Consider the following 72,089-nt stretch of genomic DNA (forward strand, 5'->3'; position numbering starts at 1 on the left):
GTGCTGTCACAGTGTTATGGTCTGGTTTTTAAAATTATTAGAAATACCTCTGCCTGAATTAAGATGCAAACAAGACCATATACCAAAGTCAATAATATGGGTTTTATTTAATAGTAAATATGAGAGAGAGAGAGAGAGAGAGAGAGAGAGACAGAGAGAGAAAGAGAGAAAGGAAGAGAAATAAATAGAAAAGAGGTGGGGGGACAGAAAGAGAGTGATAGAGACAGATTAAAGAAAATATCACCACCCTGTTGATCCCAACAATGTTCCATTGATCCTCTCCATCTGGTCTTCTTGGTGGTGATGGTCCCCCAAAAAGCATAGAATCTGATTAATTAATATTCATTTAGGTCAGGTGGGAATACCCAGGTACCTTCCCTGGTGGGAAGGGGGCAGTCTCTTGCAGCAGACTCTGGATCTCCTGCATCATTTTGCATCACATGCAGTCCTGTGGTGCAAGGCCTCTGGGGAGCACTTTGGGGGGTCTTTGATGGATTATGACACCCTCTTAGCTGCTTCTCAAATGAGTGTCCTGTGGATATGGCCTTTCCGGGGTTGGGGGTTTCACCACTAGGTCAGTTTGTGTAAGGGAGGATGGGTGTTCAGTGCCTCTGACCAGAGGTTATGCCACACACCCAAAACCTCCTCCTTCCCCTCCTGATGGCAGAGAAGTCTGTGAAAACCTGGCTTCTGTGGGCTGTGGTCGCCCCCACCCCAAATCCAGCCAGGGAGCGTTTGGCTTTCTTGTGGATGCATTCCTTTTCCTCAACCTTGTTTGCATCTCCCTAGACCTGAGATGATTGAACAATAGTGTCCCCTTTATCTTATCTAGGTGACTTAACTCACAGTCCAAAGTTCCAGTCGGGCATCTTGAAGGAGAGGTGGGCTTCTGTGGTTGTAGCTTCTTTATACAGTTTTTGCTATAATCGTTGTAGTAGTTTGAAAGCAAGCCATTGGAAGATCCTAAGTCAGAAATACAATTTAATAGGAAAATTAAAATAAATGCAATAATACAGGAACACTGACAGAGTGAGAATGCAACCTGACACCCTGTTAGTCAGGTGTTGGTAGCAGTCTGATTAAATGGTGGCTGCAGTCCTCTTGAAGTGATAGATGTGGTTCTGTTGAAGCAGTGATCCTGTAGAAGGGTTTGATCTTCCTCTGAAGGTCCAGTGGTGGTTATGGAGCTCTTGTCCTCTGGGAATTCAGTGGATAAAGCTGCTGTGGGTATTGCAAACCTCAAATTATATCCAGGTAGGAATGCTTGGCTCCTCCCTTTGTGCATCTCACAATGGGATGTTATAATTTTGAGTCATGCAGTGAGGCTTGATGGCCCATTAACAGAAGATACCCTCTCCGTGGGAGTTATGAGGGATGGGTCATGGAAGAGATAAAGAACACTGCGCGACCTAGTTTTAACAGGTGGTGATATAATACATACTTTTGGTTGAATCTTACATTGTAACCTAAGACAATGGGCAAAACCCCTTCATAACAATGTTTAAGTCATGAACCATTTCAGTCTCTGACACACAGCACCTCCTGAGCTTCTTCCAAATTCCAGTGCTATAAACTACTCATCTCACTAGGTTATACTCCCCAGAAAGCAAAGCTATGCTCCAGAGCCTCCTCCAAGCCAGGACCTAAATGCAAGTAGTATTTAAATTATAAACAGGGAATAATGCGGTGATGTTAAGTGTTCAAAATTTCATTTATGGAACCTTTTCTAGGAGGGTTTGATTGTTGTTCTGCTTGACTTTGCTGCCCATCAAAAATGGTAGAGGATGGATTTTCCTCCTCTCCCATAGAATGGCTAGTCTTCTTGGTTCTTCTAGCTTGGTCCTTGTCTTGAAGATATTTCATGTCCAGGCCAGAAAAGTATAACATTGCATGAGCTGCATCTATATGGAGATGAGGAGTAGGCTTTCACTTAGGTGCAAGAGTGAAGTCCTCTAAGATAAAGGCATTTTCTATTTCCATGCTGGCAGAAGCTTCAGCCAAGTTTAGAAAAGGTCCAATGGGAGATGTCAGAGAATGGGTAGAGCCATGGCCCATCTTTATCATGCATGAACATGGGCCACCCTGACCTCCCCATCACCTGTGGTGAGGCCCAACTTGATGAAGATACTAAGCCTTCAGGTCTGTGTGATTTGCAAAAAAAAACCTCTACAACTTGCAAAAGCTGTAAAGCTGGTATGATTTATTCCAGTGTTAGACACATGCAGGTGTTATAAATACATATAATGTTGTTGGCTTTTCACAAATATTAAGATGAATGTTATATGTATAATGTTAAAATAACTTTGCTTTTATTTATGCTATTAACAAAAGCTTAGACATAGTAGTAGTGATAACTGATATAGTTAGGAGTGAACTGTCTGTTTGGTCGGGATAACATCCAGTGAACACGTAATGAAGACCCTGCTATTGATATGCCAACTATCAGCATCTGCAGTCTGAAGAAAGTATGGACCAAGGCCCAGACTGGAAGCGATAAGGAGAAGGAGCCAAAACCACAGCCAAGAAATACACATGCTCTAAAAAGGAAGACCCAAGGAGGGGCCATGTAAAATAATTCCTGGAAAATGTAAATTAGTTTATGCATACGCATAAGGGTCTATGAATATGCAACGGGCTGACATAATGGAAAAGGTATTTAAGGGGTATCCCCGAAGGTGAGGGTGTGCTCTTGGCTGAGTGCCAAGATGCACCCGGGGCCATAATCTTTGCTTTACTGTCTTTTGTCTCCTATTGACCTTTATTAAACTTTTTAAATTTTCACAGGAGAGTGAACCTGTTTTTCACACAGGATAGCTCCCCAAAGGACATATGCACCCCCGAGAATTCTCAAGTCTATTTTATTTTCTAACTTGTCGCATATACATAAAGTTTCACGATAGGTTCATGCATATTCATTTCCTAGCCTCATTTCATATTAAAACTGTCTTATCAGTTTTTATGAACCCATGCATTTCTCCAGGAACTGTAACATTGCTGTGTCTGCAACCCAGCTTCAGTTTTTTGTCTGCTTCAGTTCCAAGGTCTGGTGGGGGGTCCTTATCTCTCTTCAGCTTGGAAGCTTGCATTCTTTTCTAAGTAGACTTGAATCTCCTTTGTTTTCTCTGCAGGCCTTTTTTGAGCATAGCAAGTTAACAGACTAAACAAGTTTAAACAGCACACTTCAGCTAAATCCAAAATTGGTTTCTACCCCAAGTTAAATTTCTAACCCCCTGTCTCATATGCCCCAAAATTTTCCTGTATGAAACCTCTTTAGAGGTCTCCTTGGGATCCCTCCACTTGCCATATGGTTTTCCAATGAACTCTTCTATCAAACCAGGCAGAGAAGGGAGGTCAACCCTGTTATAAATACAATTTATTTTAAACTATAGGCACTGAAGGAAGGTCATCCATTAAACACATCCAGATTATCTACAGACCAGAGCACCCCCAAATTAGTAATACAATTCATGTTTAAAAATACAGCCAAACTCATGAAATATAATTTGTTTACTGCCCTGACATCACTACATAAGCATGGGACAAGCCAATCCACACGTTATTTTTATATAACTCCATGAGGCATTTCCAGAGCAAATAAAGTTCACAGGGCAGGGCAGTGACCCGGCCGTCTGGTTTCAGTGCTCTTCAGCCTGCTCAAGGCTCCTCATCAGTAGTGCAGAGGTCTGTGGGTTAGGGCATGGCTCCTTTGGATGTGCCCCAGGCACACAGGATATGGGTTTGGTTCTCTGCTGAGCTGCTCTTTGCTGCTGACCAGCTCTTCACCTCTCCCACACTGTTGGTCTGGCTCCTCCGCTTTTATTGCACACCTTTTGGAGAAGCAATTGAGTTGCTTTTCATGTTCTCAAAGTCCAGCATGATGGGTTGCAGATCCTCCTGGGACCATGGCCAACATGCAGCCAGATGAATTGCACCCATAACTCCATTGGTTAAATACCTAGATGAGAGCAGTGGTTTCCTCAAACATGGACACCCAAGGAAGATGGAACACCTCTGCATGGGTGACATTCAGGTTGGCTTGCCTGTGTGCGTGCTATGGTACTGGACAAACCTACTGTCTAAAGGCCAAATTTAAGGACAAAGCTCCCTGGACCACCTACCTCGTGCGCACCGTGACAGTGGTGTAGCACTGCCTTGTGGGACTGAAGCAGGTTGGTATCTCAGGATGATTCAAGACAACTGTAGCACTGCAAGTCCAGCTACCATAAAGGTTCACAGAATCGCATCTCCTGACAAGCAAAACTCTTGCCTCTAGGCAGGCATGGTCCAAAAAATGTAATCCCTACCACTGAAAAGGTGCTTTTTCTACTTTGTCGAAGGAAGCAACATCACACATCCCTTTTGCAGACAACATGCAAACAATCTCATTTTGCAAAATTGTGCCCAACCTAGGTGAAAATGTTCATGGGTGACTAATATAAAATTTCGACAGCCAAACCAAATTTCATTTTTATATCTTTTATTTTAAAGAAAGCAAGCAAGCAGCGCTGGGTGGCCGGGGAGTCACCACTCCACTAACTGCGCACACCACTTACAAGTTCGGCAAAGTATACATACTGTTTTTAAGCCTACAAAGCATTTTCCAGTGTGCTTGTGCTGGTCCGAATCAGAAAATATCAATAAGCTGGGATCAGCAATTTCATGATCTTTCCAGGTGGTCGTTGGCTTCCTTTCCATCTTGTGGTTGTCTGGAGGGAGGCCCTTCACCAGTGTCTGCTACATAATTTTAGTCTCATACAAGTGCATCAAGCTTTTTATTATACATAAGCATTTAGTCACTTTGTTGCAATATCCCTTAGCTTTACCACAACTTCCTCTATTTTATTCTAAGCATCAGTAGTTTTGCTACCTCATCTCTTTACTCTACTATACTTCTTCTATTTTCTTGTTCGATGCTTTATTTGGCTATTCGGTCAGAAAGTTTCAAAACCGTTCTTTGTAGCTATTCCAGGGAATGCGTCCACTTTCGACACAGCAGATACAAGCATTTGCTGATTCCATTGCCAATTGACACGAATCACAAAAACATTTTTCACATCCTGAAACAGAGTGGAAATTTAGTAGGGTGGAAATCCATTTCGGATTTAGCTGAAATGTGCTGTTTTGAGTTATTAAGTCTGTAGCTTGCTTGTGCCCAAGACTGCCTGTTCTCGCAAAAAAACCTATGTTTGAAAAAACTGCCTCAGCTGAAAGAAAAATGTGAGACAGATAAGAGGGACCCCTTGAACTTTGAAACAGACAAAAAAAAAAAAAAAAGCTGAGGCTGAGGGAGACAGGGCAAGATGACCCAGGAGTTCTTTCTGTACTTTCTGATTAAAAAAAACTAGCTGCAAGTCTATCAGGAAACCAGTAAAATTAATATCTATGAACCTACTGTGAAATTCTATGCATATGTACCAGCAAGGGGGATAAAAAATGATTGGGAATTCTCAGGGGTGGGCATGTTCTTTAAGGGGGAATGATCCCCACATATGTCCAGTGCTGTAATAAACATACCGGCTTTACAACTTTTACAAAGTTGTGGAGTTTTTTTTCCTTTCTGCAAATCTATCCCCATACTTATATTTGGACCACTTTCCTCCATATCACAGGGGTTTCACCCACTTGGCCTGCTTGATTGCAGCACACGTTTCATAATCATGGATAACTTGAGAGATACAGCCCATGGTTAGATGCACCACTTGGTCTCATGCCCACTTATACGTGGCACTTCTGCCCTGATGGTCAGTGGCATCATGGGGTCACCGAGCTAGGAACAACTCTCCCTTATGTTGCCAATCTGAAAGTCTCTGTGACACCTTTATTTTTGTAGCCTGATCCACCTCTTCATTGTTTTGATGCTCCTCATTACCCTGACTCTTGGGGACCTGGGCATCCACATAACGGACCTGTGCATGTAGCTTCTCTACCCGTGCAACGATGTCTTTCCACTCTTCAGCAGTCCAGATTGGTTTTCCCCTGTGCTGCCAATTGGCCTTTTTCTACAATTCCAGCCACCCCCACAGAGCATTGGCTACTATCCATGAGTCAGTGTAGAGGTAGAGCTTCGGCCACTCCTCTTGCAATGATGTCATCGATGTACTGCAGATGTTCCAGAGCCTCATAATATTCCAGTGCAGTCTGCAAATGGTGGGACTATGATTCCACTCCTGGGGCAATCGGTTCCAGGTGTACTTCCAGCTCCTCCAGGTGAAGGTAAACTGAGGCCTGTACTCTGCTGCTGGAGGAATGAAGAAAAATGCTTTTGCAATGCCATTAGTGGCATGCCACTTCACTGCTTTGGACTCCAGCTCATATTGGAGCTCCAACATGTCTGGCACAGCAGCGCTCAGAGGTGGAGTCACTTCATTCAAGGCACGATAGTCCGCTGTCAATCTCCATTCTCCTTCAGATTTACTCACAGGCCAAATGGGGCTGTTGAAGGGTGAGTGGGTTTTGCTGACCACCCTTTGGCTCTCCAGCTCACGGATCATCTTGTGGATGAGAATCACAGCATCTCGAGTTGTCCAGTGCTGCCTGAAGTGCACTGTCGAAGTGGCAATTGGTACTTGTTGCTCTTCCACCTTCAGAAGGCCCACTAGATATGGGTTCTTTGATAGTCCAGGCAAGGTGTTCAATTGCTTAACACTCTCTGTCTCCACAGCAGCTATCCCAAACACCTACCTGAGTCCCTTTGGGTCTTTGAAATACTCACTTTGGAGGAAGTTTATGCCCAAAATGCACGGGGACTCTGGGCCAGTCACAACAGGGTGTTTCTTCCACTCATTTCCAGTCAGGCTCACCACAGCTTCCACCAAAGTCAAATCCCGTGATCCCCCTGTCACATCAGCAATAGAGATTCTGCCCCCACATGTCTCGATGGGATTAATGTGCACTGCACACCACTGTCAACCAAGGCCTCATATTTTCGTGGTTCTGATGTGCCAGGCCATCAGATCCACACAGTCCAAAAGACACAATTCTCCCATGCCTCTACCTGGCTAGAGCCAGGGCCTCTCTAGCCCTGGTTATCATTCTCTTTCTGGGCATACATTCTAGAAGTTCCTTCAAGGGGATCAGACATGTCATCCTTCCTTCTGTTGTGCCTGGAAGCTTGGCTATGGGAAACTGGAGTTACATCCCTTCTGGTGGGACTCCCTCTCTGAATATTGCCCTCCTTCATTTCATGCACCCCTGCTGCCAGGGCAGAAGTGGGTTTTCTATCCTACCTCCTCATGTTTTCCCCACAGTCACACAGGAAGAACCACAGGTCGGCTCATGGGGTGTACCCTCTCCCCAGCTGTGGGACGTCTGCTTCTAATAACAGGGCCTCTAGTCTGAACCTATGAGATTTGGAGAAGGTCCTTTTTAAGCTCTTTCCTGAGTTTCTGATGAGTGTCCTCAATCCCATCTTCCATTTTCTGTGTATGCTCTGACAGACTTGTTTCCACAGCTGAGATTCTTGCTTGTGTTAGGCTGTGCACAGTGTCTTCATACGCCCATGTAGCGGGTTCACCTTGGCTGGGTGCCCAGTGCCCACTAAGTTGCTCTATCACTCCCTTTCCCAGTGGGAGAGGGGAGAGAATAAGATGTAAACAACCAGCAGGGTGAGATAAGACAGTTTATTACAGTGAAAGGAAAGAAATAAGTGCGAGTCTACACACATATAAGCTAGAGGAAAAAAAGTCAGTCTCTAATTCCCATCAGCAGTGATGTTCAGACACTTCCTGGGAAGCAGGGCTTCAGCACGTGTAATGGTTCCGCCGGAAGGCAAACATTGAAAAATCACGAATGCTCCCCCTCTCTTCCTTAGCTTTATATATCTGAGCTGATGCCCTATGGTATGGAATATCTCTTTGGCTAATTTGGATCAGCTGGCCTGGTTATGTCCGCTTCCAAGATCTTGCCCACTCCCATCGCCTTTGATGGGGAAAGGAATGTCAGAGGGACAGCACTACTCGGCAGTAGCCAGAACATTGGTCTGTTATCAACCCCCATCCAGCTACTAATGCAAAGCACAGCACTGTAAGGGCTGTGAAATGTACCTCAGTCAGACCCAATACAGCTCGGAGCCTCCCCACCATAGTATTTACTGTCTAGTCCCCCTCATTCCACTTCACCATTGCTAAAGCAGGGGTGTATTCTTGTGGCGCGGGTTGCACAAGTTTCAGCCACATCACTGGCATACATTTTACCATGTCTGGACTCTTAATTGTTTGGCCATCTGAGAAAATTATCACCACCAATTCTCTCAAGTGTTGAATCCCTTGTTCCATGGTCTTCCAAGAGTTTTGCTGCAGCTGGAGATCTTCTTGACACAGGTATCTTTGCTTCATGCTTCTTAAGAGCCATGTCCAGAGACTCAGATCTTTGGGCCCCCTGGTCATCCCTTGGTCAATACCCACATCACATGACAGAGATCCCAAATGCCTCTCTTCAGTACCGTCCATCACCTGCGGCATCCCATATTGGGACCAACCAACTTAATATAGATTCATCAGCCTGTCAAGCATAATCTTTTCTTAGACTGTGAAGGCTTTCTATGGACAGAGACTCAGTAATGATTTCTGGTTTGGATTCCCCTGCTGGCTGTGAGGATCCTGGCTCCCCATCATCATCCGCTGGGTGAATAGATTTGCTTTTGTGTTTCCTTCTCTGGACAGGGGCAAATGCTATTGGCTTAGGCTCCCCATCTGGTTTAACTGCAGCCTCAGTGACTGGGGTGTCTGCTGATTCATCCTCCTGCCCTTCTGGCTGTATCTGCTGCCCTACAGTATCTAGCAGTGTGCAGTAAGCATTAGACAGGGCCCAGCACATTGCAATGAGTTTCTTCTTTTTAGAGTTTTCAGTGCAATTTTTTTCAGATATTTCCCCACCTCAGCTGGATTCTGAGTGCAACGATGTCTTTCCACTCTTCAGCAGTCCAGATTGGTTTTCCCCTGTGCTGCCAATTGGCCTTTTTCTACAATTCCAGGGAATGCGTCCACTTTCGACACAGCAGATACAAGCATTTGCTGATTCCATTGCCAATTGCCACGAATCACAAAATATTTTTCACAGTGTCCTTTGAATCCACCTCATGTTCCATCCCCTGCTCCTGTTCTTCATGGAGGTCCATCAAAGTCTGCACAAGCAGAAAAAAAAAAAGACCCCACTCCCTTTTCTTATACAAGGGTCTTCTTCAGATACAAAGTTGCGGGCAGTGTTCATTGGTGTCTCTGTTTGGTGGCATCACCCACTGGGTCCCATAGGATGAAAAAAGAGGGTACTGAGTGGTGGCATTCCTTCCTGTTCAGCTCCCATCCCAGGCCTGATGAGTTTGGTTTGGTTTGACGGTTATTTTATGGAAATGTTTTGTTGGGTTGGTTGGTTTGATGGGGTTTTGTTACAGAAAATATTTTCTTAAAATGTTGAAGAGTCAGTTTTCTCTCTTGCAAGGCTGTGGAGAAGGGCGATGTTCTTGAAGCAGAAACAGGAAGGAAGAGAGTTTCCTGTGGTGATTTTTATTCTTTCCTAGTAATATGGGACCACAGAGCCCATGTGGTTATCCCAAGATACTAGGAATTTCCTAGCATGCCCCAAGGATCCTGAAATACTATACTGTTCCCTGAGTGCATCAGTGTGGACCTTCTCAGGCAGGACAAGAGAGCTGTTGGAGCACATCCAACCTGGAAGGGGCAGTATGGCTTGGGGGCCAGAGCCATGTGAGATATTGCCCTGGTTTTGGACAAATGATGAGGAAACATCCTGAAATGAGTGTATCCTCTAATAGAAGGCAGGTTCCAGCAGCCCATGTCTCCAAAGCAGGCTCGGAGGAAAGTGAAAAAAACTGTTTATTTAACAAGCAGGGTGCTCGCAAGCACGAAAAAGAACGAATATTGTTAGATAATAAAATTTTTGTTGTGGAGAAGAGTTGGTAAATTCAGAGTCTTTTCTGTAAGTGCCGCTCAGCTCCTTCTGGGATCTGAATCTGACCTCTGGGCCCCGACATGGGGGGGGGGGGGGGCTGGCGATGTTCTGGTGTTTCAGACCAGAGCAAAGTTGAACAGTTCCAGGAGAAGAAGCCACAGTCCTGGGAAAACTTCTTGTCTCAGCTAACAAACAAAAAGCTAGCTCAAAGTAAAGAATTTTAACTCTCTGTCTCTCTCTTGAGAAAAGAGCTGAGAGCCGGGCGAAAAAAACGAGCTAGTTATCTATGTTTTGAACACAGGCCACCAAAAGAATTCCACCACCTTCCCCCTCTCTCACGGACCTCACTTAAAGGTCCAGGACTCATGTCTGGGCATAAAGCAGACGATAAGGGATACAGTATCATAAAGTCACCCTAAGACAGATGTGGAAGACAGCTCAGTGTCAGGGGAGGGAGACGTCTCAGGGCAACAAAGATCGGCTCCAGGGTTCAAAGGGTGTTTTTTTTTTTCACCTTATGGGTGGATGAGGCAGAAGAGGGACATGGGATGCTATCACTTGTTTTTTTAATTTCTCAGTAGTCAGGACATCATTTATCTGACATTTTTTAGAATTAAAATTCAAATGAAAACTCCAGAATGAATAATTTGGTAACCTTCGGGTGATAACCTGAGCTGGCAAATAACTCTCTCCTCCATGGGACTGTCTGGATAATAAAGGCATGAACTCTGCAAACTTCCCCAGAGTGTCTGAAAAGACCCAACAACATCTTGTTGCAGGTTGACTTCAGAGTCACAGACACAGTTGGGCAATTGCCTTACAGAAATGGGTATAGAGATAAATTAGTCATCACTGTCTGGTTAATAAGTGCCTCAGTTATTTTACAAAGCTTCTTCCTGCAGGTGTAATTTTTTTTCCTTTTGTAATGAAAAATATAAATAGCTCCTGTCTTGGATCTTCTATGCATAGAGTTGTGTCATGTAAATAATTTTGCCTCTCTTTCTTTAGCAGCTGCTTTACTTAACTTTATTTCAAAAGAAATATCCCCTATGTGTTGTCCAGGCCATTAGAGCAAACTTTGGTGTGGTGGCTTTATAGCTCTCTGGCTTTGCAGAATACAGCATCAGGTCAGAGCATTCACAACAGCAAAGCACTTTGTCTCAGTCAGTAGGAATAAACAGAGATGAAAAAGATAAAGGATAACTTCTTATTTAGTTGCTGAATTTCAAATGTCGTGCAACATGCACTGGGAACACACAGTGCTGATAACAAACTTGTCCTGTTCTTTAATTTTCTGCTATGTAGTGTCTACTACTTTTAAATACCAAGGAATGGTCACCATGGAGACAGACAAACAAAATCACATGGGACATCATGCAAGAAGCTCTGTAGCATTGCAGAGAGCACAGGGAAATCCTCTTGTCTCTGAGTGCAATGCATTCTCTTGTGCCATCCTTTAGAAAGGTTTTTATTTGCTTTTCTTTTTGCCACACACTCCCAACATAAACATCCCTTTTCATATCCTGCCTTTGGGAAACCTTCTTTTTTTTTTTCTCTTGTATTGGGTTGCATGGCCTGTTTTTTGGTAGGGGGGGTGGGCACAGAGGTGGCCTCTGTGAGAAGCTGCTAGAAGCTTCCATCATGCCCAGCAGAGCCAATCCCTGGTGACTCCAAAGATGGACATGCCGCTGGCCAAGGCTAGGCCAATTAGAAATGGTGGTAATGCCTCTGTAATAACATATTTACGAAAAAATAATAAGAAAGGATGTGGGGCAGTTTTAATTATGACTTGAGAACAGCAAAGTGAGAACATGTTGATGCCTAGAGAGGCTGACCAGGAACAGAGACTAGACAGAGTTAAAGGAATAAAACAGGTATTTATTAAAAGGCATTTAAAGGATACACCTTGGGCAATACAAAAGCCTGGCCGTGGCTACACCCAAGATGGACCCAAAATGGACACAAGATGAACGACTGGTCACGAGTCTGTGGAGTACTCCCGTTCCAAAGAGGCGGGAATTTGATTTTACCCTTCTTGTGTTGCTAATAACTCCTTCCTTGACCAAACCCTAAACTCTACCCCTGCGATACCCTATAAAAACCCCATGACCCTGCCTTTTCCCAGTCTTTCCTCTTCATCCTGCCCCTCATCCCTGGGGGTAATAAATGTATTCTCAAGCTTTATGAAACAAAGACCCATCTCGTTTTGTTTCCATGCCCAGCACCGGCAGCTGCAGTCTCCCTGGACATGATGAACTCTGTTGCAACGCGACGCAACAAATGGTGGAGAATGCAGGCAACCAGTGAGGACAGCATGATCGGCACCCCATAAGTCACCTACTGACTGCTACACTTTGTGGGACCACCATCTTAAAAAGGAAGACTCAATAGTACCTTGGCAAGAAGCCAGGTTGAAAGTGACCTTAAAAACATGGGGGTAAAAGGTGAGGGGAATTCCCAGTAAGGGGACCAGCTTACTGGGACCAGGTGATGGGACTGACATCTACCATCACTCAGGGAGGCGTTTATGAATAGTTTAAGTTTTTTTGATTTTCATGGGAGGCAGTTTTTAAGAGCTACAAGCAGCTAGTCTGCCTGCAAAAAGGACCATTTGACGGACTCTTGTTAACTTTCCTGACACGTCTGCTGCAGCTTATGGATGGTAAAGCCTTGAGGGCTACTTATGGATGGTTATGGACGATTGCATGCAGCACATCAATGCCCTAGATCAGTGGTCCCCCCTCCTGTGAACCCCCACGTTTTTCAGTTTCTGTGAAGCTACCCATATCTTTCCTTACACTTTTGTTCCTAAGAGTGCGGCAAGGAGTGAAAACTGCCAGGATGGCACAGAGTTGCTACTGTGTCTCCGTCACCCTGTGTCCCTCTCTGCCACCCTGTCCCCCTTTTCCTGAAGGCAGAACAAGGGACGGAATCCATCCAGAGGTAACGCGGGAGTGCTATCATCCTCTCGCTGTCCTGCGTCCTTCTTTGCCCCCTGTCTTTCCATATCCCTCATTTCCTGCCCGGGAAGGTGATGGCTGTCTTTGTCCCATCCCCAGGGGTAATAAGTGGATTCTCAAGCTTTATGAAACGAAGACCCATCTCATTTTGTTCCCATGCCTGGCACTGGCAGCTGCACTCTCCCTGGACATGATGAACTCTGTTGCAACGCGATGCGACATGAGTCTTCACACTTTTATAAGTTGTGGTCCATTTACATATTGGGGTTAATTGTCCAATTACAGCTTCAGGTTATGAAGTCCCATCCTCCAGGTTTGCTCTCTTCAATTCGCCATTGTTTATACTTTTTGGGCCTGAGGCTGTAACGGCTGTCCTTGGTTCTCAAGCTAGAAAAGGATTGTTTTGTCTACCTACCCTGTGAAGAGAACTTAATTTATATAGAGTTCAGACTCATACTAAGGCAGTACAGAATCTAAAAATATGAAAGCTAAAATTTAAGGCACCATTTCTCCCCTTTAGAGGCTTGACAAGGCCTTTACCTTGTCAAGTGTCTATTCTAAATATCTACTAATAACAGCTATTTAATAACAGATAAGTATCTAACAATAGCAAATAACTAACAGTAAATATCTAACAACAGATAAATATCAAATAACAGTAAATACCTAACAATAGTAAATAACTAACTATAATAATGATAAACAATAATAAGCAGTAATAAATATCTAACAGTAGTAATGTCTTACACAGTTGGGTATAATGCAAAGAAGAATAATGATTATTATGAACAGTTCCTTAGGCACAGAAGAGGAATCATTTAAAACACATTTTTGTCTGCATTATTCTCTGTTTTTACAGTTGTTTCAAAAGCAGAAGCTTTCTTAACTCTGGAGTAGTGAATCCAGGGGCCTTTGCCAGCAACTTTGACTGCGGTGAGGGTGGTCAGCAGGACTTGGAATGGTCCTCTCCACTTGGCTTGTAGAGGAACACTTCCCACCACTTAACATAGACCCAGTCTCCAGGTTGGAAGGGATGTGCAGATGTGTCCAGTCCTATGCGTCTGAGATAGCATGATGTAATTCTGGAGCTTCTGCAAAGTGGAAACTAAAGCCATTAGATATTTCTGCAAATCAAGTTTCCCCTTCATGTGAATTTCACCTGGAATATGCGGAATCTGATATAGCCTGCTATACAATATTTTATAGGGACTGATGTTATCCTTCTGCCTCAGTTGTCTGCGGATTCTCAGTAAAGCTATAGGCAAGGCTTGAACCCATGAAATTGATGTTTCCTGACAAATTTTGCTAATTTGTGTTTTCAGAGTCCCATTCATACATTCAACTTTACCACTCACTTGGAGTCTATAAGGTGTATGCAGATCCCAAGAAATTCCCAAAATCCGGCTAACTTAGTTATCTACTGCTGCCACCAAGTGTGGTCCCCTATCTGATGACATGCCCAAGGGAACCCTGAAACTTGGAATTATATGATTGAGCAAAACTTTCATCACTTTCTTGGCTGTGTTAGTGCGACAAGGGTAAGCCTCTGACCATCCACTGAAGGTGTCCACTAATACCAGTACACACTGGTATCCCTCTTTGCATAGTAACTCCCCAAAATCTATTTGCCAGTAATTTCCAGGGAAATCCCCTGCCTTTGTCACTCCTAACACAACTCTTTTCCTTGTATCAGGGTTGTTCTTACACCAGATTTCACATTTGCTTACTACTGATTGTACAATATCAGTCATTCCCTTTCCTATTATGACCTTTTTTAGATGTTTCAAAAGATTTTCAACCCCAAAATGTGTGCTTTCATGTTGTCTCTGAGCTAGTTCCTGAAGGATCAGGGGTGGGACTACAACCTGATTGCTAGTGTAACAGCCCGTCCACTTTCTGTGATCTCAGCTTTAAGGAACTTAATTAGCTTGTGGTCTTCTTGGTCATATTTTGGGGTGAACCCTGACAAATCAATCTTTTTTGTAGAATTACTATGAGAATGCTTTTTTATGCAATCCCTCTTGCTGCTTTATCAGCAAAACAATTTTTCAGTTCTGGAGTGGTTTTCCCTTTTTGCTGACCTCTACAATGCATGATAGCTACTTCTGTGGGTTTTTTTAATGCTCTCTAAGAGGGTAAGGATTTGTTCAGCATGTTTGGTTTGATTACCTTGAGTGTTCAGAAGTCCTTTCTCCTTCCAGATGGCTCCATGGGCATGGACAACACTAAATGCATATTTAGAGTCAGTCCATATATTTACCTCCTTTCCTTCACTCAGGTCTAGGATTCTCATCAGTGCAATCGGTTCAGCTTTCCGTGATGAGACATCTGCTGGAAGGGCCTTTGCCTCGATCGCCTTGTCCTGGGTCCTCCCAGTCTGGATTTTCCAGGGGCACATCTTTCAGGTCTGGTTGGCTGAAATAGACTATGGTTGTGTTCGAGAGTGCCAGGATGAGGGAAGAGATGAGAATCTTGACTCCATGTTTCAGAAGGCTCTTTTATTATATTATGATATTATATTAAAATGCTATATTAAAACTATACTAAAAAGAATAGAGAGAAAGGATTCATCTGAAGGCTGGAAAATAATAGAAAGGAATGAATAACAAAATCTTGTGACTGATCACAACCTCGACACAGGTGGCTGTGATTGGTCATTGAGTGAAAACAATCTACATGGAACAATCAAAGGTGTACCTGCTGCATTCCACAGCAGCAGATAATTATTGTTTACATTTCTTTCCTGAGGTTCCTCAGCTTTTCAAGAGAAAATCCTGGCAAAAGGATTTTTCAAAAAATATCATAACAACAATAAACCTCTTCAGTTGTCTGTAAACGGTCATGCTCAGGTATATTGTCAATTAAGGTGGAGGACAGAAACATGGCAGGGTTAAAAACAGAAGTTGTTTTCAAGGTAACATCCCATTCTAATAATAGTGATTGATATTTAAGCATCCGGTTGCCAGACAGCCAATGTCCCCCCTTTTGTTCCAGTACAGTTGCTACTGCATGGAGTACATGCACTACAATGTGTCGCCCAAGGGTGAGTTTTCAGGCTTCCAGGATCAAGACGACAGTAGCCGCCACAGCCTTCAGGCACCCTGGCCAGCCTTGGACAACATTGTCTAGCTGTTTGGAAAAGTAGGCTACGGCCCTCTGTTGGTTCCCGAGGTGCTCTGCTAGTACCCCCAAAGCCACATTCAGTCTCTCATATGTAAAATGTTCAAAAGGTTTAGTTAAGTCTGGCAGTCCCAGCGCTGGAGCTGACATTAGAGAACATTTCAGCTGTTTAAAAGCTGCTCTAGTGTTTTCTGTCCATGTGATAATTTCTTTTTTGGCTGCTTTTAATGCTCCATATGGGGGTTTTAACCAACAGTCCATAATTTGATATCCATAAATGACACCAACCTCCCATTCCCAGGAAAGCTTGCATTTCTCTTACGGTATGGGGTTCTGGGGGTCAACAGATGACTTCTTTGCATTTTTTGCTGAGCTGTCAGTGTCCACAAAAGATCTTAAGCCCCAAGTAAACTACTGCTTTTTTAGCAATCTGTGCTTTGTCATTAGAAACTCTGTACCCATTCAATCCCAAGAAGTTTAATAAACTTACAGTAAATGGTATAGAGTCATCTCTGGTTCTGGCCACAATCAGATGCCATCCACATATTGAGGAATAACTCCTTCTGGCCCCTGATTTTTTGAGTCTTCTAATTCCTTTGCTAGCTGTTTTCCAGATGTTGTTGGGCTATTCTTGAAACCTTGGGGTAAAACTGTCCAAGTAAGTTGACTTTTCCCACCTGTCTCGGGAGTTTCCCACTCAAAAGCAAAGAGCTCTTGGCTGTTTTTGTGCACGGCAATGCAGAAAAAGGCATCCTTCAGGTCTACAACAGTAAACCACCCTAATTCGTCTGTCAGTGTGGTCAAAAGGGTGTAGGGATTGGCTACCACTGGGTGTATGTCCTCTAACTCTCTTAATTGCTCTTAAATCTTGTACTAATCTATAATTCTTATGATCTGCTTTTTTAACAGCTAATATGGGCATGTTGTATTTGGACTCACATTGCACTAATAAACCATGTTGTAGGAATTTTTCAATTACAGATACCAGTCCCTTATGGTTCTCTAATTTCAAAGAATATTGTTTCTGCCTTAATGTTGAGGTGAACACTCCATGTGTGGAGACATGAGGCTTGTCTCCATTTTCTCAGATGGCTGATTTATTATGTTATATATTATACTAAAATACTACATTAAAACTATACTAAAAGAACAGAGAGAAAAGAATGATCAGAAGGCTACAAAGAACAAGAATAGAATAGAATGCATAACAAAATCTTGCGACTCTCAGAGCCCGATGCAGCTGCATCTGTGATTGGCTCTTAATTAGAAACAACCAACATGCACCAATCACAGATGCACCTGTTGCATTCCACAGCAGCAGATAGTTATTGTTTACATTTCTTTCCCGAGGCCCTCAGCTCCTCAGGAGGGGAAAAATCCTGGCAAAAGGATTTTTCATAAAATATCATAGCTACACCTTACCAGTGTGGCTCCTGGTTTGAGTGCAATACTCACTGGTTCTGCCCATTCGGATCTTCCTGGGATATCACTGGCCCACACTATTGGATTGACCACATTTTCAATTTCAGTGGGGATTTCACCTCATTTTTCCTGTATAAAAAATGCTGCAACTTGGATGAATTTAGATTCAGGAATTACAACTCGTACACCCTTTCCCTTTCTAAATTTAATTTCTGCTTCCAATTTTTCTAGCAAATCCCTCCTCAGCAATGGTTATGGGGAGTTAGGCATATTGAGGAATTGATGAGTTATCCAGTGCTTCCCCAGTTTGAATTTTAACAGTTGGAAGAAAGGCCATGTTTTGCTTACCCTGGTCACCCCAACAACATGTACAGAATTGTGACTCAGTTTCCCTTCTAAGGTATTTAACACAGAATATGCCACTCCAGTATCTATGAAAAATTCAATGACATCTTTCCACAGCTTAGCTATAACTGAAGGCTCCCCTGGGGGGGTAGCCTTCAGTCCCCATTACTTGGAACTTGAGCTGCTTGAGCTTTGTACTACTGGGAGTTGGGGAACTGGGGATTTTTCTTTCAATGCTGGACAGTCATTCTTCCAATGTCCCCATTTTTTACAATAGGCACACTGATCTTTCTCCGTAGGGGAAGTTTTCTTGGATGACTTTTCCCCAGTTGCCTTTTTACTAGGTTGGGGTTTAACTCTTTCAGTTGGGCCCATCTCAAAATACCTTCCAGGCAACCTCTAGATGTTTATCTATGTCTTGAACTCCCTCTGTCTTTTGCAGCTCTCTTATATCGTTTGTAGCTTGACCCCTAAACAAGAGAATTAGATGTGCTTTCCCATCAGATGATTCAGAAACTAGATCTGTATATTTGATGGCAGTTTCCCTTAACCTATTTAAAAAATCAGTGGGTGATTCATCATAATTTTGCCTTACTTCTTAAAGCTTTGACCAATATATAGCTTTAGGAACACCATGTTTTGACCCATATACCATGAGACTTTGATGTCATTTTAACCTCACCATATGTTCAGGAAAGTTCAGCTCCCACCCTGGATTTTCTAGTGGTAATATCTGTGTAACTGTGCCTTGAATCAACCCCTTTGCTATGCTAGCCTCTATTGACGTTGCAATGGCTTTATTAACCATTTGTCTCTCAGTGGGATCAAGTAATGCATCTAACATAGAGTTCAAATCAGCCCAGTCAGGGTTTTGTGAGTTAATTGCCCTTTCTAATATTTTTTCTGCCTTATCTGGATTCTCTTTATAGTTCCCCACAGTAATCTTGCACTGCTCTAACTCCATAAGGGAGTATGGAACCGTTACATATATTGGCCCCTGGTTGCCAACTGGTTGCCGCAACAGAGCTTGCAAAACCAGTTATTTTCCTTTTTCCTTTTTCGACCTAGTACATTTTGCTATGGGGCTGCATTCTTTGATGGCCTTTTTAGCTGTCTTTCCCCTCCTTTGTTTGTTCAGGGCAGCAATAATCTCATCCTCCTCCTCGGAGCTACTTGAGCAAGAGCTGTCTCTGTTGACTCTGCTGTAGTAGCAGATCTGCTTCAACCAATCCCAGTTCTAGAAAGTGCTAAGCATGACTTATATCTCCATGGGAATCAGGCTGGTTCCCTGCATATTTTGATGACGTAATCTCCTGAGGCAGCTCCTCCATGTTTGGGGTTGCTATGAAATCTCACAGGCCTGAGAGTGGAGAAGGCACCACTTCCACCATGGGAGGGCCCCTCTCTGCCTTCTCTGCAGAAGGCTTTAGTCCCTATCTCCTCCTCTAGGGGCAGTGCCATGGGCTGAACATGCTGGCTATCCCCTCCCCTTGACCCCCCTTGCTGTGACGATGGCAGTGACTGTAGTGGGGGTGGTGGTGGTGGTGAGCGGTGGCAGGGATTGAAGGGCTGCACCTGAACCCAGGCCTGGGCCCACTGCAAGCACATCTGGGACTGGCCCTGTCCTCATAGCAGGGGCGACAAGGTCTAACTCCACCTCTGCCTTTACACCCACTGCTCAATATCGACTGTTCCTTTTTACTTTTCCCCTTTTTTTTTCTTTAAAACCAATATATGTTGTTCCTTTTTGTTTGCTGGTAGGCTTTGCTGACATGATAAAACCATAAAAAGCCTAGCATACTCTAACTTGTCGAAATATTTGTCCCTGTGTATGCAGGAGACCAAGCTTGATATTAATTTCTTATCAAAGCTACAGAATTCAGGCCATGTCTCATCATTATCAAGTCTATAAGTCGGCCACATTTTTTCTGACAGTCTGATAAGTCTGGATTTAAAAAGCAACGACTCTCCACTAGTTAGGTCATGCCATTCCTTAGGGGACTATCTCTCAGAATTTTGCTATTAGATTCACAAGAAAATACACTCCCTATATCTTAAAGCTTATGAGTAAGAAAAGTAACCAGGGAGAGAAAGCACAAAGAAGTAAAAGACAGGATTAGAACTCTTGACCTTCAAAGCCACAGCTCAGAACCTAACCCACTGTGCCACTGCTAGCCTCACACTAGTCATTATTTCTGCAATGGTAAAACCCCACCTACTCTAGCAGACAAGATGGAGAGCAAAAGCAGCTTTGCCTGGACCCCCTAGGGTCCTTCCACACTAAACAAAACTACAAGAGATCTCTTAACACCTAACTCAGGTGCTAAACCTGCTAAAATAAACAAGATACCACCTTTATTCAGTTACTCATGTGCCTCCATGCCAGGTCAGAGGGCTTTGATACCTTCTGGACAGCAGCTGGGGCCCCCCTGGGAGTGGCAGCAGGAGTACAGGGGCAGCTTGGTGTTCCTCTGGGCCCAGGGGTTTTCCAGATGCCTTTCTGTCCCATCTGGGGTACCAGAACTGATGCATAGAGAGGCTGACCTGGAACAGAGACTAGACAGAGTTAAAGGAATAAAACAGGTATTTGTTAAAAGGACTTTAAAGGATGCACCTTGGGCAATACAAGAGCCTGGCCGTGGCTACACCCAAGATGGACCCAAGATGGACGTAAGATGGATGACTGGTCATGAGTCTTCACACTTTTATAAGTTTTGGTCCATTTACATATTGGGGTTAATTGTCCAATTAAAGCTTCAGATTATGGAGTCCCATCCTCCCGGATTGCTCTCTTCAATTCGCCATTGTTTATGCTTTTTGGACCTGAGGCTGTAACAGCTGTCCTTGGTTCTCAAGCTGGAAAGGGATTGTTTTGTCTACCTACTGATTTGTGGAAAGAAAAAGCTCCACAACTCTGTAAAAGTTGTAAAGCCACTATGTTTATTACAGCGCTGGATGCATGTGGGGATCGTTGTCTCCCTAAAGAACATGCGCCCCCCTGAGAACTCCCGATCCTTTTTGTCTCCCTTACTAATTTGTATGCATAGAGTTTCACAATAGTTTCATACATATTCATTTTACTGATTTTGCCTTACACTTGCAGCTAGTTTTTTTATCAGAAAGTACTGAAAGAACTCCTGGGTCACCCTGCCCTGTCTCCCGCAGCCTCAGCTGCTGTCTCCGTCTGTTTCAGAGTTCAAGGGGCCCCTCTTATCTCTGTCCTTCAGCTGAAGCAGTTTTTTCGAGCATAGGTTTCTTGCAAGAACAGGCTGTCTTGTACCCAGACCAAAACAGTTATGCTTGCACGCTACAGACTTAATAATTCAAAGTGGCACATTTCATCTAAATCCGAAATGGATTTCTACTCTGGAAAATTTCCACTCTGTTTCACTACCCTGTGAAGAGAACTTAGTAACACTTTATATGAAGTTCAGACTCACACACTAAGGCAGTACAGAATCTAAAAATATGAAAGCTAAAACTTAAGGCATCAGTGTGAGGAGAACAGCATGCAAACAGCAAGGTCAGTGAAGAAGGAGGGGGAGGAGGTGCTCCAAGCAACGGAGCTGAGATTCCTCTGCAGCCTGTGGTGCAGACCATGGTGAAGCAGCTGTCCCTCTGCAGCCCATGGTGGTCCACAGGGGTGCAGAGATCCACCTGCAGCCTGTGGAGGACCCCATGCCAGAGCAGGTGGATGCCTAGAGGAGGCTGTAATGCAGTGGAAGACCCGTGAAGAGAGGGGCCCTGATCCCATGCTGGAGCTGCCTGTCTTTGAAAGACTGCACCCCGTGGAAGAGTGACCCATGTTGTAGCAGTTTGAGGGGTACTGTTGCCTGTGGGATGGACTCACGCTGCAGCAGTTCTCAGAGATCTGTTGCTTGTGAGATGGAGCCACGTTGGAGAACATTGCAGAGAAATGTCTCCTGTGGGAGGAACTCCATGGTGCAGTCGGGGAAGGACTCCTCTCCCTGAGAAGCAAGAGAAATAAATGGGTGATGAACTGACCAAAACCCCCATTCCCTGTCTCCTTGCACCACTCAGGTAGGAGGTAGAGCTGGGAAGGAGGGAGGAGTGGGGGGGGAAGGTGTTTTTTTAAGGTCTTGTTTTACTTCTTATTATCCTGCTTTGATTTTGTTAGTAATAAATTCACCTTATATCTCTAATTTGAGCCTGTTTCACCCTTGATAGTATTTAGTGAACCATCTCTCCAGGTCCTTATCTCAACTCATGAACCCTTTGTCAAATTTTCTCTCCTCTGTCCAGCTGCAGAGGGTTTAGAGGGGAGTGAGTGAGCGGCTTTTGTGGGTGCCTGGCATCCAGCAAGTGTCAACCCACGACATCTCCCCAGCTGGAGGACTCCCCAGCTCCATAAATCATGTCACTTGGATAATCCTTTGTCATGGGAACCATCAGCTCAGGAGCAGCGTGACCTTTCAATGCCAAGCCTAGGCTGCACTGATCTTCTTCTGGTCTGTTAGGGACCCAGTATTACCATAATTTTGTGAGACCCCAGGGAGCAGACAGGCCATTAGGATGCTTCTGGCCAGACACTGGTTGTGCTGAAGATAGAGGAATGAACAGGCTGGACAACTCCACCTGGACCACCAAACCCAGCATGGCCACCAGCATTCATTGTCTTTCTCCTGCATTTCATTTAACCTCTTTGTTCCTGCTTTTATTTGATCTTGGTTGTGCATATGGAAAAGAGTCCCCATGTCGGTCCAGGGGGGATGGCAGGCCATGGGAGACACCATGTCTAGCACAAGCCATGACAGATATTGATGAGGTTGGTAATATTTCTACCAGTACCTGCTTTCTGGTGGCTTTGCTGGGTTGAAATTCCAGCTACTCCACATGTGTTATCTCCCTGCTGTTACTAAAGAGACAGTCTGTCTGTCTTCCTTCTCCCCCGCCATTTTAATTTTCTCTTATTTCTCTCTCCAGACAGCCATTGCCTCTCCCATGGTGATGCAGTTTTGCTGATGTAGCCTGTTGTCTCTGTCTTTCTTGCAGAAGGACCTCACTATGTGGGAGGAGTTGCAGCAGCAGGATGTGGAACGCTGGCTGGGGTTCATCACCTTTCTCTGTGAAGTCTTCAGTACCATGAGGAATAGCACCGGAGAGCCCTTTCGAGTTCTTGTCTGCCCCATTTATACCTGCCTCAGGGAGGTAAATGCCTTCAGATATTGTCCTTCTCCACTGGTGAGCCAAGCTATTGCATTGCAGCTCTGAGGTGCTCATGATTCATAAATGACACTGGAGCAGGTTGCCCAAAGAAGCTGTGGCCCCCTGTTACAAAAGGATGTGGGGGTTTAGATAAGTCCCTTACTTTTGCCCAGGCCTCCAGCAGGCGGCAGTAGCTTTATTGAGGCAGCCACCACCCCAAAACCTGTTCTCGTTCCCAAGTTCTTTAATAATGGCTGATTCAGTCTATTGTAGATTTAATTATTTATTTAGTAGACACAAAACTAACAGACATAAGACTTAAAACAAACTAATTCCACACAGGAATAAGGACAAAATGAGAGAATACTAGTAGATATATATACAGCGCGAGATTAAAGGTACCCATTAATTTTACAGCTAGCAAAGAAATAATATAACTTAGGATTCAATGTATGTTACCATCCAGTTGTTGGTGGAGCACACATTGAGATCCTTTCCCTCAATTCCCAGGAAAGTAACCACAGAATCTGCATCCAAGTCTCAAACACTTGTCAGAGTGTGTGTTTAGAAGGCTTCTACCTCTGTGATAACTTGTGTGTCTCTTATAGTTTGCAAAACAGTGTCACTCAGTCAAGAATATTTCTTTTATCTCTTCCCACATCTGCTCTCCAGACTAAGATGATGATTCATAGCTGAGGCCTGAGCCCTTTTGGTGTCATGGATGACCCCTTGCTGGGCCTTTCAGCCCCTAGGTTATCTCTTTATGCACCAACTATCTGTGGTAGAGAGGGGGAGGACACATCCTGCCACACCCCCAATCCCTGGCAGCGTTCAAGGCCAGGTTAGATGGGGCTTGGAGCAACCTGGTCTAGTCGAAGATGTCCCTGCTCATGGCTGGGGATTTGGAATGAGATGATCTTTAAGGTCCGTTCTAACCTAAGCCATTTATGATTCTGTTTGTTTTATGACTCCTAGAGTTTTGCTTTGCTAGCATCAACACTTCCCACCTCAAAAGTACCTAAGTCTGCACCGATGCTTGGCTTTTCCTGCATATTGTGTTTCTGCTAAATAAGGGCATGTGCTCCAAGCAAGACCCCTTTGTCCAAGGGTTAGCAAAGCCCAACAGTTGGGATTGTGAACCCAACATTTGAGTTTGCCAGTCCCAGTGTCATGAAAATCCCCACCCAAGGGGCTTAAAAAGCTTCTTAAAGCTGGTGAAGTCACCTGAATAGATGAGATGGACTAAGGGGAGAGAAGAGCAGAGAAGTAAGGTTCCATATGTCCTTACTCCCCACCTAGTTCAGCACAAATCTAGCCCTGCCACCAGGGTCGGGAACATTTCAGAACACAAGCTCCAGATGAGTTTGTTTCAGAGCCTGAGAATCTCATGGTTTGAGATGGTGGTGGATATCTTTGTGAGGACAAACAGAAAAGGCAACTCAAGGAGGGCTTTCCCCCATCCTGCTTTAATGGTGGTTTTGTCTCCTGTTGCTGTCTGTAGAAGACTTTCTCAGAAAAACCTGCCTCATTGCCCAGGGCTGGAGCTGTGAATCTCAAATTGTCAGTAGTGCTTCTGTCAGACCATAAATAACTTGCTGTAAAATAAGTTCTCTGCTAGACCCTTGGCAAAGGAAGCATAAAGAAACTGCTGACAGTGACTTTTAACATATATGGGAAGTTTTCTTTGAATGAAAACACATCATAAACATTTTGTCTTCACAGTAATATTGTACGTAGGGCTCACAGATGGTGACTGGAGCAGTGAAAAAGAGTGCAGGCATTGTGATGGGGCATACATATCCAGAGGAGAAGGTGGGAGAGGGATGCTTAAGAATAGCCTAACTTCCTCAAAATCTCTGCTCATGGAGGTATGTGTCACTTTATGGGGAAGATCTAGGCATCTAGCAGTCCTCATTTCCCTCTGCTTCCCATCACAGTCATGACACAAACCAGCCCTTGTTCTGCCAGGATTTTTCTATGCCTGCTTCTTAAAAATACATCTCTGTTCCGTTCCTTAGGAGGACAGCTTTGTCCCTGTGGTGTTGTTTGTCAGAGAAGACTCTTAGATGACATGGGTGCGCCTGAGTCTTCTGGCACTCCTGCCCCAAAGTGGTTGATCTGAGACTGCTTGCTCCACAGGGTTGTGACCTTGATTCATGCTGTTTCTCTTCCATGGCTCTGCAATAGGTTTTCATCTTGCCATCATTTTTTGCCGCTGTCAGGTAATCGTGATGCCCAGGGCCAACCCAGGAGATCACGACCACCTATTTTTTAGTAGTGATAGGTGCCAGGCTCTGAGATGGTTGCCAGAACCAAAGTCAGGCTGTAGACTCAGACGAGGAGGAGGTGGTGAGCTCCTCTAGCTTTACCCAGGAGAGGACAAGGATATTTGCACAGACTGGCCCTGCCAGGTGCTCTGTGACAGGGTGAAAATTCCCTAATCATGCAGAGTACTTGTCCTTTGATGAGCTTCATGAAACACATGGGCTGGTGTTCCAGGGCAGGAAGGGGTGTTACCATGGCCTATAAGGTTTGGGACCTCCACTTTCCTCAGGACAGGTTCACTGGGTTTTTTCCTCTTTCTGCTGATCAGCACATATGCCCCTGTGTACAGTTGCATCCCCTTACCCCTAACTCCTGCCCCCTTTGGCATCCCCCAGCAAACCCACTCTGTGCTGTCCACAATCATGCTTAGCTCTCTGCGTCCATTTACCCATCCTTTGACAATGAATCATTAGCAGAGACAAGATAACATCTCTCCTTCTGCCTGTCCTTTCAGCTCCTCTTGCTTTTTAGTTTCTCTTTTTTTTTTTCTTTTTTCCTTTTTCCTTCACAGCTCTGGCAGACTCAGTCAAAGCTCAGCAAACAAGAGGAAGGGGAAAGCTGCCTGATGAATGAGCCAGGAATGTCTCTTCCCTTTCCCCTGCAAAGCTTCCTCTCTCCAGCTCCTTTCCTTTCCCCACAAATAAAAACTTATTAACACCATTATTAGTTGTGGAACTGGCCCAGGTAGGAAGGAGGATGGCAGCAAGGAAATTGGTGCTAGGTGTCTCAGTGAGGAATCTGTGCTGGGGACATGGCTGGGGCATCAGGTGACAATGCAGTATTATTTATTGAGAGGTATGGATGGATTGGTGTAGTGGGTTGACTCTGGCGGGGTGCCAGACACCCACCAAAGCTGCTCTCTCATTCCTCTCCACAACTGAACAGGGGAGGGGAAATATAACAAAGGGTTCATGGGTTGAGATAAGGACCAGGAGAGATCAGGCACCAAATACCATTATGGACAAAACAGGCTTGAATCTGAGATATTAATTGAATTTATTGCTAACAAAATCAGAGCAGGAAAATGAAAAGTAAAATAAATCTAAAAAACACCTTCCCCCCACCCCTCCCTCCTTCCCAGCTCTACCTCCTCCCCCAGTGTCACAGGGAGATGGGGAATGGGGGTTATGGTCAGTTCATCACATGTTATTTCTGATGCTGCCCAGGGAGAGGAGGCCTTTGCCTGCTCCAACATGGGGTCTCTCCCATGGGAGACACTTCTCCATTAACTTTTTCAATGTGAGCCCATCCCATAGGCAACAATTCTCCATGAACTGCTGCAACATGGGTCACTCTCCCATGGGGTGCAGTCCTTCAAACACAGCCTCCTCCACTGTGGATCCCCTACGGTGTGATAAGTTCTACCAGCAATCCTGCTCCAGTGTGGGCACCTCCTTCCACAGGTCTGCAGGTCCCTGCCAAGAGCCTGCTCCAGCATGGGTTTCCCACAGGTTTACAGCCTTCTTTCAGGCATCCATCTGCTCCAGCATGGGTCTCCTCCAAGGGCTGCAGGTAGATCTCTGCATCCCCATGGTCCTCCATGGGCTACAAGGGCACAGCTGCTTCACCATGGTCTTCACCATGGGCTGCAGGGGAATCTCAGCTTCGGTGCCTGGAGCACCTCCTGCCCCTCCTTCTCCACTGACCTTGGTGTCTGCAGAGCTGTTCCTCTCACATATTCTTATTGGAATAAATCAGGCAAGACTCCATTTTCTTCATGCAGGAAAAGCCAATTTTTTATTCACACAACTCATTTTTATAGAGTTTTTACAGACCTCGTGTGCAACTTTAATTGGTTAATAGTGTCCTAGGTTGATGTTATGCTTGTATCCCCAGTCAGGTGTTCTGTTTGTGATGGATATTATATTCTGTGCCTTCAAGACTGGCTCTGGGAGCGAAGGCGGGGAGAAGAAGAAGCATGGAGTTTAGTTATCAGCCTGCTCTCACTCCTCCACTGTGGTGTCTGGGCACGGATGGGGCAGAACACGGAGCTCCATTGTTTTTTAGTTGGTTTGGCTAGCTGAGGCAGAGACGTTCCCTGGACTCTTTTTCTTTCCCTTTTTTTTGAGCTGTTCGAGCCTGCTCTGGTCTGGGACCCGGGGAAACACTGAGAGTTCGTACTTTGTAGCCTGCTGGGGCCTATTCTGAGCAGCAGCCCTTCCCAGTGCCGGAGGGACTGATAACAGAGCGACCACCCACCAGAGAGACTTTCTGAATTTGTCATCTCTTCAGAGTGACAAATGAGTTTTATCTGGTATTGTTCATTTTTTTGTGCTGGAGAGTGCTTTACCTGTTAAATAAACAGGTTTTTTCCCCTTGTGTCCGAGGAAATTCTTCCTGAACTGGTTGGGGGGAGGGGCCGTGTGGTTTGCTTTCTGGGGGGGTCCGTTTTGGAGGTTTTCTCCCAAATTTGCCCTAAACCAGGACAATAGCTTTCTTGCCAATTACTCTATTGGTTAGTAAAAGGTATCTTACTTGTCCATCAAATCTCTCTATTCTTAAATTGTTTACATCTTTTCTTCACTGATTATCATGGGATAGATTTAATGTTTATGCAGGTGATAGCTGTTTTTCACCCAGGAATAGATTGTTATATTAACAAACTATTCATACCGGGATTGTTTTTGCATGGGAACTTGCAAAGTGCTAGCTGCGCTTAGAAGTGACAGGCTAGACACTGATCTAACAGAGCAGGCCTGATTTTATGAGTTCTTTCTTTTATAATTTTTCTACCTGAATGCAACATTCCAACAGTCTGCAAAGCTGCTAGAAAAGAAACCAGAAACAAAAGCGAAAAGCCTTTTGCAACTATGGTTGAGTATTATATAACACACCGTTCAGATTCTGGCATACAGCCTTCTCTCTTAGGAAATCAAGCAGACTCTTTGTCTGCTTTGCAGCAGGAACTGCTGCTTTTATTGACCAGGTATCGGCGATGAAGAGAGACAGGGAGACTCTGATATGGTCAGAAGAATCTATATTTATTGTGGAATACCTATGCTTATATACTATTTTAGGAAGGCTAGTAATGTTTTACTACAATGATTGGGTTAATCATCACATAAACAAACTTATGCATTTTACATCTCTTGCTTGCAGAAGTTGATGTAATTTTCTTTTCTGGAAAGTCCTGATTTAATCTTCAACTTAGTCTTGATTTAATCCTCAAAGTTCTGTTTGCTCTTGCTGAGGCATCCTGTTATCAAATCTCTTGTGTTCACCAGGTCCAAAGTCCATCATCTGTCTTGTGTGTCCCAATATCTCCCCCTTCTCTTTTCAACCAAAACCACTCCTTTTATTAATTAATCCCTGCACACATTGAAGCAAGCAAGGTATCATGATTAATACAATTATTATCAAGATCTTCACATACATACCCATCTTAAAAAGAATCTTTTAGCTAAAAATCTAGCCACTAAAGGCTCAGGCTTAATCTTTATAAACTAAAAACATTCCTGATGGCAGCCACAGGGGGGGCATTACTGGATTTAGAAAGGCTGCCAGAAGTATAATTGAACCAAAAGGTTTGTATCTTATACACAGGGTGATAGGGAGAAACATTTAAAAATTTTAGACTGATTCCTTCCCGGGTATTTAAAATTAGCATAAAAATCCAATTTCACAGAACCCAGGAGCTCTAACTCTTGGGGTTCCAAGGGTGTTTCAGGAAAGTAAAGGATCCAATTTGATATTATCTGATTTGCTTTTAAATTTTTTTGTGTAAATATTAGTGTAAAGTTCTGGAGGAGCTATACCCAGGCAATATGGGGGAAAACTGCAAAGGGCAGTTTTTCTTGCAAACGGCCCCAGACTCCGGGGGATGATTACAGGTTAAATCTAGAAGCATAAGAGTCTTGGCTCATCTACTGTGTTGTCTGCCTCACACTCCTTTTCCAACTCCCTTGTCAACATTCATCAGTTGGTTTAAACCATGTGGGAATCCATTAGAGAGGAATGGGATGGTGCCCATGGTGGGAGTTGGGCAGATGCCTACAGCAGAGACGAGCGGCTATGCTATAATTCCAATAATAAATCCATTATGGGAGTACTAATTTAATGGGTTGTCATAGTTTTAAGCCCAGCTGAAAATTAAGCACCATGGAGCTTCCCCCCCTCTCTGAGTGCCCCCCCACCCCCCCGCTGGAATGGGGACAAGAATCAAAGTAAAACTTGTATGTTGGGATAAAAACAGCTTAATAATTGAAAAGAAAGCAAAATACAATAATAATGATAAATGATAATACTACTACTAATTATTATTATAATAATGATAATAAAAATGGGAAAAAAAGGTGATGTACAATTCAATTGTTCTTCACCCACTGACTGATGCCAGACCATCCATCCCAAACCCAGATTGGCCGCCCTTCCAGGTAACTCCCCCCAGTCTACATACGTTCTATGGTGTGGAATATCCCTTTGGTCAGTTTGGGTCACCTGTCCCAGCTATGCTTCCTCCCAGTTTCTTTAGTGAACTTCTTCACTGTCAGAGCATGAGACAAGAAAAAAACCTCCTTGACTTAAGATAAACACAACTTAGTAAAAAAACAAGACATCAGTGTATTATCAACACCATTCTCATTCTGAATCCAAAACAAAGCACTGTAGCAGCTACTGAGAAGAAATTGACTATATCAGCTGAAACCAGGACAATATCCACACCTTATTCCATACCATTTATGTCATGCCATGTTTCACGCTTCCCAATATTCCATCACCTTCACTATTTATCTGTTTTGATAAATATACATACAGACATAATTCCCTTAGTCTATGGAACACCTCTGCAAATGTTCATAAAATGTCCACCAAAAAAAAAAAAAGTTTCTTGAATTAATTTAGTCTGTGACTTTGGCCTTCATCCTTGGTAACAGTCTTTCAAGCAAGAAAGATGGTGTGAGGTGTTGGATTGTTGCATGTTGCACATTTGAGTCAGTTCCAATTCCAGTGCTTCTGCCCTTGTTCAGTTTTATCAAAGTTCATTCTTCGTTGGTGAGAGTGTGAAGATCAGAGGAAAGTCAGGCTCAGATCCCCAGAACATTTGTAGTTAAGATTGATGCCATGAGGTGCTTAGTGAGGTGATGTGCACGCAGCTGCCATAAAAGTGGCAATACACAGTGTTGGACAGTTATTAACATAATACAATTTAATTCATTGGCTGTTCTCACCCAAAATCAAATCTTATTGAGGCATACCCTGGACTTGCCTATCCTCTCACATTACCCACCAAGTGTACCTGGTTCCTTGAGCAAAAGTAATCCCACAGATGGGTTTGCCTTTGCCTGAGGCAGGAATAACCCTGACTGTTTTCCCCAGCATGTTTTTAATGTGCACTACAGGAACATTATCACCTACAATATGTTATAATTTTGATTGGGCAGGGCCAGCCTGGTTGGCAGATCCTCTGGTGTTGACTAACAAGGTGGCCTTTGTTAAATGTCTATCCTAATATTTGAAGGTCCCACCACCCATTGCTCTCAGTGTAGTCATTAACAATCCATTACATCATTCGATCTTTCCAGAGGTTGGTGTATGATAGGGAATGTGATATACACACTCAATACTATGTTCTTTGTCCCAAGTGTCTGTGAGGTTGTTTTGTAAATGAGTTACATTATCTGATTCAATTCTTTCTGGAGTACCATGTCACCATCAGACTTGCTTTTCAAGGCCCAGGATAGTTTTCTGGGTGGTGGCATGGAGCACAGGATATGTTTCCAGCCATCCGGGTTGCTTCCACCATCATAAGCACATGGCACTTGCCATCACAGGTTTGAGGGAATATGATATAGTCAATCTGCCAGGCCTCTCCATACCTATATTTCAGCTATCATCCTCCATACCACAGAGGCTTTACCTGCTTGGCCTGCTTGATTGCAGCACATGTTTCACATTAATTGATAACCTGTGCGACAGTGCCCATAGTTAAGTCCAACCCTCAATAACGAGCCCACCTATATGTTGCACTTCTTCCTTGATGGCCCAAGGTATCATGGGCCCACCGAGCTAGAAATAATTCACCCTTGTGTTGCCAATCCAAATCTACTTGAGCCACTTCAATCCTAATAGCCTGATTCATCTGCTGGTTGTTCCAATGTTCTTCAGTGGCCCAATGAAGTGACTGCCGGAACCCAGGCTAGCTCTTAGAACTCCGGTGCCACACCAGGAGTGGGGAACTGCCTCGGTATGGGGATTTACCAGAGGCAGAATCTTTAGAGTCACTTGCTCTATGGGGCCAGACACAAGCCACAAGGACCAGGCAGAGGACAAAGGAGGAGGGTCTTCGTCTTGAGGTTCCACAAGGAAGGGTTTATTCCATGTGAAGGGATCAGAAACAAAGATCCCCGGGCACTCCTGTGCAAGGGGTTTTGTACAGATACAAATCAGGGGGTGGATACAAACAGCAAACCAATAGGGAATCCTCAGGGGAGGAGTGAGGGGATTACATCAAGTGTCTGGGGCCAATTGGGGTAGGAGGATCACATGGGCAGGAGACTTTCTTATGTCAGGGACTCCGTGATAATCGCAACCTCTGGCTCCCCTGCAGGTTGTGGGGGCCCTCCTTTCTTATCCTTATCTGGATGCTCTGATTTCATCTTAGACTTTCTAGTTTCCACAAAGGCAACTGCTGCTGGCTGTGACTGCCCTTGCGGTTCAGTTGGAACCTGGATGGCTGTAACGTTTGTGGGTTCCACTGCTGCACCATTAGGCTCTCCCTCTTCGAGGCAGGGGAAGGGTTTCTCACCAATTGGGGAAACGTTCTTCAGCATCTGGCCAATCTCATGTATCTCCTTCACCAGAACTCCCAACTAATCTGGATGGTTCATTTCTGAGGTAGGCTGTGGGGCAGAGTCAGGCGGTGGGGCAGCATCCCTGTTCTCTAGGGTACATATCAGGCTGGTTATCCAAGTCAATCTTCCCTTATCACTGAATGCTAAATAGAACAGGCATATCAGCAACACCAGCCACTGTATGATATCATTAATATTTAGAGAAGAGTTAAACCCTTCGAAAACTGGTGGGGCTGAAGGGTTGGGAGAAAATTTCTCATGGTGTCATTTCCTCGCAGTAAATACCATTATTAAAGTAACCCCAAAAACATACAGTTAGTGTATGATGCTCTGCATCCATGTGCCCGCCTTCCAGAGGAAGTTAAAAATCCCTGAATTCCTCACCTTATTGATCCATAGTTACAGTAATTACATGGCGACCTCAACGTCTAGGAATGATTGGCATCTGACTCCAAGGCTTTGGAATGCTGAACACTTGCTTTATTAAAACTATACTATATTACATTACAACTATATTAAAGAGAGATACTATCCTCTACTATATAATACTTCTAACTACTAAAGAATACTAAAGAAAACTCGTGACTCTCTGCTCAAGAGTCAAGACACAGCTTTTTGCGATTGGCCAAGGAAACAAAACAATCCTCAGCAGAATCCAATTACCAAATTCCTTCAGGTAAATAATCTTCCAACACATTCCACATGTGCAAAACAGCAGGAGCAGCAAATGAGATAAGAATTGTTTTTTCTTTCTCTGAGGTTCCTCGTTGCGATTCCCGGAAAATATCCTTAGGAAATTGTGCCTTGCTTTTCTCTGTGAACAGAAATGCGGCCACACATAGTGCCAACTGGATAACAGCCACAGTAGTCTTAGTCATAGGGCCCATATTTAGATAAGGAGCTGTAAATGGGAAAAATGTAGCCACAACCATGTGCCAACCAAACCAGGGTAGGCCAGACCCCATGGTGCTGCCTAACAAGGCTTTTATATTCAGCACACGAAAATTAGGTTACCCAGGAACTGTTATTCTTTTTTCACCTGTTCCTCTCAATGCCCTCAGGCCCCACATTGGGCACCAAGATCTGTCCTGGTTTAAAGGACAGGTGTCTGCCAAGGAAGGTGGGAACCTCCCTTGGAATGGAAAATGTGACTCCCTTCCCTCTGAATTATTATAACTTAGAAATTACAGGGCTTTCAGGCAAAGATAGGAAAAGAAATAACAGCTCTTTATGTGTATATATATGTATAAAAAGACAAACAAACAACAGCAGCAACACAATTAGCTCTTTTTTCCCTAGCTACTTTCCAGTTGTTGGGGAGCTGGTAAAAAATAGGCATTTATTTGTAAAGGAAAAGAAACAGAAAAAAATAAGAGTGGGAAAGAGACATAAGGTTGAGAATTTGAACTGTGATTTTAACTAAAGGTTGTGACTTTGAAGCACGTTTAGTTATGCTGAGCAATTTTTATATGGGGAGCTTTAATCACGCCAAACACTTTTCCAAAGTTTGCCTTTCCCTAATAAGTTTCAGATACTAATGAAGCCAGTTTTCCCAAGTTTTCTCCTTTTTCTCAGTGTTTAATGCATGCATTCATCTTGTTCATCCCAAGCTGATGAGATGGAAGTGGCTGTATGTGAAAAACATGTTCACTTTCCTGTGAAAATTTTAAAAGTTTTAATAAAGGACAATAAGAGACAAAGACAGTAAAGCAAAGATTACGGCTGGGTGTGTCTTGACGCTCAGCCAAGAGCACAGGGTCACCTTCAGGGATACCCCTTAAATACCTTTTCCATTACAACAGCCCGTTGCATATTCATAGACCCTTATGCATATCCTAATTTTTCCATAAACTAGTTTACATTTTCCAGGAACTATTTTACATGGCCCCTCCTTGGGTCTTCCTTTTTAGAGCATGTGTGTTTCTTGGCTGTAGTTTTGGCTCCTTCTCTTTATCACTTCCAGTTTGGGCCTTGATCCATCCTTTCTTCAGACAGCAGATGCTGATAGTTGGCATATCAATAGTGGGGTCCTAATTACATATTCACTGGATGTTATCCCAACTAAACAGACAGTTCACTCATAAGTATATCAGCTAACACTACTACTATGTCTAAGTTTTTTGTTAATAGCAGAAATAAAAGCAAAGTTATTTTAACATTATACATATAGCATTCATCTTAATATTTGCAAAACTCCAACAATATAATATACATTTATAACATGTAGCTTCAAGTGTTGCCACCACTTGTAATTTTATCAGCTACCTCATGGTACAGTTTTTCATAACTCTCCTTCTGTCCTAGGGTGATGTTTTGATGCTTCTATCCCCAGTTGTCTGTTCTGTTTATGCTGAATATTATGTTCTGTGCCTTCAAGACTGGCTCTGAAATCAACCTGCTCACTCCCCCACAGATGGCAGGACACAGAGATGGGGCAGTACTTAGGGCTGCTTTTGTTTTGGCTTTTGCTTTTTGCTCTTGCTTTTGCTTCTGCTTGTTAGTTAGTTTAGCTAGGCAGTCTGAATTTTCCCTGGACTGTTTTTCTTTCCCTCTCTTGGAACCACTCGAGCCTGCTCCAGACTGGGACCTGGGAAACACTGAGAATTTGCACTTTGTGACCTGCAGCAGCCATTCCCAGCACCAGAGGGACTGATAACAGAGTGACCACTACCAGGAGAGACTTTCTGAATTTGTCATCTTTTTCAGAGCGGTGAAAGAGTGTTGTCATCCGGTATTGGTAATTTTGTGTGGTGGGGGTGCTTTGCCTCTTAAAAAAACAGGTTCTTTCCACTTCTCTCTGAGGAATCCTTACCGAACCGGTTGGGGGGAGGGGCCGTGTGGATTTGCTTTCTGGAGGAGCCCCCTTTGGAGGTTTTCTCCCAAATTCACCCTAAACCAGGACACCCTCTCACTTTGTTGGCTGATTAAGAATCTCAGTATGTGGAAGATCAGACAGCTACAGAAGCTGAGCTGGGTAGTGCCGCAGACCTCCTGGCCCTAGTACAGTGGAAGCCATGGTAGAAATAAACTCAAGGCAAGAACAGAAGTGAAGACAACATGTCTGACCGCTCTGACACTGACCGCTCTGATGAGGGAAGATGCAACAAGGACATTGCTAGCAAAATAATTTAACAAGGAATGGCTAGGATCTCAGCAGCCAGCACACCGCAGCTGATGGCTTCTTCTTCCCCCTGCCCGATGGTTGCGGGCGAATCGCAACAGTGGTAGAATCTTGGCCAAGCTGGCCCCAGCCCAGGGCTGCTCCTGGGGCCCAGAAGAGCTGGCTTGGCCCCGGACTGGTGGCGGGGAAGGGTTTAGTAGCAGCAAGGTGTTAACAATTGCAGCCACGGCCCTGCCTGGCCTCAGCCCTGCCTGGCCACAGCCCCACGGCCTCCCCTCCCCCCAGCCCTGCAGTTAATGGGGAGGGGCCCAACTGGCACCCTATGGCAGGGGCCGCCCAGCCCAGCCCAGCCCATTATCTCTTTGCCAACTGGAAAAGAAAGTGAAATTTCCCGGGATTTTTTGTTTTTTACATGGGTGTTCACAGAGGTGTATCAGCCTTCTCTTTGCACCACTTCCGTGAGTGCCTCCCATGCACAACCACTACACACAGTTACTGCTGATGTAATCTTATAATGTAAATTCACTGACTTTTTATAACAAGCATTTTCCATAAGATATTATTTAAAGTTACACATATGCATTACTTTAGTTATTCGCAGTTTGTTCATGGTACCATTTGTAGATGTGACAGCCTGGTCAGAGAGCAAGAAAACTAGATAAGTTTTCCCAAAACTGGCCTGAGAGACTTTAGGGAGTTGAAGATAAGCCATGATAGCTTATAATTATAAACAACCTGCAGGTGTTTTTTCCAACTTTCTGTTTTCTTGTTTTTCTCAAAGATTGTTTATAAAAGGATGTCATGGTTTGACCCTGGCACAATGCCAGGGCCCCCATGAAGGGTATATTTCCAAAATGGTTGCTGTGAGATGTGACCTGGGAACAGAACAAAGCAGGCTCCCATTCGGGGATGGAGGGAAAAACACAACACTTTATTCATTACAAATCTAGAAAGGAACACATACAAAGCTAAGAATGAAAACCTTCCAAATACATTCCTCCTCCCCCCTCCTTTTTCTCCACAGATTCACCACCCCTCAAATAATCAACTCTCAAATCCATCAGGGAGAGAAAGGAGTCCTCCCTTGCCTCATAGGCTTCCCCCAGAAGCACAATTAAAACCTCCTGTGCTTCCGTGTCACCCATGGCCCCACCCAGAGAACATCGGCCCTCGTGACTTCTCCCCCCTCCATGTCCAATGCTCTCACCACTGGACACGGGCCAGGACTGCTTTTAGGGCTCCCCGTTTAAAGATGCTCCACCCATTTCCAGAAGCAGCAGTCTCTCAACTTCGGGACACCAGTCCCCCCCAAATTTCACCCCCTGGGGCTGAGGGGCCTCATGAACAGAGATCTTCCTCTCCGTGGAGACAGAGGGCATCTCACACCCTCCTCAACCGTCTCTGTTCACGCCACTGCTTCACTCTTGACTCCCGGGTGTTGCCTCCCCCTAAATACAATCTCTGAGTCACAGGGGAAAAAACACAGGTCTGTCCATGGCTATACAAGAAAGAGTCCAGCCCAAGGCCACTCCATCATCTCTTCCACCTAGGATTCTTCTCTCCTCTTCCAGCTTTCCTCACACTTGCCTATTTCATCTCTCATCTCTCTCTCTCCTCATTCTGATTCGGGAGGATTCAGTATTTGTAAGGTTTCTATTAGTCTACAAAAGGGTTAAAATCTTCACTTCTGCCTGCCCAAGGACTCCCACAGCTACCACATCCCCCGCTTCTGGCCAGCTGAGCTGCCAGCACAGTCTCTGTCTCTCTCTCCGGGGGGGCTGCCCAGACATCTCAAGTCTCTTCCACCCCTGCACGGTCTAATAACCTCCACCCCTGCACCTTTTGGGGCTCCTGGCCTCCTCCCCACAGGCCGCATGGCCTCACCCTCCCCCACCCAGACGCAGCTGGGCAGGGGAGAGGTCCAGACTCCACTCACCAATGCCGGATTCCCAAAGAGGAAGTTCTCTGGGAATCTCCTGCTTTTAACCCCTGTGTGTTCTCAGAGGCGTATCCAAATCCTCAGTGGCCACACCACATGCCAATTTCGAATTTGGCCACTGATTGGCCCGACCTAGACCTTTCCAGAAACACATTTCCGGGCCAAACCACGACATTGGAGTATCTTGTTAATTAGCCAATCAGGGGAAATGCATTAACTAAATGACCAATCAAGTGCACCTGGATCAGAACAGTGTATAAAAAGGAAGCAGTCCAAATTAAATGGCATGTTATGCCAATCAGCCTTCTGGTGAATGTGTGTCATTTCTTACTCAACAGTGACAACCACTGACTGTTTAGCTAAGAATAGATAACAAAGCTGGCTGCCTTACAAACTTTAACATATCTTTGTGTAGCTATCTGCAAGACATGTTGTGTTATTCACATTCTCTGAACAGAAAGAGACATAATTCTCTCTCCCAGGATTTTTCCTGGGGAAGGCAGTGAGAAGCTCAGAGAAGAAGAGAAAACAGTTCTTATCTCTATTTGCTGCGCCTGTTGTTTGGCACATGTGGAATGTCTTATGGAGATTGTTTACAGAAAGTTATTTAATTGGACACCGGTGATGGTTGTTTGGATTGATTGGCCAATTGGGTCAAAGCTGTGTTGTGACTGTCTGGAGACAGTCACAGGTTTTTCTTTAGTATCTCCTTATTATAGTATCTTTTTAATATAGTATTAGTGTAATATAACCTAGCTTAATAAAGCAATTGCTCAGCCTTCTGAATCATGGAGTCAGAGCACATTATTCCCTATGTTGGGGTCACCCTGAATCGATAACATATAATTTTAAGAAACTTTCCTAACTGTATTACTGAGAGGCTTGTTTGTAGGATATGTTAGGGAGACTCTCCCAGTTAAGACCTGGGCTCTGGCCAAGTTCTGGCCCTACCTGGTCGGGAAGTATGCCAACAAACCCGGGGGTTTTCTGCACCAAAACTGTACTCAGGTCACTTTGACTTGCCAATTTGGACTTATAACAGCTGGACCCCCTTTTGAAGTGACCTTGGAGACCTTACCTGGAAATGCTTCTCCAGGTCCTCAATGTGAAACAAGGCTTGCCAGCTGCTGCAGATTCTGGGTGATGGTACAGTATTTAGGGAATTGATGATGTATTGTTTTAAATCACCATCCTATCTCTCATGTGCTACTAATTGCATGTATTATCTGAGTTATTTCTGCTTAGTGTAGGTTTATTGTATTGTATTGTATTATTTTGCTTTTATGTTGCATTCATGTTCATAATGAGAGACACGTTGTTGAAAACACAAAGAGGGGAATATGGCTCCTTAAGAACGTTTAGATAATGCAATATTTATACTAAAAATTTTGAAAGCAAATCATCAAATTTGATCCCTGGCAGAGCAATGACGTTTTGAAGATTTGCATGTGCAGAACCAATTTCTAAAAGTTTCTACGTAAAGATCCCCAATTGAATGTACACTGGCAAGGCCTAGCTGATTTACTAACCTAGGGAAAAGGTATGCCTGTGTTTTATCACCAAAAGGTTCAAAGTAGTTATCTGCTCATCTGGACAAGCATCGATCACCTCCAAGAAAATGAGGCCCAGAGAGAAGAAAAATTACCTAATTACCATCCAACCCTCTTGGCCAAGGCAGGAGCAGGGATAGGACTACCAGGACATGGCTGTGTCTGGAGGCTTATGGAGGCAGCCTGCCAACAGAGGCCTTGTGTCCTACTGCACTCACAATCATGGTATTGTGTTCCTATTGACCTTTTTCAGTTATTCCCTGTTCCATGCTTCCAGAAAGACACTCAGTAATGTCAAAGTCAACATTTCCAGCTAATGGACTTTCTTCTGCCTAAACAGCATGACCCCTGAGCTCCAACCATATGAACTTGTCTTGGTTTGAAAAGACAGGTGTCTGCTAAGGAAGGCAGAAGCCTCCTCTGAAATGGAAAATTTAAACTCCCTCTCTCTGAATTATTATAATTTTGAAATTAAGGGGCTCTCAGGCAAAGATATAGGAATAACAGTTCTTTATTAGGGAAACAATTTTAAAAAATGCAGTAATACAAAACAACACTGACAGAGTCAGAATACAACCTGACACCCAGTTGGCCAGGGTGTTGGTAGCAGTCCAATTAAATGGTGGCTGCAGTCCTCTTGGAGCGACAGATGTGGTTCTGTTGAAGCAGTGATCCTGTAGAAGGGTGGAGTTTTCCTCTGAAGGTCTGGTGGTGGTGTAGATGGGCCTGTTCTTTCTCTGGGAATTCTGTGGAAAAGGCTGCTTGTGTTTTTCCAAATTTCAGATTATATCTGGGTAGGAATGCTTGGCTCCTCCCTCTGGGCGGAGCATCTCACAATGGGATGATGTAATTTTATCAGTCATGCAGTGATACTCAATGGCCCATTAACAGAAGATATCTCCCCAGAGGGAGGATTGGTTGTGGAAGAGATAAAGAAAAACTGCCCAATTAACATAAAATAACTGCCCCACCTCTAACAGATGGGAATAGAATACACACCCCCACCCTAAGACAGAACTTTAGAACAGTAGTCATTTATTCCCACTTTCTAGGAGGCCTTGGACATTATCCTTTTGTTCTCCTATACCGGGAGTCTCTTTATCAGTGATATGATTGCATTTGATATGTCTTTATTGATTGTGATCTGTATTCCATGTATTTTATCCTGTATCTAGCAAATGACCAGTAATAGTCTTAATAAGATAATGGCCTTACAAGTGCAAACTGTTTTAACATCAAAGTACACAAACCCTTTGCATAAAAACAAAAAAGGGGGAGATGTGAAAGATCAGACAGCTATAGAAGCTGAGCTGGGTAGTACCACCAACCTTTTGGCCCTGATACAGTGGAAACCGTGGGAGAGATAAACTCAAGGCAAGAACAGAAGTGAAGACATCATGTCTGGTCACTCTGACCACTCTGATGCTGACCGCTCTGATGAGAGAAGATGTAACAAGGGCATTGATGGAGAAAGAATGTAACAAGGACATTACTGGCACAAGAATGATAACCAATAAGATTGTGATGCAACGGAACAGGGGCAAAGGGGTCCGGATGGAAAGTTTTGTACAAAACGTAGTGACCTATAAATTTTGGTGATCTAGTGTAATAAAATGTCTTTGCTTGCATAGCATGGTCCATGTCTCTCAATTCCTGTGTCAGTATTTTATCTACTAGAACAATTGTGTTTTTAGCAAAATACCCAAAACAGCATCTTTGTGTGTGTAACAAAGTCATAAATGTAAAAACAGTGGAAAATAGGTATTTCTGATCCCTTTTTCAGGGTCCTTGCTAATGGTTTCAAGGTTCATAGGGTGAGATGCTGAGCTCCTGTGCTTTGCCATTGTCAGGAAGAGGCATTGGCCCTCACTGTACACCCTTGTGCTAGTTTGCCAGTAAACCAGTGTGAGAAATGAACCCCACACAAATACCTTGAGAGAGATTTCAGGTCAGTGTTACATTTTATAGAAAGAATACAATAAATGCAATGATACAGAAAAACTGGCTTAAGACCACAAAGTCAGAGTACAACCTGGCACCCTGTTGGTCACGGTGGTGATTGCAGTCTGATTAAGTGGTGGTTGCAGTGCTGTTGAAGTGATGGTCTCAGTCTTGCCAAATGCAGTGGTCCTGTGGAAGGTCTGGTCCTCCTGTGGAAGTTCAGGTCCTCTGGAGCTGTCCAGTGGCAGTGGTGTCCAGTCCCCAAACCCCCAGATTATATACCCTCAAGTCCAGGCAGGAATGCTCAGTACCTCCCCCAGGGCAGGGAGTTTCACAATGGAATGATGTAATCCTGTGAGTCATAGGATATTCTGGGGAGTCTTTGATGGGCATTGCAGCTGGCTGCTGAGCCATTATGGCCCATTAGCAGAGAAGGTGCCTTCAGGATGGGTGTAACTGTGTTGGTGCTCCCCTGGAGGGAGTTATCACTGCTGGGCCATTTGTGAAGATGAAGAAACACTACCCCATCTGGCAGGGTTTGCCTCATCCAGATTGTAGCCTGAGGGATTGGGTGTGCCCTGGGCAGCTACTGTGAACAACCAATCATTAACAACTTATCAGAAATTATGTAGATGTCTGTAGAATACAGTTTGGTTGCACCCATATTGGCACCCTTTTCCCTGTAACTACGATAACCCTGAGTCTGAACCACTAGGTGAGCATCTTCCTTCACCATCCCATGCCATGCCCAACAACATTTCAGGTCTCTATTGAAAGTTGCTTGTGCTTAAAAGCTCATGTTTATAACACAAAGTTAATGGACAGCAGAGTAGGATTGGAGCCACTACACTTAAGACACCATAGTTTTGTTGGCATTCATTGCACTTGCACCACTATATAATCTGTCTAGAGGGAGCCATGTTACAGTGTATTGGATGTAATGATTTGCCATCAGGTAATTTTGTGGCTGTTATAAGTGGCCCCACAGGGATGGAAAGGTTCGGGGGGGGGGGGGGGGGTTGGCGCTGCCTCTTGGGCAGAGCTCTTCCCTTCCAAACAACAAATGTTCTCTGATGGTTGCATTTAGCCACTGTGTATGTGAAACTAGTGTGTTTTCTCATTGCCTGTTGTGGAATTTAAAAAAAGGAATGTAACCTAATGTATTGTGTCTGACAGAGGTAAAGTTTACAGTGCTGTGCTTTGCACTGGTAGCTGGATGAATGTTGATAACCAGTGTTTTGGCTACTGCTGAGCAACGCTGTCCCTCTGACAATCTTTCTCCCATCAAAGGGGATGGGAGTGGGCAAGATCCTGGGAGGGGACACAACCAGACCAGCTGACCCAAATTAGCCAAAGGGATATTACAAACCATATGACGTTAGCTCAGATATATAAGCTAAGGGAGAGAGGAGGAAGGGGAAGCATTCATGAGTTTTCAGTGTTTGCCTTCTGGAGGAACTGTTATGCATGCTGAAGTAGAGACTGACTTTTCTTCCTCTTTAGCTCTTGCATGCACAGATCTCCGCTTCTTTCTTTCTTTTACTGTAATAAAACTGCCTTATCTTACCCTGCTGGTTGTTCTCCATCTTATTCTCTTCCCTGTCCCAGTGGGAAAGTGTCCTGGGTTGACTATATGATGCTTTTATCCCCAATCGTCTTGTTCTGTTTATACTGAATAATAAGTTTTACACCTTTAAGACTCTCTTCCAGACAGTGAGGAGGGGAGGGAAGAAGCGCGCAGTTTGTTTTCAGACTGCTCTCACTCCTCCACATTCCTGCTCCTGGACTGTGTTGTCTGCGGATGGACAGACAGCCGGACAGAGCTCCTTTTTTCCCTTTTTCTTGCTTTTAGTTAGTTTTAGCTAGCTGAGGCAAAGAAGTTCTCTGCATTGTGATTTTTTTCCTTTTTTCTTGGACCTGTTCAAGCCTGCTCTGGACTGAACACCCAGAAGAGCACCGGCAGCTCCACCTGTGGCCCCCTGGCCGGGCCTGGGCCGCGGCGTTTCCAGCACCAGAGAGACTGATCAGAGACTGAGTGAGCCGAGCTGCAACCCGGGGAGGGGACTGTTCTGAGTTTGCTTTCTTTGGAGCAGTGAGAAGTTTTATTGTTAATATTGTTTGGCTTCTATTGTTTAATAAACAGGTTTCTTTCCACTTTTCTCCAAGGAGATATTTTCTCCCGAACCGGTTGGAGGGGGGAGGGGCAATTGAATCTGCTTTTGTAGAGAAGCCCCTTTGGGGGTTATCTCCCAAACTTGCCCTAAACCAGGACAAATACAGTTAGTGGCGCCCAACGTGGGGCTTGAGAAAGTGGAAAAAAACCCTTTATTGATTGCAGATTGGTTGTGCTTGCTGTGCAGTAGGTTAAAGTACCCAGTAGCCATGTTATTTGAATTTGTAATGTCTCTTGGGGAGGCTTTTATGTGGCTCTGGTCTCTAGACCTTTTTGAGGTTTCAATACCTTTCTGGTCACTAGGATTATTGTCCCTATCACGTAGTTTTTGCGGTAAAGGGGCACGGATTGGATTAGCTATTGTGCTGGCCTTGGTGATAATGATTTATAGGGCGTTTACAAAGATACTGGCGTCTGTTTACGATATGTATGGTTTATGGTTTTTTCGTCCTACCCTGCATCCCAGTTCTAGCAGTGTTTTGGGAATTTATTAGTAATTACACCCAGCTAGTTAGAGGAGGAGCAGGGAATGAGGCTTTCCAGCCTTTCCTTTCCTTCTTCTCCTTTGAATCTGTTATGTCACTTTTGGAGAATGTTCAGTTTCCCCTGAATGTTAAAGACACCATCTTTCTGGTATTTAATCTCGTAAGCTTCCTCTATATGGTCTGCAGCTTCTCTAGAATGAGGGCCGAGATGTCTAGAAGAGCTGATGAGACCCCTGACCCAGAAGTAGACCCACGTGTGGAGAATCCTGAGTGGGGTGGAAAATGGGAAAATATGGGCCAAATCCTGAAAGAATTCTCTGACCCTATAGTCTGGGACTTTCCCCATGAACAAATTCAGAACCCAGCTGAGGTGGGGAAATATCTGAAAGAGAAATATCATGATGACCCTAAGGAGAAAAGGATCATTGCAGTGAGCTGGGCCCTGGCATATGCTTATCGCACACTGCTAGATACTGTAGGGCAGCAGACAGAGGAAGGGGGGCAGGGAGATACATCATCAGCTATCCCAGTCGCTCAGGTTGCAGCCAACACCCCAGGCTCAAAGCCAGCAGCTAAACCACATAGTGAGCCTAAGCCAGCAGTTAAACCAGACAATAAGCCTCAACCAATGGCTGTTGCTACTAGCACTAGAAGTGGGAAGTGCACAGACAAGACCGATCGACCAGTGGATGATGATGATGATGATGCAGGAGAAGGACCCTCAACATTTCCTGACATAAAATCAGGAGTCAAGGCAACTGGCACAAGATCAGAAGCCAATATTGAGTCCTTCTCCCTGAAGGACCTGCGTGGCCTAAGGAAGGATTACACCCGACGATCTGATGAATCCATAATTAGCTGGTTAGTCCGTCTTTGGGATGCTGCAGGCGAGGCTACAATTCTGGACGGCACAGAAGCGAGGCATTTGGGATCCCTGTCACATGATCCTGTCATCGACCAAGGCATGATGAGGGGGGCTAACCCTCACAGCCTCTGGGCACGGGTCTTGGACAGTGTAGCACAAAGATACCTGTGTGCCGATGATCTCTACATGCAGCAAACACAGTGGAAAACCATAGAACAAGGGATTCAACGCTTGAGGGAAATGGCAGTGGCAGAGATTATATTCTCAGATGACATAACAACTAGGAACCCAGACTTGGTACCATGCACATCTGTGATGTGGCGAAAACTGGTACGACTTGGGCCACATGAATATGCATCTGCTCTAGCTATTATGAAGCGGGATGACACAGATGAGACCGTGCTTGACATGGCAAGGAAGCTCCGAGCTTATGCAGATGCTGTACATGGCCCAACACATGCCAGAATCGCAGCGGTGGAAACACGTCTGCAGAGATTAGAAGATAAGATAGAGGAGAATCATAAGAAGCTCAGAGAGGAGATTAAAGAAAACCTTCTCCAAATCTCGGCAGTACAGATCAGAGGTTCTGGTACCCAACGCAGACGTTCCCCAGATGGAGAGAGAAGGTACACCCCACGAGCTGAGCTGTGGTTCTTCCTGCGTGATTGTGGAGAAAACATGAGGCTATGGGATGGAAAATCCACCGCTGCTCTGGCCCGAAGGGTGCGTGAATTGAAGGAAGACAGGGCTCAGAGAGGAAGTTCCACCACAAGGAAAGCAGCTCCAGTTGCCTGTAGCCGAACTGCCAGGTATGATGATGATGATGACATGTCTAATCCCCTTGAAGGAACCTCTAAGACATATGCCCAAGGAAAGAAGGATAACCAGGCTTAGAGGGGCCCTGCCTCTAGCCAGGTAGAGGCTAGGGAAAATCGTGTTTTCTGGACGGTGTGGATTCGTTGGCCTGGCACATCGGAACCACAAGAGTATAAAGCTTTGGTCGACACTGGTGCACAGTGTACCATAATTCCATCAAGACATGTGGGGACAGAATCCGTTTCTATCGCTGGTGTGACAGGGGGATCACAAGACTTCACTTTGGTGGAAGCTGATGTGGGCTTGACTGGGAATGAGTGGAAGAAACATCCTATTGTGACTGGCCCAGAGGCCCCATGTATCCTGGGCATAGATTATCTGCGAAGTGGGTATTTCAAAGACCCAAAAGGACTGAGGTGGGCATTTGGGATAGCAGCTGTAGTGACAGAGGGCGTCCAGCAATTGAATACCTTGCCTGGACTGTCTGAGAATCCATCTACAGTAGGGCTTCTGAAGGGAGAAGAGCAACAGGTACCAATTGCCACTTCCACAGTGCATCGTCGACAGTATAGAACCACTCGAGATGCTGTGATTCCCATCCATAAGATGATCCGAGAGCTAGAGAGCCAAGGGGTGGTCAGCAAGACCCACTCACCCTTCAACAGCCCCATCTGGCCTGTGCGTAAATCTGAAGGAGAATGGAGACTGACGGTGGACTACCGTGCATTGAATGAAGTGACTCCACCACTGAGCGCTGCTGTGCCAGACATATTAGAGCTCCAGTATGAGCTTGAGTCCAAGGCAGCGAAGTGGTATGCCACTATCGATATTGCCAATGCATTTTTCTCCATTCCGCTGGCAGCAGAATGCAGGCCTCAGTTTGCCTTCACCTGGAGAGGTGTGCAGTACACTTGGAACCGACTGCCCCAGGGGTGGAAGCACAGTCCTACCATCTGCCATGGACTGATCCAGAGTACACTAGAAAAGGGTGAAGCTCCAGAACATCTACAATATATTGATGACATCATTGTATGGGGGAAGACAGCAGCAGAAGTGTTTGAGAAAGGAGAGAAAATTATCCAGATTCTCCTGAAAGCCGGCTTTGCCATCAAGAAGAGCAAAGTCAAGGGACCTGCTCAAGAGATCCAGTTTCTGGGAGTGAAGTGGCAAGACGGACGGCGTCAGATTCCCACTGATGTCATCAACAAGATAACAGCAATGTCTCCACCATCCAACAAGAAGGAAACACAAGCTTTCCTGGGTGCCATAGGTTTTTGGAGAATGCATATTCCTGAGTACAGCCAGATCGTGAGCCCTCTCTATCTAGTCACCCGTAAGAAGAACACTTTCCACTGGGGCCCTGAACAGCAACAAGCCTTCGTCCAGATTAAGCAGGAGATCGCTCATGCGGTAGCCCTTGGCCCAGTCAGGACAGGACCAGATGTGAAGAATGTGCTCTATTCTGCAGCCGGGAACCATGGTTTGTCCTGGAGCCTGTGGCAGAAGGTGCCTGGGGAGACTCGAGGCCGACCACTGGGATTTTGGAGTCGAAGCTACAGAGGGTCTGAAGCCAACTATACTCCAACAGAGAAGGAAATTTTAGCAGCCTATGAAGGAGTCCAAGCTGCCTCAGAGGTAATAGGCACCGAAGCACAACTCCTCCTGGCACCCCGACTACCAGTACTGGGGTGAATGTTCAAAGCAAAGATTCCCTCTACCCACCATGCCACCAGTGCTACATGGAGTAAGTGGATTGCTCTCATAACACAGCGCGCCCGTATTGGAAAGCTGAATCGCCCTGGGATTCTGGAAATAATTACAAACTGGCCAGAAGGTGAAAACTTCAGTCTCACTGATGAAGAGGAACAAGAAGTGACACGTGCTGAAGAAGCTCCTCCATATAACCAACTGCCAGCGGAAGAAACACAATATGCTCTTTTTACTGATGGTTCCTGTCGCATGGTAGGAATGAATCGGAAGTGGAAAGCAGCTGTATGGAGCCCCACACGACAGGTTGCAGAGGCCACTGAAGGAGAAGGTGGATCAAGCCAATTTGCCGAACTCAAAGCTGTTCAACTGGCCTTGGACATTGCTGAAAGAGAGAGGTGGCCAAAGCTCTACCTCTATACTGATTCATGGATGGTAGCCAATGCTCTGTGGGGATGGCTGGAGAGGTGGAAAGAGGCTAATTGGCAGCGTAGAGGAAAACCAGTTTGGGCTGTTGAAGAGTGGAAAGACATCGCTACCAGGGTAGGGAGGCTACCTGTGAAGGTCCGCCATGTAGATGCCCATGTGCCCAAGAGTAGAGCCAATGAGGAGCACCAAAACAATGAGCAGGTAGACCAGGCTGCAAAGATAGGGGTGTCCAAGATAGACCTAGATTGGGAGCACAAGGGAGAGTTATTCCTAGCTCGATGGGCCCATGATGCCTCAGGCCATCAGGGTAGAGATGCCACCTATAAGTGGGCACGAGACCGAGGGGTGGATTTAACCATGGACAGTATTTCTCAGGTTATCCACGACTGTGAGACGTGTGCTGCCATCAAACAGGCCAAGAGGGTGAAGCCCCTATGGTATGGTGGGCGGTGGTCCAAGTACAAGTATGGGGAGGCCTGGCAGATTGACTACATCACACTGCCCCAGACACGCCAAGGCAAGCACTACGTGCTCACAATGGTAGAAGCCACCACAGGGTGGTTGGAGACCTATCCTGTGCCTCATGCTACTGCCCGTAACACCATCCTGGGCCTTGAAAAGCAAGTCCTGTGGAGACATGGTACCCCGGAGAGGATTGAGTCAGACAACGGGACTCATTTCAAGAACAGCCTTATCAGCACCTGGGCCAGAGAACATGGCATTGAGTGGGTGTACCATATCCCCTACCATGCACCAGCTGCGGGAAAAGTAGAAAGGTACAATGGGCTGCTAAAAACCACCTTAAAAGCCTTAGGTGGGGGATCTTTCAAAAATTGGGAGCAGCATCTGGCAAAGGCCACCTGGTTAGTTAATAGCCGAGGCTCTACTAACCAAGTGGGCCCTGCCCAATCAGAGCCTTTGCATAGAGTAGATGGAGACAAAGTCCCAGTGGTACATGTCAGGGGTTTGTTAGGGAAGACAGTTTGGATCAATCCTGCCTCGAGTACAGACAAACCCATTCGCGGGGTTGTTTTTGCTCAGGGACCAGGTTGCACATGGTGGATAATGCAAAAAGATGGAAGAACATGATGTGTACCTCAGGGAGATCTGATTGTTGGGTGAGAACCATGTATAAATATCACTGTTTGCTGAATGTTGCCACCATTGTCTGTGTATAGCTGTATATTAGATGTATAATGTATGTGTTTGTAGAGTTAGAATATATATATTAGTTTTAGTAGTAAGGTGACGATATGGGGATAAGGGGTGGAATGTCCTGGGTTGACTATATGATGCTTTTATCCCCAATCGTCTTGTTCTGTTTATACTGAATAATAAGTTTTACACCTTTAAGACTCTCTTCCAGACAGTGAGGAGGGGAGGGAAGAAGCGCGCAGTTTGTTTTCAGACTGCTCTCACTCCTCCACATTCCTGCTCCTGGACTGTGTTGTCTGCGGATGGACAGACAGCCGGACAGAGCTCCTTTTTTCCCTTTTTCTTGCTTTTAGTTAGTTTTAGCTAGCTGAGGCAAAGAAGTTCTCTGCATTGTGATTTTTTTCCTTTTTTCTTGGACCTGTTCAAGCCTGCTCTGGACTGAACACCCAGAAGAGCACCGGCAGCTCCACCTGTGGCCCCCTGGCCGGGCCTGGGCCGCGGCGTTTCCAGCACCAGAGAGACTGATCAGAGACTGAGTGAGCCGAGCTGCAACCCGGGGAGGGGACTGTTCTGAGTTTGCTTTCTTTGGAGCAGTGAGAAGTTTTATTGTTAATATTGTTTGGCTTCTATTGTTTAATAAACAGGTTTCTTTCCACTTTTCTCCAAGGAGATATTTTCTCCCGAACCGGTTGGAGGGGGGAGGGGCAATTGAATCTGCTTTTGTAGAGAAGCCCCTTTGGGGGTTATCTCCCAAACTTGCCCTAAACCAGGACAGAAAGGGAGTGATAGAGCGACTGATTGGGCACCTGGTACCCAGCCAAGGTCAACCCACTACACCTAAATAATTTGATTTTGAAAGCTGTTAATCTAAAGTCTACATTCTGTCCTGCTTGCTTGCTCTCAGCAGTGGGTAGGCTGGTGATACCCTTTACCCTGCATTTTGTCACTGTTTATCTTAATTTTTTGTGTTGATTATATCTTTCCTTCCCCCTTTTCTGATTTTATGTCCTTTCCTCTTGGAACTGGCAAAAGTCAAGCTGGATGAAGAGATGAAAGGAAGGTTGTAAGAGAGGAAGAGGAGGTCATGCATTTTTCACCACTTCTCTCTTCTGTTTTGCAGTTGTTGCAATCTCAGGATGTGAAGGAAGATGCTGTGCTTTGCTGCTCCATGGAGGTAGGGAAGCACCTGCACCACCTGCCCCAGTCCTCATTGCTTTGCTGCTTCTGTCCTTGGCCACAGACATGTCAAGCAGCTATTAGAAGTTTCCAAACCCAAACAGCTGTGTTGCCCCTTTGCATTATGGAATCACCAAATTGTTTGGATTGGAAGGGACCTTTAAAGAGCATCTAATCCAACCCCCTACCATGGGCAGGGACATCTTCAAATATATCAGGTTGCTCAGAGTTCTGTCCAACCTGACCTTGAAACCTGAACCTGTTTCTAGGAATAGCTCATCCACAGCTTCTCTGGGCAACCTGTGCCAGTGCCTCACCACCTTCACAGGGAATAATTTTTTCCCAATATCTAATCTAAACCCGCCCTCTGTCAGCTTGAAGCCATTGCCCCTTGTCCTATCCCTCCATGCCCTTGTCCAAAATCCCTCTCCAGCTCTCCTGTAGCCCCTTTATATAATGGAAGGTGCTTTAAGGTCTCCCTGATGCCTTCTCTTCTCCAGGCTGAACAACCTCAACTCTCTCAGCCTGTCCTCTTAGGAGAGGTGCTCCAGCCCTCTGACCACTTTTGTGGCATCCTCTGGACCTTGTTTAACAAGTCCATGTCTTTCCTGTCCTGAGGACCTCAGAGCTGGATGCAGTACTCCAGTGGGGGTCTCCTGAGAGCAGAGTAGATAAAAGACACTACTGTGAGATAAGAGATGGCCCTTGAGATTCTATCACTGGACTTGTGATGCATGCACATGGATGCAAAAGGTTTGGTAGCCAGAGTCCCATCACAAAATTATATCATCCTGGTTCCTTCGAATCTCACCCTGCACTTATTTTTTAAGCACAAAAACACCTGTACTGGGGAAAAAACTGCCCCATGGGTCACACGGACAGGTTTGTTTGGCTCAGCAGCAGATTTTCAGGGAAATGCTGGTATAAATATAGAAGAGTTCCATTAGTATATTTTTTTGGAATTGATTTGCCTGTGAGGATGGATGCTTTCCTTGCAGAGCGCGATTGAAATTATAGCCCAAATGGTTGAAATTCAGCAAAGTGACAAGCAACTGAGGAGAAGGGTTTGAATTTTTAAGGTGAGGACTTTGAGGAGCTCTGCATTCAAGACCCACTAATCTTCCATGATGGTGGACTCACTGCTGTCCAGTCCCAGCTTGGACCTTCTCTGTGGAACCACCTAAGGCTTATGTTGCTCCATGGAGGCTCTCCAAGGAGTAATTGTTTAAGAAAAACCCCTTGGCTGTCTTCAGTGAAGCAGCATGACAGGTATAAATGCAGATCTTGTCAGGGCAGGATTTGTTATGCATACAGGATGGTTCTGCTTATTACGATTAATGACTGGGAGTTACTCTGAGCTGTGAATCAGCAAGTAAATGAAGGGCCAGGTAGAAGGCAAGAATAACACATCACAGCCTGCAGTTTGTTCTGACAATAGCATGATTTTTGGGTAGGATTTTTTTTTTTCCCAAAAGCAATCTTCCTTTTATATCAGCAGTAGCTGGACGATTTGTTCCTCTAGCAGCCCAGCACAGATGCTTTTCAAAACCTTGCCCTTCATGCTCTTGGAGCTTGCTGCCATGTGGTTTTGGTTTTCAAAAGTCACGATGCCTTTAACCTTGCCTGGTGGCTCTGCCACACCAAGCAGGGAAGAATTGGAGGGATGGAGCATGTTTGTAAAAGCCAGTGGAGTGTCTGAATATTATAGAATGTCTCCGTTTGGGACACACAAGGATCAATAAGCCATGGTTGACCCCTTCTTCTCCTAACAGCTGCAGAGCAGTGGCCGGCTACTGGAGGAACAGCTGCCCGAGATGATGACAGAACTGTTGGCAATAGCACGTGACAAGATGCTGTGTCCCTCTGAGTCCATGCTGACACGGTCCCTGCTGCTGGAGGTCATTGAGCTGCATGCCAACAACTGGAACCCCCTGATGCCCACCATCACTCAGTACTACAACAAGACCATCCAAAAACTGACAGCCTGAGGGGCAGGACAAGGTGGGGTGGGAAGGAACAGGAAGAAGACATGCACCTTGATGGGATCTGGCAAAAGCTTTTCTGATTTAAATTCCCCAGAAGACCAACCCCCACCATGCTTGAGAATACATTCATGGGGTGGGGATGGAGAAGTATGTTTCTTTTTCAGCCATGTCGGATTTCTTTTTTTGAACTCATTGCTCAAGAAGCAGCAACGTGCCCACCAGGTTATTGTTTGACTTTCAAAAGAAGACAGAGAATTTGGAAAAGAAAAAACCCAAACAACTAATTCAAGTGGGGGCTATTATTATTTTTATGCTGTTCTCCTGCCTTGCCCTGGCCAACTGGCAGGAAACAGCAGGCAGCAGATATCTTGGGAGCACAAAGCTAGATACACACTATACCAGACGCTCATAAGTGATGGCTTTTGTCCAGAGGGTCTTGTGCTAGGTTCCCATCCTGTCTTTGACTTTCTGTGTGCCCCTCCACTTACTTGCCACCCCTTCGAAAGTGGATTGGAGAGCGGGATGACTTTCTTATTTGCACTGGGTTTGTTTTTTTTCTTTATTATTTGTGATTTCTTCTTATTTTATTGTATCACTGAATGAACAACTGCAAGCAGCTCAGAGATGAGGAAAGCAATGCCTTCCCAAAAGCTTACTAATGGTTTATGTGAGGATGCTGAAGCAGGACTATTTTAAAGGAGCCCAAATGCCACTGCAGAAGTAACATAGCCATCATCAGCTTGCCAGTAATCTTCTTGATAGATTGAGAATCATGTCCTCTGAGCTGGGAGCTCTAAGAAACGGAATTCTGTGGCCCTTGCTTTTCAAGTCACCATTATCCCTCAGCCACTATAACCCTTTTTTTAATGTAATTTTTTTTTCTATTGAAGGAGTGCTTTATTGTAGCTACTGTCATAGTTATACATTTAAATCCAGGCCTGTTACAGTCAAGCCAAATAACATACAGGGCAAGGGAGAAATGAAGGTTCATGTTCTTCTTTGGTGACTGGTAAAGAGAAGACAAGCGATGCATGGAAAAAAAAGGAAGAAAAAAGGAGATAAATAGAAAAAGCCAAAAATAGAGGTTTTGAGCCTGGCTTCTAACTAGCTGAATTTGCTGTCCAGTGTTTCTAGGTGTGCAATATACAAGAGCAACTCTGTCCCGTGGTTGGTGTAAGTGGCACCACATCATTGAGGGATGGGTGGCATATTCCAGGGGGAGAGTTTGCCCAGGGGTCCCCAGGTTGCTCCAGGATACCTGGGTTGCTCTGTCATAGAGCATCCCAAGGGAAAAGGAGGCTGCTGGGAGGTGAAAGCAAGATGCTTGCTGGACGAGGAAATGCCCAGAGGGTAAGGAAGCTGGTATGCAGAAACACCATGCTGTTGCATCCCTCCCCGAATGATGAAGATGACTTGGTGATCCCCTTATTTGTCATCTACTGACACTGCTTATTAAAACACAGAATCACAGAATTAACTAGGTTGAAAAAGATCTCCAAGGTCATCAAGTCCAACCTATGACCTAACACTACCTTGTCAACTAGACCATGGTGCTAAGTGCCACATCCAGTCTTTTCTTAAACACCTCCAGGGACAGTGACTCCACCACCTCCCTGGGCAGCCCATTCTAACACCCAATCACCCCTTCTGTGAAGAACTTCTTCCTAATGTCCAACTTAAACCTCCCATGGTGCAGCTTGGGTCATGATGCTGTGGTTCAGTATTTGAATTTTCATCTGGTTGTCTGTGATTGTGGTTTTTATTCTGCATGTGGAGCATCAGTAGGAACAAACAGGAGCTTCAGCTTTTCTGTCTACTCAGAAAGCAGCAAAATGATTGCTGGGTGCACTGGACTTGTCTGGAAAATTTATTTTCTGTTTTGTGGATTCAAGCCCAGGAGCTTTGCATGGTGATGGCACCCTGTGTTGGGTCAGCTTCATTAGTAGCAATGGTGCTTGATAGAATTATGAGCAGCTGAACTTGATTAAGATGGTTGCAGTGGGTTGGTTCTGGCTGGATGCCAGGCACCCACCAAGCTACTCTCTCACTCCCCTCCATAGCTGGGCAGGAAAGAGAAAATATAATGACGGGTTCATGAGCTAAGGACAGGGAGAGATCACTCATCAAATACTGTCACGGGTAACAACAGGCTCAAATTAGAGATATTAATTGAATTTATTCCAAACAAAATCAGAGCAGTATAATGATAAGTAAAATAAACCCTTAAAACCACCTTCCCTTTACCCCTCTCTCCTTCCCAGCTCTACCTCCTACCCAAGCAGTGCAAGGAGACAGGGAATGGAGGTTATGGTCAGTTCATCACCCATTGTTTCTCTCTCTGCTCAGGGAAAGGAATTGTTCCCCTGCTCCAGGCATGGGGTCCCTCCCATGAGACACAGTTCTCGGTGAACTTCTCCAACGTGAGTCCATGTCACAAGCAACAGATCTCTGAGAACTGCTGCAATGTGAGTCCATCCCACTGGCAATAGTCCTTCTCAAAGTGCTGCCACGTGGGTCACCCTTCCACAGGGTGCAGTCCTTCAAGGACAGGATGCTCCAGTGTGGACCCCTCTCTCCACGGGTCTCCCACAGGCTCACAACCTCCTCTCAGGCATCCCTATGCTCTGGCATGGGCCTCCTTCATGGGCTGCAGGTGGATGTTTGCATCCCTGTGGATGGACATCCATGGGCTGCAGGAGGACAGCTGCTTTACCATGGTCTTCACCACAGGCTGCAGAGGAATCTCAGATCCAGTGCCTGGATCACCTCCTCCCACTCCTTCTCCACTGACCTTGGTGTCTGCAGAGCTGTTCTTCTCATATATTCTCATCCCACTCTTCTCTGGTCGCAATTACAACTGCACAATAACTTTCTTCTTCTTCTTTTTCCCCTTCTTCTTCCTAAATATGTTATCACAGAGGCATTACCACCATTTCTAATAGGCGCAGCCTTGACCAGTGGCACATCTGTATTTGAAGCAGCTACAGATTGGCTCTGCTGGACATGGAGGAAACTTCTAGCAGCTTCTCACAGAAGCCACCTCCGTGCCCCCCCCCCCCCCCCCCCCCCGCTACCAAAAACCAGGCTGTGATGATAAACCAACACACACTCCTACTACCAAAGTTTGTTTGACCATGCAAACCCAACACAGTGGTAAAGCCCATCAGTAATATAAGGCTTAGGGTTGTCTCCGTTGCTCTTGGTTTTTCCCACTCCCTGATTTCTCAGGAAGCAGAGGAAAAGGGGCTTTAACATCCATTGCAGAGCACTCAGGCACAGCATCTGTCCTCTGGGAGAAGACTTGGAAACCAATTTTGTCTTGATTTTTTTCTTTAAAGAACAGAGAAGTCCTCTAATCCACGACCTCTCTGGACAGCCTGTTCCAGTGCTCTGCCACCCTTAATGCTAAAATATTCTTCCCCATGCTGAGGTGCAACTTCTTGTGTTTTAGTTTATGGCCCTTGCTCCTCATCTTGTTGCTGAGCACCACTGAATGGACTGGCACCATCCTCTTGGAACCCACATTTGAGATATTTATATGCATTGATGGCATCCCATCTCAGTCTTGTCTTCTCTAGACCAAACAAAAATAATTGTGGGGGGACAATAAAAAGAGTTTTTTAAAATATGTTAATGGCAATAGGCAGTGTAGAAATAACCTCAGCCCTTTCCAGGATGAGGATGGGCATCTCACAAACAGGGACATGGACAAGGCTGAGGTGTTTAACACATTCTTTGCCTCTGTCTTCAACCTGTATGATGGACCAAGGGGGTCTCAGTGACCTGAGCTGGAGGTCCATGACTGTGAGAATGATCAACTCCCAGTCAAACCTGAACTTGTGCAGGATCTACTGCTCCAGCTTGATCCCTACAAACCTATGGGCCTGATGGGATTCAGCCAAGAATTCTCAGAGAGATGGCTGATGCCATTGCAAAACCTCTCTTGACGATTTTTGAGCATTCTTAGGAATCTGGAGAGGTCAGAGCTGTCTTGAAGCTGGTGAACATTGTCCCGATTTTCAAGAAGGGCAACAAGGACCCTGGAAATTACAGGCCTGTCTGTTTCACATCAGTGCCCAGTAAAATCATAAAAAATATTATTCTGGGACGTGTTGACAAACACCTGGAGGACAATGTAGTCACTGGTCACAGCCAGGAGGGCTTGAGGGGAAAGTCCTGCTTGTCGAACCTGATTTCCTTCAACAACAGGGTAACCCACCCAGTTGATCTAAGAAAGCCAGTGGATGCAATCTTTTCTGATTTCAGCAAAGCTTTTGATACTGTCTCTCACAGGATCCTTCTGGACAAAATGTCCAGCACACAGCTGGATAACCATGTTATGCAATGGGTGAGAAACTGGCTCACAGGTCAGGCACAAAGAATTATAGTGAATGGGGTGACATCAGTGTCTTGGTTTGAGAGACAGGTGTCTGCTAAAGAAGGCAGAAGCCTCCCTTGGAATGGAAAATATGACCCCCTTCCCTCCGAATTATTAAAATTTTTTAAGTAAGGGGCTTTGAAGCAAAGATATAGGAAAACGAATAACAGTTCTTTACTAGTATATATAGCGAGGCAAACAAAAACAATGGTAGCGACAACAAACAGAACCTGAAATCCAGTAACAACCTTCTCGACCTCAGGCACTTTCCCCTTTGGTGTAGTTATGGTCACAGCTGGCAGGGGCGCTGGTGGCTCCCAGCTGGGTAGGGCAAGTGCGATGATTCCCCCGCGGCTGCAGGGGGCGCTCCGGTGAAAGTTTGGGGACCAAGCAGTAATGTCGGGCATAGCCGGCAGGCCGGGATGGAGAAGGAGCTTCTTTTACGAACCTCCAGGGACAACCAATCCTAGTGCCCCATCTCCATCTGGACAGCAAAAGGATCTCTAGCAGGAAACCTCCAGAGAAGCAAGCTGAAAGTGCAAGACCTCCCGGCAGGCAGAGGGTGAAAAGCTACAGTGTAGCACAAACCCGGAGCAATGGCGGAGGTAGGGTGAGGGTTGGGCAGTAGCAGTCTGGCTCCCAAATGCAATAAAAGGCCCCTCGAGCTTTTCTCACCGGCGCTGGATGGTCCTTCGGACCCCGGCTGGCGGAAAACGAGGGCGGTCCTGGGTCTTGGCGGGGCACGCACTGGCTCTGGGCTTCCCAACAACAGAGCAGCAAAAGAAGTTCAGCCGGCAAGCTCAGTCACAGTGCTGAAGCAAAAAAAAAAAAAACAAAAAACAAAAAAACAAAAAACAAAAACAAAACAAAAAAAAACCAAAACAAAACAAAACAAACAAAAAAAAAAACAAAAAAAAAACAAAAACCCACAGAAACAGCAAGATCCCTGGTCAGAGATACCGGCCGCGTGTGTCCTGTGGAACCGCCCTCCGAAAGAGCAGAGACTGCTGCTCGCCCCGCCCCCAACTCCCCGGAGCCAGGGAGGATGGGGGGTGGGGCGGGGACAGCTGCCACCCCTGGGCACAAAACAAAACAGATCAAAGACCCCAAAAACAGGATGGGATAATAAACTATCCCCAAGAGAATCAGGCTGGTCACTGGTCACAAGTGGGGTTTCTTAACCCCAGTTCTCTTCAACATCTTCATTACTGACTTGGACACAGGACTCAAATGAATACTAAGTTCGACAGACACACTAAATTGGGAGGAGATTGGGAGGAGGTGTCGACTCCCTCAAGAGCAAAGAGAGCCTGCAGAGAAACCTGGATAAATTAGAGAGATGAGCAATCAACAACCGTATGAAGTTCAACAAGGGCAAGTGCTGGATTCTGCACCTGGGGTGGGGCAACCCTGGATGTACTGATAGACTGAGGAACAAGAGGCTGGAAAGCAGTGCTACGGAAAGAGATCTGGGGGTCCTGGTTGATGCACAGTTTAATATGAGTAAGCAGTATGCCCTGGCCACCAGGAGGGCCAACCGTGTCTTGGGGTGCATCAGGCAAAGCATTGCCAGCTGGTCAAAGGAGGTGATTGACCCACTTTGCTCTGCACTGGCGTGGCCTCACCTTGAGTGCTGTGTGCAGTTTTGGGCGCTGCAATATAAGACATTAAGGTATTAGAGAGTGTCCAAAGGATGGCCACGAGGATGGTGAAGGGTATGGAGGAGAAGCCTTAGGAGGAGCAGCTGAGGTCACTTGGTTTGTTCAACCTGGAGGAGACTGAGGGGAGACCTCATTGTGGTTTTCAACATCCTCACAAGGGGAAGCAGAGGGGCAGGTACTGATCTCTTCACTCTCATTGACAGTACTTGAGGAAACGTCATGAAGCTCAGTCGAGGGAGGTTTAGGTTGGATATCAGGAAAAGGTTTTTCAACCAGAGGGTGGTTGAGCCCTGGAACAGGCTCCCCATGGAAGTGGTCACAGTGCCAAGCCTGTCTGAGTTTAAGAAGTGTTTGGACAATGCTCTCAGGCACATGGTGTGATTCTTGGGGTGTCCTGTGCAGGGCCAGGAGTTGGACTCGATGATCTTGATGGGTCCCTTCCAACTCAGCATGATCTATGATTCTAAACAGTCACAGCTCCTTCAGTCTCTCATAAGAGAAATATTCCAGACCCCTAATTGGCTTTGTGGCCTCCACTGGACCCTCTCCAGTAGTTCCTTGTCTTTCTTGTATTGAGGAGCACTGAACTGGACACAGTATTCCAGATGTGGCCTCACTAGGGCCAAGTAGAGGGGTAGGATCACGTCCCTCGACCTGCTGGCCACATTCTTCCTGATGCACCTCAGGATAACATTGGGTGTCTTGGCCACAAGGGCACATTGCCAGCTCATGGTTAACTTGTCATCCACCAAGATTCCCAGGTTGTTCTTTATCAGGAGGCATTCAGAGGTGGAGTATAAGCCCTAGGGCAGTATTTCTGCTTAAGTATTTCCCTACCCCTGCAAGCCATGGGGATTTATTCAATTTTCCTATTGGGAGACAATCCTGCAACCCCCACCAACCAGGTTTGGTCCATGACTTTTTCCCCCCAGCACTGGGATTTTTCCCACCAAAGAACTCTTATGTGAAATCTTATGGTTGTTAATGTCTTGCCATCTAACTCCATTATAAACATATGTTCATCCATCCATTAACTGCTTTGCTACATAAATCACCCCATTGATGTCTGAGAATCAAAATGTGGACCAAAATTTTTTTATTATTCCAAAATTACATGCTGCCAGTGCTATTTTTTCTGAAATCTATCAGCAGGAAGCCAGCAAGCATGTGGCATCATGAACCATGGTACCATGTTGGGAAAAAGAGACACTATGAGGTCATTTGATGGGCAGCTGGGGAGCAACACTGGGAATTTTTGGGGGTCCTTGGTGACAGCAGCTACAAATGTCATTGAGTGTCTTCTTTTTCTCAGCTTTCTTTAGAAACAGTTGCCAAAGAGTGTAATTCTCCAATGTGTATTTTTGAAGATGTGAAGCCACAAACAGCATCTCCCCAAATTAGCTAGATCTGATCTTTGCTGCTCAATAAAAGTATCCACGTGGGATTTTAATATGTTGCCCCCATATGATTACATCAGCAAAGGGGAAAATAACCTTCTCAGGCTGAATATGTGGGACCGTCGTGGTTTGACACTGGTCAAATGCCAGGCACCCACAAGAGTTCTTCGCTCATCCTCCCCTGCCACAGCTTGGTAGAGGAGAGGAAAAACAATTTACAATTGATTCATTAGATAAAGACCGTGAGAAACACTTCAAGGGCAAAACCAGGATCATCTTTAGTTGCAAAGTGAATTTATTACTAGCAGAATCAGAGGAGGATAATGAGAAGTAAAATAAGCCCTTAAAACACCTTTTTCCCCCCAGCCCCTCCCTACTTCCCACTGACAGTGCAGAGAGACAGAGCATGGGGGTTTTTGGGTGAGTTCATCACTGAGATTTTCTTCCACTGCTCTGGGAGAGAAGTTGTTCCCCTGTGAGACTGTGGGGTCCCTCTCACGGGAGACAGTTCTCTGTGAACTATTCCAGCGTGGGTCCACTCTCATGAGCAGCAGTCCTCCCAAAACTGTTGCAATGTGAATTCCCTCCATGGGCAAGCAGTTCTCCCAAAACTGCTGTGACATGGGTCTCTCTTTCCACGGGGTGCAGTACTCCAAGGACAGGCTGCTCCAGCCTGGAAGCAGGGTCCCTCTCTCCCCACGAGGTCTTTCACTGAATCATGGCCTCCTCGAGGCAACCACCAGCTCCAGTGTGAGCACCTCCCCCATGGGCTGTGGGTGGATCTCTTCATTCCCTGTGGATCCCCATGGGCTGCTGGGAGACAACCTGCTTCACCATGGTCTTCACCACGGCCTGCAGAGGAATCTCAGCTCCAGTGCCTGGAATACCTCCTCCACCTCCTTCTTCACTGACCTTGGTGTCTCCATGTTGTTTCCCTCACATGTTCTCAGCCCCTCCTCTTCTCTGACAAAATGAAAAACTGTGTGACTTTGTTTTGGTTTTCTTCTTAAATGTGTTATCACAAAGGCGTTACCAACCTCTCTTATTGGCCTGCAGCATGTCCATCATAAGAGCTAACAGAGATTGGCTCTGCTGGACATGGTGGAAGCTTCCAGCAACTTCTCACAGGAGCCACCTCTGTGGTCCCCCCCTACCAAAAACCAGTGCAGGGACCAAACCTCAGGCTGGTGGGAAGACGAGTAGCTGAAGCATCTGCAGAGGAGTAATGCTCTGCACCACTGCCATGCCAGTCCCCCTTGGATGCAGAGGAGGTTTGCCAACTCCCTGCCAGACACCCCAGCATCTAATTCACCTAATTTCTGGTGAAATTATTTCCAAACTGAAGATTTATGCTACCCAGAAAGTGACTTACTTGATTTCCCCATGAGAGATTTCACCCTTGTTTGGAGAAGTTTCATGTATACAGAGGTGAAAAAAAATGGGAGGAAAATGGAAAAGTAAGTAATTTGCTTGTTTTGCTTCTTCCCCACAAAGAGATTAATTAGTATCTATTCTTGGCATGATTGATGGCTTTGAAAGAAAACTTATCAGATTAACTTATTATTTATTTTCATGCTTATTTTTGTAACATTCTTCACTTGGAAGTCTCTCAAAATCTTAAATACTTAAAAAAAATTATTTCCCCAATGGGTATTTTATGGCTTTACATCAATTTTGCTCTTTTTGGTGTTAGCTATTAGCCAGACCCAGTTATATTTACAGTATTTTTTCAGGAAAAATTATACTAAAGGTTGCAAAGTTCACTGTCAATAGCCAAGGGAGCTGCAGTGTCCTGCAGAAGATGGTGTTAACAATAGCAATTATTTTTTTTAAATTTATTTATTTGCATTTGAAAAAGCAGCATTTTTAATTTAATCATATTTGTTAAACTAAGTGCTTTAATTTTTTATTTTTTTTTTTTAAGGAAAAAGGTGTTGTGGAAAATAAAGACTATCTGGTCTATCACTTCTGCTGGTCTGGAAGAGACCTTCCTTTTGTTTAGGATGGAAGAAAAAGAAAATGGGGGGGGGGGGAGGAAATATCCTTAATGGTGTCTGCTTGGAAATGCTGTGTGGGGATGGATCAGCCTGTGCTCCTGGTGCTGGGTCACATCCTGTTGCAGCTTCAATTTGAGTTAGTCTTTCTCCCTATCACTTCTCACAGGGGTGAGGATGAAGTCCATGGGAGCAGTGCAAAGGGCTCAGAAGTCCATGGGTGATGGATTGGGCCCCTCTCCTGGTTCTTTTACCCCATTCAACCTTTAAAAAAAACCCAAAAAAACCCGTTTATCTAAGTCTTCCCTGGAAAACCCTTCTCTAGCCCAAGCCAATTAATTTTTGGCTAATTGAAATGCACGCATTGGCCTGAGAAGCCACACAGGTCACTGGAAGTGAGTGGTTTATGCCGGTCTGTCATTGGGCTCCAGCCAGAAAACTGGAGGTGAAATGGTTTCTGCTTTTGAAGAAGTATTCAAGGCCACGTTGGATGGGGTTTTGAGCAACCTGGTCTAGTGGAAGGTGACCCTGCCCATGGCAGGGGTTTGAAACTAGATGGTCCTTAAGGTCCTTTTCAACCCAAACCATTCTATGGTTCTACAGTTCTATGATGTGACCGTGTACGCGCGCTCAGAGCTCACTGCAATAGAGGTGGAAGAAGTTTGGGCCATGGCAGAGGGAACTCTGCTGCTGGCTGGGGGCTCAGCTAATTGCTATAAAGCCTTGAATAAATAGGTGAGACATTAAAATGAGGTGCAGGCATGACATGACCTACCAGGCAGTGTTACTCACAACATGGGGCATCACCTGATCCATCCTTCTGTCACAAAGGACCAACCACACCAGTATGCTTCCTGGGGAAGTTTGTCCAACCTGCTCATAAAACCTCTGCTGATGGAGGGCAGATTGCCCATTTCCTACACAAAATGTCATGTGATGAACAATGGGGTCATTCCTGGATGATTGCATAAAATAGATATATAACCCCCCTGTTTAGTCCTTCAAAGAATCGTCAGGCATTGCTTTGTGTTGGAACCCTGGATGCTGAGAATTTTAGACTTTCTGTGCTGATGGGCACTGACCCCCAGGAGAGCACTGCATTTGACCTGAGGCTGTGGAACAGGCTTCCAAAATTGATTGATAGCACTGGGAATATGGGTGTGTAGTTGGTTAGAAGTGTGTAATATCACAGGGTGGAAAACTTAGATTTGGGATTTTAGTATATGGTGATATATGGGAGCCAAGATGGAGAATTTTGTGTGTGGGTTAGATGTCATTTTTGCACCTTCTTCCTTCTTCTTCATTAATCTGTGTAGTTTTCTCTAATTGGGTGAAAGATGTCCGCATTGCAGGTTTTGGGTGATCATAATTGGGTTAGAAGCATAAATAATATAGATGTCAACTGTTTATTTGATAATTGGAACTTAAATAGCCTTGATCAGACACCATTTTAGCTCACTTTTTCAACTTGTTAGAGGGAGTTCACATCTCATGAGTTTGTAATAGATAAGGATAATAAACTTCAGAGTGAGACTTCAAAAACAATGTCTCCTGAGGTTTATTCGCCTTGACCTTGGAGCAAGAAAGAACCTGGCATTCCAACATCTTTGGATTATTTTGCTGATAGCATGGGGAAAAACAATAAACTGGTTCATGCCATCTGCCACTGAAAAGATGACCTGGTAGAAACTGGTTTTTTTGTGTTGCTTCTGTTGGGAAGTACTCCTGGGCCCTTCCCATTATATCTGTTACTGCATCAACTGGGTAGGAGAAAGCTTTGCAGCAGATGAGACAAATCACTGCCAGTAAATGAGGATTAAAACCATCAAAATCTCTCCTCCAAAGCCACCCTCTTCAAGGATCCATCTTTAAATGTCCCCATCAACCTACAGCCAGACTCTACTGCTCCAGGATGAACTGCAGTTAAAGTTTGGCTTGTTCCACCAAATCAAGGTTGTAAGCACCTGGATACGCTTCAGAAAGAGCTTGTCAGCACTGGAGTTGGTCTGGGATCAGCAAAGTCAAGAGTGAAGGCAGTCCCTGGGCCTCTGGGACCACCAAGATATATTAAATGAGAAAATAACCTGCAATAAAACAAGATTTTGGAGCAGATGGATGGGCTGAAGCTTTCAAAATGTAGGAATATTTCCATAAATTCCTTTTTCACTGCCAGAAACCCAGACAGAAGCAAATAAAGAAACCCCATGGATCAGAGAAAGTTTGCTTCACTTTCCTAAAATAAGTCAAACCCGCAAATAGCCAGGATGTGGGATGTTCTCCTCTTCCAGCAGCTCCATTTCTAATAATGAATAGTAAGCAGGGGTTTTAAATACTCATGCTGGTGACAAAATGGGTAACAAAGATAAATCCTAAGTGGCAAAGGATGTTCATGCTTAAGTAACAGCATTGCTGCAATGTTTGCAAGATGAACTGTAGCTTAAATTATTATTTCTTGGGGTGCAACAAGAAAAACAATGGTATTAAAACAATAATGAGCATTACAAGTCTGTATGGACTCTTACTTTTGGATCCTGTATTGTCATCAGTAATTATAAAGCCAAATACTTTAGTGGATACATAAATGTGACTATTGAGCCTAGCTTTAAGTCTATACCACTCCTAAGGACTTCTCTGAATTCCTGGAGAAAGATTTCTGCAAAAAAGTATTACATCCTTGGGCTAAAATATAATTATTTAAACATTTCTAGGGATGCAGACACTGCCTGTAACTCTTGGAGAGATACTCCGGTTATCTTCACAGGGCCTCAAGGATGGATGGTCCCAGGGCAGGACACTGAAATGGAATTTTTGTAGGGAGCTTTGTCTTTCTCTGCCCTTTGCCAAGTCATCACTCCCCTCAGAGCTACAGCTTTCCAGGGGGATTAGCAGTGTTGCAGAGGACAAAGCCTTGGTGGATGGGTTGCTAAGCTGATGCCTTATCCCATGCCAAATCAAAGCTGGCTAACCATTTCCCACCAGTTGTAGCCATGCCACAGAGTTAATGGTAAAAAATGCAAAATCCCTCTCAAGAGAAATGCTGAGATTTCAAAATTCCATTCTGTCTTAAATAATCTGAGTTTTTCACCAATACATTTTGTTTCACTGCATGTTATGTTGCTGTAATAATAACATTTAAACAAAGTGTTTGGACTTCATTAGCTCAGACCTTTTCAATAACTTCCCATAGAGCTTTCCCGTCAAAAGTTTCCACTTTAAGAAAGTGATGCCGGGAGGTGGCAAAGGTCTGATGGGAGCAATCACCTCCAATGTGCATTGTGTGGACCTGGGCTTGCTCTATGCCTCTTCTCCCAGCCCTGATGGAGGGAAATGCACTGCGTTTAATTTCTATCCCCACACATGTCATTCTTGAGGCCCAAATACATGACATGAACATGTGGCCTCACAGTCAAGACAGGGAGGAAGCTGCACATACCACACTGGTGCTGCTGGTGACCTTGCAGCTGTCATGGGTGATGGAGCTGTGAAACAAGGTCCTGGAGCAGATCAGTGTCTTGCAGCTAGTGGGGATGTGGTGAATACAGCTGGCTAAGGAACTGGGCTGCAGTGAGTGTCTGCAGGTGTATGAGGTGGAAAAAGTGGTTCATGAGAGTCCCCATTGTCTAGGAGCTTTGCAAAGTCCAAGACAGTGGTTATGGAGAGCATTTCCACACTTCCACAGGCAGCGCTGAGCCTGGGTTTTATATGGGGGATGCTCACAGGGGTACTGCTTGGATCCAAGAGACAAATCTCATCCGTTTTTGCATCTTGCATGCACCAGGGAAGCATTTCTTCTGGTTGTTGTCCTATTTGTGGACATGGGGAACAAGCAACTCTCTCTTACCTTTAAAAATAATAATAGTGAATTTTGCAGTATCTTGGGCTTTCTTGGCACACAGACATAGTCTCATGCTCCAACATCAGGATATGCAACCCCATGTGCAGGAGCTGGAGCCAGGGTGCCGTGTGCAGGTGGGTCATGAGCAGCATCAGCCTGACATTCTGTGTTCAGGCATCAGCTGAGCTATGGTTTCCCCAGGTCCCATGTGTCAAGCACAGCCAAATTATCTGTCATTGGCACTTTCTTGTCCATGAGATAAAACCTGAAAGAAATCCTCATCAGCATTTATTACTCTCTGCCTTGATCATACAGTCATGGAATCCCAAAATGGTTTGGGTTGGAAGGGACCTTCAAGATCACGTAGTTCCAGTTCCCCTGCCATAGGCAGGGACAACTTCCACTAGACCAGGTTGCTTAAAGTCCCATTCAACTTGGCCTTGAACACTTCCAGAGAAGAGCACCCTTCAAGCACAGAGATCAACTTTGAAATAATATTTTTTTATAATTTTTTATTTTGAGCTCCAAAAGAACTCAAATTCACCTTTCAAAACAAGTCTGAAAGAAGCCAGATTGGATAAATCAGCAGCTACAGAGCATGAGAGGAAATAGTGCACCAGGAGATGGATTACCAAAAATCTGTCTGCTGGTAATTACACATCTGAGGGCAAACACTGTAAAATATTTCTGTGGGGAGAGAAAGATGACAAAGGTTGTGAAATCGAATTGGTGGATTGTTTTACAGCTAAGGTAACTTTGGTCCTTAGAGCTGGATTTTAGAACTTGTGTAAGAAACCAACCCCTGGTTCACAGATCTGCTCTGCTCTTCCTTTAAAGCACCAAAAATACAGCATATTTGTTGAGAACAAGGTTTTGTGCTGTTTTCCTAAAGATAAATGCAGTCTTCTTTTTTCAGAGCAATGAAACATTTGGGAGAGGGATCGTGTTGCATGTGGAGACTGCAAGTAGTTTTTACAATCATTGCATGGACACTGTATATGTTATTTATATAAAATTGCATTTCTGTTGCTTTTCTGAGCACTTAAAAGTGGTGCTGCAGGGGCTTGCCACTTTCCCAGGGGGCTAAGCCCAAATAACCTGGCTCTGGTAGTTGGGTTCTGTTTTTCAGCACAATTTACCCATTTGTTCCCCCTTTGCTTTCTGTCCTGTAACTTATATTTCTGTTTGGTCCCTCTGTGTTTGCAGGTAGGGCTCCTTCCCCTCTCCATCGCTGTGCTGTCACATTTGGCCACCTTGGCTCCCTTTCCAGACCTGAGGATGTCGCCCCCTTGAGGATGATGAGTTGTCCTTGTGCCAGTCCCCATCTGCACTCACCTTTTTGTGTGATCCCCGATCCCTGCATTTCCCATTTAGATCCCCAGAATCTTGCACAAGGGTTTTCTCTCTTTTGAACACTTTCTGCAAACACTTTATCTGGAGTGTTTTGTATCTCAAAATCCCACCAGGAATTGCCACCACCCATGTACATTGATGTCACCCATGGAAATGCTGCGAGGAATATGTAGGGACCCTCATCTCCCCCTGCTCCTCCTGCCCCTCTGTGTACAACCCATTGCTTCCCAATTCCTCCCCTAATTACCCTCTCCTCTACTTCACCTAATTGATCCCATAGGGCTGGATCAAAGCACCATTCCTAAAGGAAGCAATGAGAAAAAAAACCCAGAGGAGCCCTGAGCAAAGGCAAATCCAACAGCAGTTGTCCTGTAGAGACCTGGCTGAGCATAGGGTGGCTCTAGCTGGATACAAATGGGGACAACCAGCCCCACAGGATGGTGATATACCATGGTCAACTCCAGATGCTCCCATGGAGTATCTGGGGCACGTGGCCTCATGCTGGCTGTCCCACCTGGAGGTGGCAGCTGGTGGGCAAGGCATTTGTGGAAAGATGTGTGTCAGTAAAATAAGAGGAAAATGAGCAGTTATATTCACATCCTGACAGAAGTTATAATGGTATGGAAATTATAGGGTAACATACAGCTGCTAGTCCCTAGATACAATGTGATTGGCATGCTCCATGATGATTCCCCATAACAAAAGTAAGTACCTGCTAAGGAGGATGGAACAGGGGGTGGAGCCCAGTGGAGACACCGCAGCCAGGCTCTGTTGAAATCCTTGCAGGGAGGGGAACTCAATGGTACTTTGTAGCTGAGAAACCACATAGCACCTGTCAACCAAGGGAGAGATGTCCTGCTGCTGAGCCAGGAACTGTGGCCAAATTGCTCTCCTTGGATGAACTTGGTTCATTATAGTCTAATGTCCTGGGGTGACTGTATGGTCTGGTATCCCATTGTCTGTTTTTTTCTGTCCAGAAATGGGTCCTGTAGCTTTAAGCTAGGCCCAGAGAGACAGAGGGAGAGAGAGCAAAGTGGGGGAGAAGTGGTGGCATGAAGTTTGTCTGCCAAAGCTTCACTCCCTCCCCTGGAATTCCTTTCTCACAGACTCACGGACAGTGGGACAGAGCTTTCCTTTGCTTTTTTTTTTTTTTCTAGTTAGCTGAGGCAGAGAAGTTTCCTGGACTATGGCTTCTTTTTCTTGGAACTGTTCAGCTCTGCTCTGGACCAAAAACCCAGAAAAACACCATGAGCTCACACCTGTGGATTACCGGGGCCTGGGACACTGCATTCCAGCCCTGAAGGGACTGAAAGAGACTGAGCAAGCCGAGACACACCCACGAAAGGACTCTCTGAACTACAGAAGGACTCTGAATTTGCCATCTCTTCAGAGCAATGGGAGGTTTCATGTTTTATTATTATTCATATTTTAGTGTTTGTGAGTCCTTTGCTTGTGAAGTAAACAGTTTTTTTCCACTTTTCTCCAAGGAGAATATCTCCCAAACCAGTTGGGGGAGGGGCTGCTGGAATCTGCATTTTTAGAGGACAGCCTTTTGGGAAGTTTCCTCCTAAATTTTGTCTCAAACTGGGACACCTAATAATAATATTAACACACACCTCCATCCGAAAGTTACCTGTGTCCAAGTTACAACCACACCTCACTAGGCATGCATTCTACATTTTTTTGACTGCATCTTTAAAAGCAAAATGAGACAATTTTACACGAGTCAGTAACAAAAGTATGTGTGACTAAAGTCACTTAAGCTCCACCTAAACACAAAGAAATAGTATAAAAGTAAGTCTAGAATGGAGGACAGTTAGGGAAGACCCCATCGTAACTGCTGGGATCCATCGGCGGGCTAAACCTGTCTTCTGCCCCATAGGGATGCCTGCTGGGTAAGAACCATACTCTTTGTGCGCTGAATACTTTTACTGAGCATAAGAGTTTTTCTATGTATTACTTTGAATACATTTTTGCAATCAGATACTATCACTGTCAATCCTCAAACCTTAACCTGTCAAAATTTTATATTAATAAATAAAGAGGGTTACTCAGTGAACTGTTAGTATGAGTCCTTCACAGGCACTGGCAGTCACTGGCTGTGGTGTTTGTGAGGGTCTCCAGGACCAGGGAAGAGATGAATCTGACTCCATGTTCCCAGAAGGCTGATTATTATATTATATTATATTATATTATATTATATTATATTATATTATATTATATTAATGCTAGACTAAAACTATACTACAGAATAGAGAAAGGATAAATCAGAAGGCTTAACAAGAATGAATAATAAAAACTTGTGACTTCTCAGAGCCTCGACACAGGTGGCTTTGATTGGTCATTAAGTAAAAACAATTCACATGTTTGATAAACAATCCCCAGACCACATTCCAGAGCAGCAAAACAGGGAGAAGCTGAAGCGTCTCAGCTTCCCAGGAGAAGAAATCCTGGTGAAGGGATTTTTCAGAAAATATCACAGTGACAACTGGCAGTGGGTTACATACTCAAAAGGGAAGACTTGCTGAGGGGTCTCCCTTAGGCTGTTGGTATGTGTCCCTGAATAAGTCAGTTGAATCACCCTCCAATCCAGCAGGACTGCTCAGTGAAGGGTCTCTATAACAGGATGCTGACAGACTGGTTGGGCACAAGGGTCTCAGCTTTCCCGGGGTGCTAATAGACAAATCAAACACTGAGTGGTGCTAGCCAGTGAAGCGTTTAGGTAGCTCTTTCAGAACACCAGCAGCCACGCCAAGGTGTATGGAACAACTCCAGGATGAATTCACCAGGAGCTGAACTTCAGAGCTGCGGCTCTACAGTGGGATTAACTTTACCAGCATCAGGGAGAAAAGTAAGAGTCGAAGAATGCTCTCTACCTGATCTCCCAATAGTCCTTTAATCCAGAGATTCAGAAGCAAAAGTGGGCCCAACCACCCTCCAGGGGTTTATGAACAGGCCAAAACCGGTAGGAGGGTACAAACAGCCAGCCAATGGGATAACCTTAGGGGAGGAGTAAGGGGAGTGGTTTACAGAGCCAGTTCCAATGAGAGTAAAGGGGAGGAGAAAGGGGAGTGGTTTACATCGGAGTGGATACAACTTAGGGAGAAACCAACTTGGAACAGAGGGAGGGATTTGGAAGCAACCATTATCAGACAACCCAGATTACAAAACTGAAAGCTGGGGTAACATAAATACTAACTGCAACAACTGAGGGTTGAGGAAATCACCCCACACTAACAGTGGAGTAAATCTCCCTCTTTTTATGTGTCAGCTAATTGTCATAGTTGGCAGGATTGCCATGTATAGACTGCTTCAAAAATATAAATGTGCCCCTTCCCAGGTTGGGAAGCAGTGGGTTCAAAGTTTTTAGAAAGATAAAGTGATGGAATGCATTGAGTAATGTCAGGCTGAGCAAAAGTCTAAAGAAGGAAGAGATAAGGGTATCATTTGTGCAGTTTTAGGAGCCTGTTTCTCCTGTGTGCAGGGGGAAACCAAGGGTTCCTTTGCTTCCAAATGGATTTTTGATGTAGAGTATACTTCTTTGAAATCAGAGATTGAGGTGCTGAAGTGATTGTTAACTTCTGAGAGGGAAACAGGAGAAAAATTGGGAAGTCAAGTTGATAAACTTAGGATTGAAAATTATCATCTTAAAACTGAGGTTGACCACCTTAAAATTCCACTCATTGCAGCGGAATGCAGAGAGAAACTGCCTCCTGTTTCTGATATGCATCCTGGTGCAAGCAGCAGCAAAAGGACATGGTCATGAAGGTTTTGCATTAGAGTCTTAGCAGAGCTGCAAAGGGACAAGTGGCACTGCATCACTCTGGGATGAATTGTGTTTCACAATGAGCCAATAATTTCTTCACAGAACAGATGGGAGACTTTTACTGTGATGTCCTGGTTCCAACCAGGAAAGGATGAAGTTTTGCAGTAGCCAAGAAAGGTCATGGCTGGGACCTGAAGGTTATTCAATACCACCTTGCATCATTTTCTGGGGATGGGAGAAGGGTTCCATTCCAGGCTGTGCCAGGTGGTGGAGAGAGTGGTTGGGTATTGTCCAGGGTTTCCACTGGGTGAGAAATCAGGTGTGAATTGTTCTCCTCTTTTTCTTGTACACTGTCATTAGTATTGTTGCTGTTACTGTTAATTGTCTTATTTCATTTCTGTTTCCAGTAAATGGTTCTTACCTCAACCTGTGATCTTTACCTTTTGTGCTTCCAATTCTCCTCTCCATCCCACCAGGACTGAGTGGTAGGAGGAGGGAGGAGTGAGTGAGCACCATATGGTTTGGAGTGTTTCAGTGGGAACACTAAACTGGGGAATACTATTCCTAAACCATGACAGCCTTGTTTGGCACCCAAGGTAGGGTTCAAAGGGTTGAGATGACAACAGATCTGACTAGAACAGGTTGGAACCAAATTGGATCTAAGCATTTGTTGTATTAGGTACAGAGCCAACTGGCTCTGTTGCTTGGTCTGCTCATGTGGTTGTGGTACCTAACCCTATTCCCATATATGCAACATGTGCTCCTCGCAGTGCTCTTTTTCAGAGCAGGGAAAGGAATCAGGATTGTTTTGTTGCTGTACTGTGTGATATCAACTTATGACATGATAACATCAAGGGCAATGAGGGTCATTTGGCATGTGTACTCAGTGTTGCCCTCCTGCTCTGGCTTTGGGCCCTACCTCTGGGAATTCATTGATAATCATACCTAGTTTGTGGGGGAACGGGGAAGGTGATTTTCCCCAGCTTTTCACCTCCTTTTCCTCCTTCAGGCCTGTTACAACAGCTTTTAAAAATTTTGAATTCCCTTTGGATGTTAAGGAAAGCATGTTCTTGTTGCTAAGTCTGCCAGGTCTCCTCAGTACAGTCAACACCATGTTTAGAGTCAAGACAGAGATTTCTAGGGAGTTAATCCAGAGACCTGCATTGGGGGTGGATAGTCATGAATGGCATGTGTAAGGCCACAAAAAACTCATGTGATGAGACTCTTAAAAGGGATTACGGTTGTTCATGTGCTCTGAGTTAGATGCACGGGCGAAACACCGACAAGATATTCTCAAGAGGTCAAAACAACAAAGACTTTACTGACAACTTTAGAAAATCAGAAAACTTTAGCAAAAGGTTTAGAGCAGCATTCAGTCGATATAAAACATTTCACAAAGCATTAACTTAGCCTATTCAACTTAGCAAACTCCAAACCTATCCGATTTTAAGTTACTCAAAATTCTGAGGGGATGGAATTAGAAGAAAAAAGAGAAAGACAGAAATAATATAGAAAAGAACAAACATAGCTACCACTTCTGGTTCCAGCAGTGTTCAGCTAATAGAAATTCTAAGAGAAGGGGGGGACTCAAGACATGTGCTTGCCTGTCGCTGTGGAGCTTGGTAAAGAAAGATGCAGGACATGTTCATCGAGCAAAGACAAAAGAAAGGTCTCGGTTTATTCATGCATCTCTTTATACAGAGTTTTTAAAGAACATCCCCTCTCTATACTTAATTGGTCAGTGACAAGTTGTTACCCTGTATTGATTGGTTACTCAAACCCCCGGTGTGTACGTGCAGAAAGAGTTGCTTGTGACATATAGTTTTCATTTTTCTACCTAATGGTGTAAAAACAGTTTATACCGGTGGCTAGTGTTTTCCACAGTCCTAGAGTTCTTTCTCAGGGAAAGCAGGTTGTTTTTCTCAGCTGCAGGATATTGTTCTCACGAAGAGCTATCAGCTTTCTCACAGCTTCTGTCGGCTTGAGTCGGGATTCAGTTTGTAAGGCCTCTGGCCTGCTGTTTCACCACCACGCTTGCCTTGTGTCTTGGTTCAAGTACTCTTTGGCTTTCCTGGGCTCCGTCATTGTAACAAACAGAACATACTGTATTTGAGAAGGCTTCTCTATATTTATTTTTACAGCATGCTGTCTTTTTATACTTTTTCACAAAGTTTATGCTTACTCATTGGCCACAATAAATCAACATATTGTTCATTGGAGCAAAGCAGTCTCCACCACTGTTTTCCACACAAAACCTAACTACAGGCCCCTCATTTATCTCTCCTTCTCCTTTGTTTCCATGCCGATGGCTTTGGAAAAGCTCCTTTC

At 44.9% G+C, this 72,089-nt stretch overlaps 1 protein-coding gene and 1 long non-coding RNA gene across 3 annotated transcripts; one reads left to right on the forward strand and one right to left on the reverse strand.

Moving 5' to 3' along the window:
• The first annotated feature begins 21,160 nt into the window (after nt 1-21,160).
• Nucleotides 21,161-53,582, forward strand: LOC135289027 (CBP80/20-dependent translation initiation factor-like). 2 transcript variants are annotated; one of them, XM_064402413.1, is made up of 4 exons: nt 21,161-21,794; nt 22,767-22,922; nt 49,337-49,390; nt 51,165-53,582. In XM_064402413.1, the coding sequence occupies exons 2-4, from the start codon at nt 22,779-22,781 to the stop codon at nt 51,378-51,380; spliced, it is 414 nt and encodes a 137-aa protein (XP_064258483.1). In that variant the 5' UTR covers nt 21,161-21,794; nt 22,767-22,778; the 3' UTR covers nt 51,381-53,582. The 2 variants fall into 2 exon arrangements, with proteins under 2 accessions (XP_064258483.1, XP_064258482.1); XM_064402412.1 differs by lacking the exons at nt 49,337-49,390; nt 51,165-53,582 and adding an exon at nt 42,513-47,892 and having other exon boundaries at nt 21,328-21,794.
• Nucleotides 53,583-53,759: 177 nt separating this feature from the next.
• LOC135289030 (uncharacterized) lies at nt 53,760-56,960 on the reverse strand. The gene is made up of 3 exons (XR_010351823.1): nt 56,431-56,960; nt 54,169-54,277; nt 53,760-54,046 (listed from the first exon to the last, which is right to left on the reverse strand). It is a non-coding gene; the product is annotated as an uncharacterized LOC135289030 (long non-coding RNA).
• Nucleotides 56,961-72,089: the final 15,129 nt, after the last annotated feature.

The sequence above is a fragment of the Passer domesticus genome, chromosome W (assembly GCF_036417665.1).
Source record: "Passer domesticus isolate bPasDom1 chromosome W, bPasDom1.hap1, whole genome shotgun sequence".
Taxonomy (NCBI): domain Eukaryota; kingdom Metazoa; phylum Chordata; class Aves; order Passeriformes; family Passeridae; genus Passer; species Passer domesticus.

Excerpts from the sequence above, each read along its gene's own strand:
- LOC135289027 (XM_064402412.1), top strand. The coding sequence starts at position 43,189 with ATGGTTTATGGTTTTTTCGTCCTACCCTGCATCCCAGTTCTAGCAGTG.